Genomic DNA, 72,089 nt, shown 5'->3' on the forward strand with positions numbered 1-72,089 from the left:
TACCACTTCTACCGATTCTCCTTTTACTGCACTTGACAGTTGTGTAATGATTGCAGCAATTGTCTGCTCATTACTTATAAGGTTTCTTACATGGCCTTTAAGTTTAGTTTTTATTAGGCTTATCGCAGTCGTTTCATGTGTGCTCTTTAAGCTGTCTAGTAGACCTACAGCATCCAAAAAACTTTGTAGATTTTCTGGTTTACCATAAAACTCTGGTATCAGAGATGTGGCTAGCCTAATAAAGTCTGTCACTGTCTGTGCCATTTCAGAAATTGTTATTGTTTCGGATTTAAATTCAATTCGGTCGCTTCCTTCTAGTGTTTCAATGTCACTATCGGACTCAGCGCCGCCTGACTGTACAGATTCGTCTAGTTATTTGAACTGGTCTGGGTTGAATTCAACCAATTGACTTAGACTTTCTAGTACATCTATTAGAATATGCCTTCTTTTTCTGATATTATTTAATCTTGTGTTTAGGGATTTTATAACCCTCAAACATTTGTTATTATGTTCAGATGTGAGTCTATTTGCATATTTATTTACTAATGTAACTATATTATTATATTCTCCTACAACTATCTCTATATGATTTTTCAAAGTTTCGGATTTTATTACTGCATCTCTATTGATACATTTATAAGACTTGTCAAACCTATAGCGAAATTCGTCTATTTGTATCGCCATTTCGCTCCATTCCATTCTTGTCGTAAAAAAAAAGTTTTTATGAAGCTTTCTTTTACTCTATATTTTTTTTTAAATCTGGTCTAAACGATTTGCCCTATTCATATAACGTTTTTTGATGATTTTGTTATGCTTAACATAAATTGTAAGCAGAAATTTTAGAATTAGCCCTATTGTAATGATCAGCAATAAGATCCACAACGCATTTATATCGTCTGTGTGATCTATAATTTTTACGTTATTAACTACGTTGGCAGTATTGTCTTTTGCCTCACTAGAATCGCTAAACCATCCCTTATTTTAGTTTATTTTCAATGAAACGTTTATTGAAGGAAAAAGTGAGATTTTTCTCATAATTATTATATTATTTTCTTCTTCTAGAAAATCAAAAATAAAAATTTATACGTTTAAGAATTAAGTATTGTTATATTTTGTCATTTTTTAAAAAAAATTTTTCAGATGTGGAAATATTAGTTGTTAATAAATGTGGTGGCTCACATATTTGTTTACAATAATAAAAAAAAATGTCCAACCGCATTGTTAGTAAAAAGCATAACAGATATTATTTATGCAGCCCGTTTGCGTTGTTTCGCACCTTGCGAAAGCTTGTTTTCAATGTTTTCCAGACGCTCTTTGTAGCGTTCCGGGATGTCTCGTCTCTGGCCAACTGGGTCATTTTCTTGACCAGTCGGCGTTGTTGTAGTAGCTTTACCCTTTTTCCGGAGCGTTTATGCTTTTTTGGTTCCTTCCTTTCCTGCCTTGCCCGGTATTCAGCTATTGTGAGTGGGCGTGGTCCATCTGCAGGGTTTTGCTGCAGAGCTTTTTCTAACGTTGGCAAGTCCCTTTGTATCGTGGGCTGCGCGTTCCATAATTGTGCCTCCTCTGCTATCAATTGTTGCGTGTTGTTGTTATTATTTTTGCACAAATTTTGTTGGCAAGGTGGCAAGGTGGCAAGGTGGCAAGGCATTTGTTGTCAGGCGGAGGCGAGACTTAGTCTTATGTCCTGATGTCCTGACGTCCTGAGGTCCTAAAGTCCTGACGTCCTGTCACGGTCGCCATATAATGTTCGCAAGGATCCCAAAGAAGGTTCAGTATTTTTAGAGTCAGAGCGTCTGCTCAGTTAGAGTTCCTTTATTCGAATGTTTCTTATGCGCTCAACTTGGGCTGAGCTGACCCGTATATATAGTATTTATTATTATATATATATAGTTCCATATACATATACATATGTATGCAGAAGGCATGCATATGTCATGTATGGTCTGACCACTTGTGCTGCAAAGTGCATGCTCAGCATTGTATAAGCGTTAGATCATATTACTTGAGCGCTGGAACACTTGTGTAATTGTTGGTGGTCTTTTGGGTACTTGAACGTTATGTTTATTATGACAAAGTGTCACAATGTTTTGAAGATAAGTTGTACCCATTAATTTAGTATATTTATAGGGTAGATATGTTACAGCGGAGTGCAGTCCGAATGGCATTACTTTCCACTGGATTAGGCCCTTTCCCGGCACCGTAAATGCTGAATATTGCTGACTTGCCGCTGCCAACGGAATCTGCCAGTACCCGTCCTTCAAATCTAGACTGCTTATGTATTTCGCCTCCCTTAATTGATCCAGAATGTTGTTGATCATTGGCATCGGGTACGCGTCCTTCACGGCCTTCGCGTTTATTTGGGGGAAATCTACACACAAACGCCATTGACCCGTCTTCTTTTTCACCATCACTATGGGAGAGCTGTACGGGCTCCTAGAGGGCTCGATGCACCCTTTCTGCAGCAACTCGTCGACCCTGGCGTTGATCTCCACCTGCATCTTCGGGTTCTTCGGGTAGTAGCGCTGTTAAACCGGTTGATCGTCTTTCCTCGTGATTCTGTGCACCGCCACCGTTGACGTCCCTTGGACTCTTCCCAACTCTGCTAGCTCTGCCTTCAGGAAGCCGTCAATATCTTCCTCCGCAAAGTCGGTCGTCCTCTTCACGATTGCCACTGACAGCTTTTCGCGTGCACTGCTTCGAACCAACTGTCCCGCCAACTCTTCGCTAATAAAGCTTGCTGTGGCTCCGGTGTCCATCGTGGCCTTAATTTCCATTCCGTGTATTAGCACTGTGGCGGACAGTTGCCTTTCTTCCGCCTTCAGCTTGCCCATTAATTTTGAGGGGCACCACCTTGCAAACCCTGGTTGCTCCTCTGAGGCTGGGGTCGCGTGGCGTTTCCCGATCTTGGGCAGCACTCTGCGGTCTTCGGGCCGATTCTCCCGCACGTCCAGCAAAAGGTGATCGGTCGGTTCCGACAATCCCGCATCCAGTGATCCTGGCTTCAGCACCTATGGCAGGCTTGTGCTGGTTTTAATACAAACCCCCGCCGCCACGGGTCTGGCCCTCACCCGTTCGTTTCGTGCCTCGATGGTCCTGTGGGCTCCTCTTGGCACCTTCTGCACACCGCGTGCTGTTCCCCTCTTGGGAAATCCCGCTGGTGGCGGGCTCTGTGGGTCCACTCTGACTCGAACCGCTCCCTTTGGGAGTCCAGTTCCTCGAATTTGTCGGCCAGGGCCATCAGAGCATCCAGGTGTCGGCACTCGTACGGGCGGACAAACATTCGTAGAGCTGGATTGCTGTTCTCCCTTATCCTCTCCAAGGTCTCTTTCTGGGACATCCCCAAAGGCCACATTAGGGTCTGCATGTCCACCATATAATCTTTGAAGCACTCGCCATGCCGCTTGTTCCTCTGCCTGACCTGGTCTACCAGCTTCGTCATCAAGCCTCTGGGCAGGAAAAATTCCCGGAAGCTGTGGATAAACTCTGTCCATGTCTCCCAGAATCTGTTGTTGGCGATTAACCACTTTAGGGCCCTGCCCTTCAGCAGTTTTGGCATCGCTCGTGGGATTTGGTTTATATCCAGGCCGTACGTCATTGCTGACCACTCCACCTGCTCCAGGAACTCCAATGGCTTGACGTGACTGTCGTACCGGAAGCTCCACTCCCGCACCAGTTTCGCCACCTTCGCGTAATCCGGAGGGCTACTCTTGCGATGTCTCGCTGATCGCGGCTGGACTCCCGCATCTTCCTTCTCTGGCGGCTGCTTTCCAGTCGTTCACTCCCGGTTTCCTGCCTTTCAGGTCTGCTCCCGCTGGCCTCTATCATGCTGTGGACATCGAGACTCCTCATCAGACCTCCCACGCCGGTGACTTTGACTTCCGGGGCCGGACTCCTTGCGTACTCCCTTTCCAACGCCTCCAGTATGGCGACCGCTTCGGGCTCGTCTGTGGTCTGCTGGATGAATTCGGACAGCGTCTTCCACATATCCTAGACCAACCCTTCAAACTTAATGCCTAGGGCACTCGCTATTGCGAGAAAGTCATTCCTCTTCAGGCTGTATAGCCACGATTTCCCAATCTTCTCCTCTGTTCTTTTGACCAGGACAATCAGGTTGGGCGCCAGATGTAACGAACTGATTTCTTTGTTTCTGCTCGCTACGAATTGCAACGGCTAGCGCAGAGAGTGACCCTCGCCGTCGGATGCGCGTCGTTGCTCCTTTACCGTCCTTCCTTCGTCGTTCTGCGTCGCTTCAGATGGCGGATTCGTACCGGCTCGCCTGGGGTTAGGATGTTATGGCGACAGGGTGTATCGTCCGTGAGACAAGCTAGTGCTCCTCCCCGAACCACCTTTGCCGACCACTGACTCCACTGTCCCGTCCTGCGTACGCCAAGCACTTGTCGCCCTTGCCGAAGGGTAACCTGCGGGCTCGACCGGGGCTTAGGATGTGATGGGGCAGGGTGTATCGTCCGTAAGATAAGCTAGCGATCCTCTCCGAACCACCGTTGCGACCACTGACTCCACCGTCCCTTTTTGACCACGCTAGGTCCTGGTGTTCGCTCGTCCTTCGCTGGACTTTACTTGCGGAGATCCTCTCTGGATGCTCGCTCGACGCACTTGTGTTTTCGCTGCTTCACTGTCACTCGGTATTGACTGTCTGCCCGTGTGGCGTACTTTCATTGACTTTCCGTGTACTTCGCGTAACTTTTCCGATCGACTATGTGGCTGTATGGCCTTTCGCGTACTTCTTGTTGACGGTCCCGAGCTGCGCCTGCGCCGTCTCTTTTATAACCCGCGGGAATCCCGTTATTTCCCCTTTTTGCGCACGTCTCACTTGGGTACAAAGTCCAACACATGTCCCGTTAGTTTACGGTGCGTCCTTTTTGCTTGTCCAAAGTCCGCACCGTTACCGTTCGACCTATGTGCCCTTGGCCGGTTCGAGTCCAAGGTCCAGCGCGGTACCGTTAGTTCACGGTCTCTCCGCTTTGCCGGGGTCCAAGGTCCATTGTTTACCGTTTGACCTGACCGACCTTGCCTCTTCTCGCATTCCGGCCGTCTTCGCTGTTGCTATGCCGATCTCCTGCACCCGGATTTGTGGCGAGTTTTAAGACTCCTCTCATCATGTAAAAATTGTTGCGTACACCCTTTTTGGAAGATCGGAAGACTTTAAAGATTCAAAGCCGGAATCTAAAAGCAGGGAAAGGGGTACCATCACCCCGTTGACACATTTGGATTGCGACAAAGAAAATGCAAGTCGACAGTAAACGAGTCTCCGATGACCCGGTCAGCGGCCGCAATAGATTGCAGAAAGTAAAGAAAATCAACACCAGTTCAGGGCACACTTCACCGAAGTGGGTATTGACTACCCAAAATAGGGGAAAGTGAGAAATATGATTCCTAGGTGGGAACACTTGGCATAGAAGACCAATAGATCAGAAAAAAATCTCTGTGCCGGTATAAAAAGACCACGGCTCACCCATGAAAGGGCAGATAGAAAGAGAGTCAGTACCTGGGTAAACACCCGTCGTGGGTCGGTACCCCGGAAAACATCCCTACGTCAGATTCCCGGGCAATCATCCTTTTTTCCATCGAGGAGAAGACTCAGGGATAACTCTGGTCTCAAAGAAAAACGTCAAGGGGCATGGACACTACCATCCTTTAAAGGAAATAACAGGACTAACAAGGAACACACTTTGAAGGAAGACCATAGTTCCACGAAATTCTCAGGATGGGCGGCAAGGAGTCTAAGGCCTCCGACAACACAGCAAATGTGATAAACGCATTGGAGGTTGTCGACCACAAACAGGAAATAGAAGGAGTACAACATACCCTGGAATTCATCACTGCTATACTGATCTTCCTGGATTTGTTAAAGATCGTAAAAATCCGTACAGCGGAGAAGGGACCCTAACCATGTCCTGGACAGAATTGTCTCCGGAGTCCCCGAAAGCGCTTAAATAAAAATACAAACTGCAAAACAATTAAAAGGTCAAGTCAAAGGTACAGGCCGTTAATGTGAACATCAGCAAAAACCAAACAACAGCAAGTGCTCGCTCCAAGTAACCTGAGAGCCGAATAGCAGCCAAAGCGTGCTTCAAAAGAACAGAAACCCAACTCATTCATACGTTTATATAAGTTAGGACCAAATATGATAAGATCACACAAGAACCCAAATCTCGATCACGACTCCACCACATTCAGTACATCCGCCACGAGCAGACAGTCAACGAAGTCCCAATAACAACAACAAGCCCAATGCAGCCCAACATAAACCAAGAAATTGCACAACAAACAGCAGCTCAGCAAGAACAGGCACATTGACTCCAACTACGACGGCAGTGCTCCCGCCACGTGCGCCGCATCAGCAGAATGTCTGCACCGGCCAAGTCGTGGGAACGCCAACGACATCGGACACCATCAGCGACAACGGCGCAGCCACAACGGCAGCGGCAAACCTACAGCGGCAGCGACGGCTTCGACGTTGCCGACATCAGCGAGGTCGGCAGAGAATAGGTTTAATTATTAATTGTAAAACTTAGTCCAGTTAGTTCCAAAATTAACACCAATAAAATCCGACGTGTTCTTTTTTTAAAAGAAAGTTAAAATATCTCTTAACTGGCGCCCGAACAGGGACCGGTAAACAGAGCCTTCGTCGAAAGGATCACGCGTAACGTTAAAGTACCTAAAGCAGCTACAAGTTCGCGTCGCAGTGCCTAAAATATAGCGACAGTGAACACTGACTAATCAACAACTACAAAAAATAAGTAGAAGTGACAAAAACCGCACAGTGTAAAAGTGCCTTTAAAAAAGAAGCCACAACATCAAGTGCGTCCAGTGAACAAGTGCGAAAGATCCTAAGGTTCAGTTTAACCGGTCTAAGAACTATCGCCGACTCTCCTGTAGTGTCCGTCCGCAGGAGCCTTCGAAGGAACTCAGTGCCACCAAGGGTCCCGAGTCACCCACACCCGAACACCGCTACGTCGCTGCCCAACGTGGGACAAAAAGGATCAAACCCAAGGGGTCATCGAGGGAACGTCGCCGAAAATGTTATTTATCGCGTAAGCTAGAAAAATAAGTTTAAAAACAAACACTACTATACTAACAAGAGGAATTAAAAAAAAGGGAAAGAAAAGTAAATTTAAAAACAAGACAAAATTTTAAAACAAGAAAGATAAGAATCTTATGAGAATAATAATCTATTGAAAATAAGTCAAAATAGAATTTAAACAACAATACTTAAAAGAAATATACAATAAGCTTAAATAATTTTAGAAAAATACATCGATATTCAAAAAGAAAAAACACCCGAAAACCCAAAACATCTATTAGTTGTTGTCCGAAATAAACAAATCCTTAAGCCTTTAACATGTCAAAAGATAGAGAATTGGCAAGTGCATTAGCTGCACTTAATATAGGTACCGATAGCGGGGAACAACCCGGGGGAAGCAGGCCTACGGCCACCAGTACACCGGTAGCTAGCCCAGAGCTAAAACAGGTAAATCAAAGAGGCATTAGGCGGAACCGAGTTTATTGGGGAACTTTTGAATAAAGGCAGACCATCAGAAATGTTAGAAGATGTCCCCTTTATCGGCCCACTACCAGGCGAGTCCGAAAAACTACCAGACCTTACAAAACTAATCAGAGAATTTTCAGGAAACCGCACAGAATTTGGTTCTTGGAATAAGAATGTATCTAGAATAATGAGTTTGTACGAGGGTAGGGAAAACACCAACGCATATTTTTTGATAACGTTGGCGATTAGGAACAAAATCACCGGCGAGCCCGATGCCGTGTTAGAATCCTATAATACCCCTCTGAACTGGAAGGCGATTGCAAAATGCCTAACGGATCAGTTCGCTGACAAACGCGACCTCAAGACCCTAGAGTACCAATTGTTCTCGATGACTCAAGGACGACTGACCATTGCCGAATTCTATCAGGCCGTTTACTACCAATTATCGCTGATCCTTAATCAAATCAGCGTGCAAGAATTAAAACCTGATAGTGCCCATGCCCTGAAACAAAATTATCGAGAAAAGGCCTTAGATACTTTCATACGGGGATTAAATGGAGACTTGCCCAGACTCTTGGCCATCAAAGAACCCAGAGATCTCGGTCACGCCTTACACTTGTGTGAATTGGTTGACAATCAGGAACAAAGGAACGCGTTCACGCCCAAATTCAGGCAGCATGCACCTCCTGTACCTCCTAGGCAAGCGCAGCCGCCTGCCTTTAACAGGTCCATACCAAGGAGATTGCTTACAGCAGACTCTGCGGGAAATTGGAGAAAAATCCGGAAATCCGCCGATCTGGCAAACGGGAGCAGCTGACCAACAGAAACGCGGTCAACGACACCAGTATCCCACAAATCAAAATTATCAGCCAGCACGGCAATTCTATCCGCCTCCGCGTCCAATGGCCCCTAAACCACAACCGAAACCCTTACCAATCGACATCGACGGCTCCATTCGTTCAGGCAACATCAATTACATGAATAGACCCAATGTTAACGACTTCTCTGGGAAACGACCTGCCCCATTAAACGGACCTCCACCTAAAATCCTTAGGCAGTTTCACATTGCCACGGGGGTTCCAGAAGGGGCATCCGAGGGAGTAGAGGGCGACTTTTACTACCTAGACCCCGAGGAACAGACCTATTTCGCTAGCGCCGATTCCGAGGGAATTACGGGCTTGTGTGACCAGCAATCTGAGGAAAACGAACCGGAAAGCGAATCGACTCCCGTCGACGCTTCGGATGTTCATTTTCTAGGTTAAACGGGTCATCTCTGCCATACTTCCAATGCATCATGGAAGATGGCACCAAACTAAATTTTCTCATAGACACCGGATCGAACCAGAACTACATCCAACCACATCTGATGCCACACCCAAAAAAGAACGAAGGGAAATTTTTCGCAAATTCAGTGGGAGGACAAACCCCAATAACACACCATACTTTTCTCACTCTGTTCAATAACAGAGATAGACCCATCAAATTTTTCTTACTGCCTACACTCAAAACTTTCCACGGCATCCTAGGGAACGACACACTAAAACAACTAAACGCGGTTATTAACGTTAAAAACGATATACTAACATTAAATGGAAACTATAATATCCGAGTGAAACAACTAGTGACTCAATCAGTAAACAACATAAAGCTCAGAATGAGGCATATGTCGAACAGTCAGAAGAATCTTATAAATTCACTCACCCAGAAACATTCGAACTTATTTGCGGACCCAGATGAAAGACTAACTTACACTACCAGAGTAATAGTTGAAATAAGGACATCATCGGATGCACCGGTGTATAGTAAACACTACCCGTACCCAACTTTTTTAAGGCCCGAGGTAGAAAAGCAGATGGGACAATTGCTACAAGACGGCATAATACGACCTTCACGGTCACCATACAACGCACCCGTATGGATAGTCCCCAAAAAAAACGACGCGTCCGGAGAAAAGAAGTATAGGATAGTCATTGACTATCGAAAACTTAACTCCGTAACTATTTCGGATAGGTACCCTATCCCTGAGATTGGAGAAATAATCGCACAATTGGGTGACAATAAATATTTCTCCGTTCTAGATCTCAAAAGCGGATTCCACCAGATACCGCTTAAAGAAAAGGACATAGAAAAAACTGCGTTCGCAATCAACGGCGGAAAATTCAAATTCACTCGATTACCTTTCTGTTTAAAGAACTCACCGTCTATTTTCCAGAGAGCATTAGACGATATTCTAAGGGAACACGTAGGAAATATATGCTACGTGTATATCGACGATATTATCGTCTTTAGTCGGTCCGAAAATGAACATACCACGCACTTAGATAAGATATTTGCCACATTAGAAAAAGCCAATATGAAAGTGCAGATGGACAAATGTGAATTCTTCAAAGAGGAGGTAAATTTCTTGGGATTCACTATCTCACAAAAAGGCGTCAAAACAAACGCGGATAAAGTTAAAGCAATAGAAAAATTTCCGATCCCCACAACACTAAAGGAACTTAGATCTTTCCTAGATCTGGCAAGTTACTATAGGCGTTTTATTCGCGACTATGCTAAACTCGCAAAACCACTGACTAACTTATTGAGAGGCGAAAACGGTCGCCTCCCAAAAAATATTTCAAATAAAACAAAGATAGATCTGAACAACGACGCGATAAGCGCATTTGATAAGATAAGAAGAACATTAGCCTCACAAGACGTCATACTGGCGTACCCAGACTTTAGTAAGGAATTCAAGTTAACAACGGACGCCTCAAACTCAACGGCGCCGTCTTAGAACAAGAATCCCGACCGATCACTTTCATTTCCCGTACGCTCTCGAAGACCGAAGAAAACTACGCAGCAAATGAGAAAGAAATGCTAGCAATAGTTTGGGCACTTCAGAGCCTACGAATGTACCTTTACGGTACAGCCAAGGTGATAATATACACTGACCACCAACCGTTGACTTTCGCTCTTAGTTCAAAGAACCATAATGGGAAACTTAAAAGATGGAAAAGCTACCTAGAGGAATACAACCACGAGCTAAGATACAAGCCGGGTACCTCTAACGTAGTAGCCGACGCACTTTCCAGAATCCCAACAAACCCCCAAATAAATAGTACAACGAAAGTCGAAAATGTCCCCATTAATGTATTGAAAAACCAACTATTTCTCCTGATATCAGAAGAAGAGGAAGAGTTGTTCGAAATTCCCTTTCCTACTTTTCATAGGCACATAATAAAAAAGAAATCATATTCCGAGGAAGATCTGGTGGATATTCTAAAAAAACACCTAAACCCAAAAATCGTGAACGGGATCTTCACACCCGAACACGTAATGGGCAAAATCCAGAATATTTACCCACAGCACTTTAACAATTACAAAACTAGATACACGCAGAAACAAGTCACGGACGTGAGTTCAGAGAGCGAACAGGATAATATCGTAGCTTCCGAACACATGAGGGCGCATAGAAACGCCATTGAAAATAAAATCCAGATACTAAGCAAGTTTTTCTTTCCTGGCCTTCGAAAAAAAACAGAAGCCACGGCAAAAGCATGCGGGACTTGCAAAATAGCCAAATATGACAGACATCCGCATCATGGGGAGATTCAACCAACCCCCATACCGACGTACCCCGGACAAATCATTCATGTAGACATCTACACTACCCAAAACCAGCTAGTACTAACGGCCATAGATAAATTTTCAAAATATGCCCAGATAAAACTATTAAGATCAAAAGCATCGGAAGATATAAAACATCCACTAAGAGAAATCATGATAGCATTCGGTATGCCCAAGCAGATTGTAACAGACAACGAAAAGGATCTAAATTCAGCAGCTATCAAGTTTCTGCTGCAAGAGCAGCTGCAGGCAAGAGTCTACACGACACCGCCCTATACTTCGACTAGCAATGGGCAAGTTGAAAGATTTCATTCAACTCTAACAGAGATAATGAGTTGCCTTAAGCTAGACGAAAGCACACTTGAATTTGAAGAACTACTCTTTAAAGCAGTTGAAGAGTACAATACTTCAGTTCATTCAACAACACAAAAAAAAACCAATAGACTTATTTTTCGGAAACCAATTAAGCGCAAACCCCCAAGAACTTCAAGATGCTAGGAAAAAGATCAGCGAAAAAATAGAAAAAAAACAGAATACCGACTTAGAATACCACAACCAAAGAAAGAACCCAATAAAGAAATACGAGGTAGGGGAAACAGTTTATGTGAAAATAGATAAAAGGTTAGGGTCAAAACTAACACCGAGATACAGAAAAGAAATAGTCCAAGAGGATAGGATCACCACCATAAAAACACATTCAGGGAGAATAGTACACAAAAATAATATTAAGAAATAACATTCATTCGCAGGTTACTCTTATTGCCAACATGTTTCGGACGGGTTACCATACTAGACTACACCCACTCCCAACTCATTCCCATAAAAACGGGAACCGCTGTTCTACAAAACGGTACATTTAAAATTATCCACGTGTTCAACATTGAGGAATACGAATCCGCGTTCGGTGACATATCGAACAGATTAAATGAAATTAATAAAACGCACCCACTTCTCCCTTTCTTAAAATTCGAACTTATGAAGTCGGAATCAGACTTAAGAAAACTTAAACCTTTTAAAAAACAAAAAAGGGCAATAGATGCTTTGGGAACGGCATGGAAATGGTTGGCCGGTTCACCGGACCACCATGACAAAGAAATAATAATCAATAAAATAAACGAACAGCTCGAGAACAATAATAAACAGTTACTAATAAATAAAGTACTAAATGATAGAATTAAACAGTTAAGCTTAATAACCAACAATATAAAGACCACGTCAGAAAATAAAAATTTTATAGACAAAAAAATCTCTCTGTTGCAATATAAATTACACATACTTAAAGAAGAACTTAATAACCTAGTCCATGCAATAGATTGGGCAAAAACAGATACCATAAATTCCATTATATTATCAGAATATGAAACTGAACAAATCGAAAATCTATTCAATAAAGAAATTGTTTTCATGAATATAGAAGAACTGCTAGAATTTTCCAAAATAAAAATAGCCACCAACGGCAAAAACCTATTGTACATTATTAGCATACCTTTAATTTCTAACGAAACCTGTACACATACAATTTTAAAACCAATAAAAAAGGGTAAAATAATTTACGAGATAAAATACACTAAAATCATCCAATGTAACCAAATAAATTACGGCCTTAAAGGAAATTGTGAAACCCATAACGATAAGTCAATCTGTAATAAAATAAACCTAGTAGACCTAAGCAACGACACGTGTATCACACCGCTACTAAGAAGCCGAACACCTAACTGCAAGATCATCAATAGCTAACACGTAGCGGACCACGAGGAAATTCTGACCGGCACCATTCTCCTGAATGACTTCAGAGGCACCGTACTCATCGACAGGGAGGAGACAACCTTGGAAGGAACGTTCCTAGTCCAATCCCAGAACTCTACAGTCGTCATAGCAAATGACGTGTATGAGACAAAGATGATGACGTACGCCGAGGCTGCACCCCCAGTTCTTCAACTCCAAGCACGAGAGAGCAAGGTGGAAGAAGTTCTTTCGCTACAAATGCTAAAGGAATTCAATATCAACAATACCAGGGAGCTTGAGATGATAAGAGACGACAGCACCAAGACAGCAACAATCAACGTCTCGGTGACAGGGACTCTGCTTTTGGCACTCATCGCGGCAATCGGCTGGATAGCAAAACAAAAGCTATCTCATAGGGGCAATCAGCTAAATAAGGAAGTTGAAACACCAGGAACAAAACCAAAGACACCTACTGGACCAACTCGGAACTACATCGCATCCGAGGACGTCTGCGTCTAAAGGGGGAGGAGTTAAGACCAAATATGATAAGAACACACAAGAACCCAAATCTCGATCACGACTCCACCACATGCAGTACATCCGCCACGAGCAGACAGTCAACGAAGTCCCAATAACAACAACAAGCCCAATGCAGCCCAACATAAACCAAGAAATTGCACAACAAACAGCAGCTCAGCAAGAACAGGCACATTGACTCCAACTACGACGGCAGTGCATCCGCCACGTGCGCCGCATCAGCAGAATGTCTGCACCGGCCAAGTCGTGGGAACGCCAACGACATCAGACACCATCAGCGACAACGGCGCAGCCACAACGGCAGCGGCAAACCTACAGCGGCAGCAACGGCTTCGACGACATCAGCGACGTCGGCAGAGAATAGGTTTAATTATTAATTGTAAAACTTAGTCCAGTTAGTTCCAAAATTAACACCAATAAAATCCGACGTGTTCTTTTTTTAAAAGAAAGTTAAAAATATCTTTTAACTTATATATGCATACATCACTTAGTGTATTTTTTTTTTACTTTGTGTTTGTGTATATCTTATTATTGTTAGGTTAAAACTAAGTGGTGCACGAAAGTATATGTATGCATAACTCCATCACTATATATGTATATAGCAACATCCAGTATCCAACGCGTCGAGATCTCATCGCTCCAGATTAAAGTGGGGTAAGTTTGACGGAACCCTGTTCCCAAGTTTTTTATATTCATATATATACATATATTCCCGTGCTCATTTTATTTTTACACCATTCCTACATATATTTGTGTCAGGTTTAAAGAAAAATATCTTATTGTCAGCCTCTTCCAGGCAATTTCTTTCATTAATAGGAGTTAAATATTTTGTGTTCCATATTGTTTTAAATTAATAAAAATTACTTTTCAGCGACGAGTATCCGCCTTGTTTTTGTTATGCAAATACGAAAGCCCTCAGAGCAACGTTTGTAGTCGTGAATAGCCAACAATTTTTGTTGACGTGCGCACCTTTGCTTGGTGATGAATTCGATACTCCTCGCTAACAACAGTTATAGCCAACTTATCATAAATTTTGTATGCTAGCTTTTTAATTCTTGTTTGTATTACATGGCACTAGCCAACAATCTATTACTTAATAAAATTATGCTATTATTGTAACTACAACAAAATGAGTAGGTAAACATTTCCAGAAGGGGTGCTGACGCGCGAAGTGGAGTAGGTCAAAAACGATGACATAATATAATGTTCGCAAGGATCCCAAAGAAGGTTCAGTATTTTTATAGTCAGAGCGTCTGCTCAGTTATATTACTTTATTCGAATGTTTCTTATGCCTCAACTTGGGCTGAGCTGACCCGTATATATAGTACTTATTATTATATACATATAGTTCCATATACATATACATATACATATACATATGCAGAAGGCATGCATATGTCATGTATGGTCTGACCACTTGAGCTGCAAAGTGCATGCTCAGCATTCCCACGCTCCGCGATCGGCTTATGTATAAGCGTTAGATCATATTACTTGAGCGCTGGAACACTTGTGTAATTGTTGGTGGTCTTTTGGGTACTTGAACGTTATGTTTATTATGACAAAGTGTCACAATGTTTTGAAGATAAGTTGTACCCATTAATTTAGTATATTTATAGGGTAGATATGACAACCTTGACAAAAGGGGATCGTATTGCGCGGTCCGAGACGATCCATCAGGCAAGCGGAAGCATGAAGGGGAGGGAACATGGCCGAAACATTGCCCGATCGTTTTACGATCAAGCTACCGCTTGTGGGGCAGTGAGGACTGTTGACTGACGAACGGTACGAACTTTTTCAGGCACTACTAATATTTATTCTCGTTATGTTGGGGTGGTGAGGGGCTTACCAAGATCCCACGACCCAAAATCGACGAGCCTACGCCGGCATCCTGGTGCCTGATCTTCGGATGCCCCTCCCTCGGCCTGAGTCCTTTAATAGGACACAGGCACGAATACACCGACGTAACAGAATTGGGGATTTGTCATATTTGTTAAGGAATAGTGTCATTGGTCTCAACGAAAAGTAGGCATAAATTCCATCATTTAATGACCTAATTAATTTGACCATGTATAAAATAATGGACTTAAGTAGAATCAGTGAGCGCTTACTTACTTTTTTACTATTTAGCATAAAATAAAATCCCCAACTTCTGCAACCGAAATCACGTGTAAATGGTTCAGAATAGAGGTATGACTTTAAGATGACTTTCGTTTACTATCCTTTTAAAATCTGGCTCACGCTTCCAACGTATTAGGCCAAGTAGCCAAATATCGGTCAAACAGCCTGATTTTCCGACGATTGGCGGGAGGGGGTTTTCGGACATACACTGTCTTAGTAAAAGTTCCCTAAGCAGTGGAAGACGGAGGCATGTTGGCCGGGTGTAACCATGTCAGGGCAACGACCAACATCTCCGGGCAGTTATTTTTTTTGTTCTTTGGGGCTTAAATACCGGAAGGGTTTTTTGACTGAGGAGAGACTTATTAATGGCATAGCAGCACCCCAGCTTACCTATCTTATTCTAACAGTTGTAGTCAGAAACTGCATACCAAGCAGAACACAAAAAAAAAAACAAAAAAACAAGTATCAAATAGAGCAATCCAAAAACGTAAAAAGGGGGTGAAAAAGAAAGTGTTGTTTCAACCCTCCACCGAGTAACCCGACCTCTCTGTATGAGGCACTAGATCAAGAGAATCTACAAAACTTCGAGAACCAGCCGGAAGAGATAGGACACTTGTCCGAACAGATTGAAAGCACGATGGATGAAGCAGCCGGAGGAATAGATTTACCGCTAGGACCGCCTAGAGGACGCTCTAGCATGTTGCCACGGTACCATTCAAGTTCCGAAGACCGTTCGGAGATGGCCGATAAGCGGGAACGAGAACTAATGGATTTGGTGAAGCAGAGTAGAGATGCGGAATTGGAAATGATCGCTCAAGTAAACGCTTTGAAGAAGAAAGTGGCTGAGTTACAAGCCACCCAAATCTTTTCCGAGCAACCAAGAATGGCCCCACCACCTGGACTACCCAGAATCCCCACAGATAGCTTTTGAAAGCCATCAAGATACCCCAACACCAGAACAGGTGTCGCAAGAATGTTTTAGACAAATGCATCGGCTAAGGGAGCCCAGACGATCGGCCACTCCGCAGCAGATACCGGAGACCAGCCGAGCAGAGACCAGCCACCAACTGCACCCCGAGTTAGATCGTAGTCTAATGTTTCAAGCACCAGCACAAAAGGGTCTTCGGCTGGATAAATGGAACTTGAAATTTGACGGAACAAGCCGCGGTATGACCGTTGAAAGTTTTTTATTCCGTGTGGAAAGACTACAGGAATTATATAACATAAGCCTACAGCAAATTTTCAGAGAATTTCATAGTCTGCTGATCGGCGCAGCCAGCAAGTGGTATTGGCAACTCATGGAGGATCGAGCCGAGGATTATGATTTTGATTACTACTCGCTCACCAGGGAAATGAAAAGCGCTTTTTCCACAACCGGGAGGGGCCTAATGAAGATCAAAGAATTAATGGAGAGGAAATAAGGGTATAACGAGTCCTTCAGCGATTATGTCGCCGACATGCACAACTTACACTTTAAGTTGAAGCAGAAGATCGCCGAGGGGGAATTTGTAGAACTTTTGAAGGATAACTTGAACTCCCAAATGGGTGGGTTACTGTTGACGTCCCCAATAAGATCACTGGCAGAGCTTAAAAGGGAGGGGCTCAGAGTGCATTGATGGTTAAGAAACCATGGGATACCGATGCGAGGTAAACCTGTAAATGAGATCCAACGCTCAGAGAGGCAAGGACGTATTCCCGATGGTCCCCTTGTGGAAGAATTCCAACGCAGACCGGAAGACAACCGTGAGTCCAACAGAACAGCGCCTGGGTGCAAAAACTCTTTGCACGAGATGATGTGCTATACGTGTGGATACGGAGTGGATTTCTACAGCCAACACGCCGGAACCAAGAATCCATGTACGTCTCGATTCCAGGCAGGTGACCTACCTGCCGCTTTTGTCAGAAGCCAGTCAGAGACGCTAGGAGAACGGGTTTTCCGCGTAGTCCGCCAGGCCAAACCGGGGAAACCCGTAAAATGCCATTCAATCCAGGCAAACGTAGCCATCCCATAAGACTCTAAAACAACGAGAGCAGGAGTATGCGGCAGCACGGGAGCGCATTTTTAACAGCGCTGAGAAAAAAGCAGAGCACCACCACCGCACACTGGGGATTGTGGACACTGTGGTAAGCGTGCCACCGATGTGACAACCGATTCTTTGCTAAGACGAGAGTTGACGGAGAAGAACTACTGGCGCTGCTGGATACCGGAGCTAGCGCAAATTGTATCGGAAAAGGCGCAGAAAAGAAACAGGTCACAGCCGGTAACGAAATTCAAGAAAGAGAGTGTGCGCACGACCAGCGGTGACAGGGGTCATTACACTACCGGTGGAATGGGAAGGCGAAACCAAAAACTTGGAGTTCCTAATCGTGCCTGGTCTAACTCAGCGGTTTTATTTCGGAATTGATTTTTGGGAAAAGTTCGGCCTAACATTTCTGGAAAAAAAGGGCCTGAGCTAGCAACACTAGAAACACAAGCGAAAGGCGAGTCAAATGAAGGTTCGGATCTAGTGGACACTGATACGCCTGCAACGGCATATACCCCACACCAGCTCACTGGAAGTCAAAGCCTACAACTGCAGCAAGTGATCGCAGTCATGCCTGGAAAAAGGTTTAGGGAAAACAGGTCTGGAGCAGCATATAATCGAAGTAACCTATAAAGCAACGTCATTATCCAATATCTCCGGCAAAACAAAAGTTGGTGTATGCTGAACTGGATCGTATGTTAGGTCTGGGCGTAATCGAAGAAAGCAACAGCAGCTGAAGCTCCCCAGTAACCCTAGTGCAGAAGGGTACTAAGAATCGCTTGTGCCTAGACGCTCGAAAAGTCAACGCTCGAACCCTTAAGGACGCATAACCTTTGCCACAAATTGACGGTCTACTGAGTCGACTGCAGGAAACCTATTATATTACCGCGATTGATTTAAGAGATGCCTTTTGGCAAATACCGCTAGAACCCAAAAGTAGAGAGAAGATGGCTTTTACAGTTCTCGGCAGGCCACTATATCAATTCACCGTTATGCCATGCGGTATGTGTAACGCGGCGCAACGAATGTGCCGCCTAATGGATAAGGTTGTCCCAGCAGCACTACGTGAGCAGGTGTTTGTTTACCTCGACGACTTATTGGTCTGCTCCCTGACCTTTGAAGAACACCTAGTAATGTTAGGCCGCGTAAGTGATTCCTTACAACGGGCTAAACTTACCATCAATGTGGACAAGAGTAAGTTCTGTTATAGTCAGGCCAGATACCTAGGATACGTTGTAGGAGGAGGATGCATCCGTACAGATGATGCCAAGATACAAGCAATACAAAAGATCCCTAGGCCAAATGCGTAGGTTTCTCGGCATAACAGGGTGTTACCGGAGATTCATTCAGAATTACGCTCAGACTGCCTCCCCGCTTCATGACAGCCTTAAGAAAGATCGCGTGAAGAAATTCGAGCTATCCGAAGCGGCCATCCAGGCCTTTGAGTCGCTGAAAACCGACATGGCAGCAGCACCTGTACTTGTCACTCCAGATTTTAAGAAACCATTCATTATTCAATGTGACGCCTCTACCACTGGCGTAGGAGGAGTACTGTTACAAAATGATGACGAAGGCGGCGAACACCGCATCGCATACATGTCCGCAAAACTAAACAATGCACAGAGGAATTACAGCATAACTGAGCTGGAATGCTACGCTGCGATCCTCAGCATCACAAAATTTCGAGCTTATGTGGAGGGAATGCCTTTTAAAGTAATAACGGACCATGCCAGCTGATGGCTGATGGGCCAGAAAGACCTATCGGGGAGGCTAGCAAGATGGAGCCTTAAACTACAGGCCTTCGACTTCACTATCGAACATCGTCGGGGGTCCCTGAACGTGGTTCCAGATGCACTATCGAAGGTTTATATGGATGCAACACAAAAAGTTCAGGTCACCGCGCCAGACCTACAAATCGACCTAAAATCCCCTTTCTTCCAAGCCCCAGAATATCTGGCACTAAGAGCCAACGCCGATAAATGCCCAGACAATCAGACCTTCGAAAGGTATGTCTACAAACGAATGGGTTTTTGCCAAAATGACACCACCAACAACGACCGAGCCTGGAAGCTCTGGGTGCCCGCCGAATTACGATCAGAGCTAACTTGGAGAGCACATCATGCCATGACAGCAGGACACGGGGGTTTACACAAATCCTTAGCCAAACTGCGACAGTTTTACTACTGGCCTGGAATGTCGGTGGATGTTCAAAAACTAGTGAAGGCTTGCGAAGTGTGTAAGGTCAGCAAGACAACCAACAAAAACAAACGCCCACCCATGGGAGAACAGCGTGTAACGAAACGGGCAGGCCAGAGGCTTTTTATAGATTTCATGGGACCATGGGACTCTGTCATTTTTGTATGCCTTGATCATTTTTCAAAATTCGTATGGCTACACCCTGTGAAACAGGCAGTAGCCACCGAAGTGGTCAAATTCCTCGAGATGAACATTTTTCATTAGTTCGGTGTGCCCGAGTTCATTCACTCCGACAACGGAAAACAGTTTGTTTCGCAAACATTTGCTGACCTCATGGATCGTTACGGCATTAGTCATATAAGAACCGGGTTGTATTCCCCCCAAGCCAACGCCGCCGAAAGAGTAAACCGATCAGTGTTACAAATTCTACACTGCCATTACTACCGACCAAAAAAATTGGGATTTGCAACTCAGCCGAATCAGCTATCATATGTCGATCGGAATGGAGCCTTTTTATGCCATGTTCGGAGTCCGAATGATCACTCACGGTTCTGCTTCCCCGGTTCTAAGGAGGTTAGGAGGCATACAATGCTCCGACCCCGAAAAAAGCCTACCGGATAAGATGGAACTTATCCGTCAAAAAGTTACCCAAAGCCTATGAAAGGGCAGGCAGATAGAGAGAGAGTACCTGGGTAAACACCCGTCGTCCGTCGGTACCCGGGAAACATCCCTACGTCAGATACCCGGGCAATCATCCTTTTTTACATCGAGGAGAAGACTCAGGGATAACTCCAGTCTCAAAGAAAAACGTCAAGGAGCAAGGACACTAGCATCCTTTAAAGGAAATAACAGGACTAACAAGGAACACACTTTGAAAGAAGACCATAGTTCCACGAAATTCTCAGGATGGGCGGCAAGGAGTCTAAGGCCTCCAACAACACAGCAAATGTGATAAACACAATGGAGGTTGTCGACCACAAACAGAGAATAGAAGGAGTACAACATACCCTGGAATTCATCACTGCTATACTGATCTTCCTGGCTCTGTTAAAGATCGTAAAAATGTACATGAGATCCGTACAGCGGAGGAGGGACTATCACCATGTCCTGGACAGAATTGTCTCCGGAGTTCCGGAAAGTGCTTAAATAGAAATACAAACTGCAAAACAATTAAAAGGTCAAGTCAAAGGTACAGGCCGTTAATGTGAACATCAGCAAAAACCAAACAACAGCAAGTGCTCGCTCCAAGTAACCTGAGAGCCGAATAGCAGCCAAAGCGGGCTTCAAAAGAACAGAAACCCAACTCATTCATACGTTTATATATATGCATACTTTACTTAGTGTATTTTTTTATACCCGTTACTCGTAGAGTAAAAGGGTTTACTAGATTCGTTGAAAAGTTAGAAAGAAAGTTGAGATTCAGCATGCAGATTCCAGAGACATAGACGCAGCGCAAGTTTTTCGATTCATGTTGCCACGCCCACTCTAACGTCCACAAACCGCCCAAAACTGCCACGCCCACACTTTTGAAAAATTTGTTGATATTTTTTCATTTTTGTATTGGTGTTGTAAATTTCTATCGATTTGCCAAAAAATCTTTTTGCCACGCCCACTCTAACGCCGACAAACCGCCCAAAGCTGTTACGCCCACACTTTTGAAAAATGTTTTGATATTTTTTTATTTTTGTATTAGTCTTATAAATTTCTATCGATTTGCCAAAAAACTTTCTGCCACGCCCACTATAACGCCTACAAACCGCCAAAAACTGTGTTTAAGACTCTCCTCCCTTCCACTAGCTGAGTAACGGGTATCTATAACGGACTATCTAGTCGGGGAACTCGACTATAGCGTTCTCTCTTGTTTTATATTCATATATATACATATATTCCCGTGCTCATTTTATTTTTACACCATTACTACATATAAATATATTTGTGTCAGGTTTAAAGAAAAATATCTTATTGTCAGCCTCTTCCAGGCAATTTCTTTCATTAATAGAAGTTAAATATTTTGTGTTCCATATTGTTTTAAATTAATAAAAATTACTTTTCAGCAACGAGTATCCGCCTTGTTTTTGTTATGCAAAAACAAGAGCCCTCAGAGCAACGTTTGTAGTCGTGAATAGCCAACAATTTTTGTTGACGTGCGCACCTTTGCTTGGTGATAAATTCGATACTCCTCGCTAACAACAGTTATAGCCAACTTATCATAAATTTTGTATGCTAGCTTTTTAATTCTTGTTTTTATTACGTGGCACTAGCCAACAATCTATTACTCAATAAAATTATGCTATTATTGTAACTACAATAAAATGAGTAGGCAAACATTTCCAGAAGGGGTGCTGACGCGCGAAGTGGAGTAGGTCAAAAACGATGACATAACGTTTGACGGACAACCTTGACAAAAGGGGATCGTATTGCGCGCCCCGCGACGATCCATTAGTCATGCGGAAGCATGAAGGGGAGGGAACATGGCCGAAACATTGCCCGATCGTTTTACGATCAAGCTACCGCTTGTGGGGCAGTGAGGACTGTTGACTGACGAACGGTACGAACTTTGAACTCAATATAGCGGACTTCAAAGGTGATCTATACTCAAGAATCGGATGTACTAGCGAAAATAATAATGCATTGGTCAATTAAGGATTATCAAATTCCTTATACCACCTTTTTATAAAACATAGCCCACCCCTTGCCTTATTGACTATAGAAAAAAAATATGGTATAAAAATTTAAGTTTACAGTGCAGAAGAACACCAAGATCATCAACCTATCTTATACTATCCAAAGAGCACCCACTTTAGTGTAAGTCGCGAGTCTTGTGGTGACACGAAAGAAAGTCATAGCTTTTCACATCGAGCCATTTAAGTTTAGTACGTTATCATTGCACCATATTTTAAAGCTTTCTAGATGGGATTGTAAGTCCAAATGAAAAGAAATGTCCTTATACTATATAACATTGTCTGCGTACATACATAAGTACACGCGAGTACACTAAAGAAGGTCGTTAATAAATATGATAAAAAGGAGTGGACCAATGTGGCTCGGCTCCCTCATCGGATGTGACTCGGAGAATACAAGAAAAAAAATGCTTGAAGAAAAACCTATGCGTCCCTTCTAAATCCTTAAAATCCAATTTAGAAGGTCAAGGGAAGGACAGCGACATATAAATAAATTTACTGAATTATATGCTTTACTAAAGTCAGTGGCATATATTTGAAGATTATTTTTGAAGCCCTGTATTACCAGGGAAGTTAACTCCAATAGGCTAGTGGTTGTTTATCTGAGTTTCATAAAACCATGGCACTGTGGTCGCTCCCATAGGACAAAAATAAAAAAAAAAGTTGAAATATTTGCTAAAAATGTGCCAACACTGCCTCCTTATACCCCAAACTTTTATGATCTGCCTTCATTGTTGTTTTGCTCTAACTCTCCTTTTCAAGAATAACTCTATAACATAGAGCAACAAACCTTTATTGGTTTTGCAGTGTGAGCAGCTTTCAAACGAAAAAATCAAAAACTAATTAAAAAAAGATTAAGTGAACAATTGTAGTCTTTATGATTGTAAAGAAAGGTATGAAGGTATTATTTTTAATACCAAACAACCATTACCATTATACAACCTTGAAAAGAATAACGCGGTCTTGCGGTAATACCAAACAACCTTTACCATTATACAACCTTGAATAGAACAACGCGGTCTCGCTGTTTTCGAGCATTTTTTCGCTTATGTACATAACTGTGCTTTTGTGGTGTGTATTCTTGTCGCCGCCTTCGTCTTTGTTTTTGTGTGTTTTTTTGTGATTTTTATTTCAGTTAATTTGTTTAAATATTTTTTTTAAGTTGTCTCTATAATTTACATTTATATTATTCTTTGTTTGTTTTAAAGGAGATAGAAGCAAATAGAATTTAGCGGTGTTCTGAGACAGGTACAAATCCAGTCAAAATTTAAAATATTATCCAATTTATGAAATTAAAAATTACATACATACTTACAGCTACATACTGAGAGCTGAATATATGGACCACTTAGAAAAAATAATAATTAAAAACAAAATCAATATTTTTAAAATTTTCTTAGCAGGGGGAATAAAAAATATTTTATTCGTTTATTTTATTTATTATATTTTTATAGAATTTCGAAAAAAATTTTAGATTTGTATCTCCACTAGAAGTATTTTTGGCCGCCCACTCTATACAAGCCCGACCACTGTGCATGGTGGTGACATGATGATATAATTGGCCTACAAAGTTCCTGCAAATGAGGAGTGATACCATTTTCAAAAAGCTTAGGGATAGCCGAAAATTTAGAGATTGCTCTGTAATTTCTTGCATCCAATCCAATGGAAAGACTCCTTCCATATATGGGGGAAGTGTGAAGTTTCCAGAGATAAGGTAAACAGTAAGAGCACGCAATATAAATCGAAAATAACAGCTTTACGCATATGAGTTTTACCAAAGACATTATAATAACAAGATGCGTAACAGCCATACATTGGTTTTGCACTATGCAGACACTTTTTTGGTGTCGAAAATTGCTCTCTTTTCGTTCGCCTAAAAATAGGAGCGTAAAAATCTAATAATAGAATTGTCTTGCTTGTGTGAGTAAAACAATAAAGGAGATGTGTGAATGTTTGCGTGCTTGTTCAAAAAGACGATTTTCGGGCCGAAATCAATTTTGATTTAAGAAACAAATTTGATTAATGCTTTGGTCAATTTCGATTCGTAACTATTATGGTTTGAAAGAAGTTATTTATACCCGTTACTCGTAGAACTTTTTTTAAAAATATCAAAATAAAATATAAAAAAATAGTTTAACTGAATCTTATTTGAATTTTAAATACTGAAAATTGGTAATTTTAACTAAATAACTTTAGTAAATAATTTAAACGTATACAAAGTAAATCATTATTACTACTGTAATATAAAACAAAGAAAGAAAGAGCTTTTCTTACCACCTATAAATGCGCGCTTCATTAAAAACATCAAAATAAAATATAAATTTTTTTTTTTCTCTCGGGAACTTAGGGCTTCTATGAAAGCCTTCCAAAACATCTAACTCTGTTTTGTGCTGTTAGTGTCTGTTTAGCATTTTTCCATGTGATGTTTATTTGGGCAAGTTCTGTTGAGCGGATCTTCTCCATATTGATCTTGGCCTTCCTACTATCCTGCTTCCTTGGGGGTTTCAGTCCAGTGCCATCATTACTATGTTACTAGGGTTTCTCCTGAAAGCGTGCCCTTCCTTATTTGGGAGTGTATCGGGGGCTCGCTCGTAACGCGCCACAGCTCTGTGTTGGCTATTCTGTTTGGGCAGAATACCCCACATATGATTCTCAGGTATTTGTTGCTGAAAACCTGCAGCTTCTGCGTTATTCTCTTCGTTGCGACACACGCATTGTAGATCCGGAGCTTTGTTCGTCGGCTGATTTGCAGATCTGCAAAGTCCAAGTCCTCAAGATTTCTGGTGAGGCTCGACGTAATCTACCACGATGTTAAAGAGTAGAGGTGATAGCGGACATCCTTGCCGAATTCCGGAGTTCGTCTGGAAAGGTGCACTTTTCCCGTTGTGCAGTACCGCCAGGCATCGTCATACATCGATTTAATGATAGCGATGAGATTAGCAGGTACTTCTTTCCTTGCAAGTGATTGCCATATTGCTGCCCGTTCAACTGAGTCAAACGCCTTCTTGAAGTCGATGAACAGGAGGTAATGCGGGTCCCTCCATTCCCCAGCTTGCTCGGTAATTATGCGTAGTGTGTTTGCCTGGTCTACGCAACTCCTGTGTGGGCTGAAGCCTGCCTGTTCTTCTCGGATTGTTGGCTCAATTTTTTCCTGAAGGCGTTCGTTCAGCAGTGTAGCTAGGTTTTTATAGCTAGTGTTGAGTAACAGGGAGAGGGACCAGTTGTTGCAGTCGCTGAGGTTGCCATTCTTGGGGAGCTTCACGATGATTCCGCTTTTCCATGGGTCAGACACAATCTCGCCTTCCCATATGCGTGCGAAATGTGGATGCAGCGTATCAGCCATCAGTGTCAATTTAAAGCAGTTCGGCTGGTATTTTGTCCTCGCCGGCTGCCTATTGCACTGCATTCACAATCTCTTTTGCATTCGGGGGTGCAGAGGGTATCCTGGTATTCCCACTTGGTGGCGCAGTGCTTCTATAGTCCGTAGCTAGGTTTGGTGATGTCGTGTGGCTAATTCCCATGATGTATTGGCGCCACCTCCGGATCTGTACATCATCTTTGGATAAGAGGTTGCCTTCTAGGTCCCTGACTGGCTGGTTCCGTCGGTGGTGGGTCCCGGCAATCCATGCAATCTGCTGGTATAACGAGCACACTGACCAACTCATAATCACTGTCTATAGATGCTCCCCTTTTGTTCGGTACGTCCAGTAGTGAGTGTCTCCATTTCCTGCTAATGCAAATGTGGTCGATCTGGTTGGGCGTGTTACCACTAGAAGATGTCCAGGAGTATTTGTGGACATCTTTGTGTGGGAATATTGTACTGCCGATGATTAGTTGGTCTAGTATTATTTCTGTGTTGAATTTGAACAAGTATTATGTTAAGGCAATGCAAAACTGACTTTTTAAGTGGTGGCAATTTGTAAAAAATAATATAGATTTAAAGTCTAAGAACTTTTAAAATGAAGGATAATTTTGTCATTTTTACAATGCATGTGCATACGTGTGCACCAATACAGTGGTCAGCTGTCGCTGTATATGCACAAGAGAGCTGCTGACTCTAGAGCTCTTCTTTTGAACAAAATTTCGAGAGAGCATAGAGCTAGTTCTAGAGCCCGCACGAAAATATCGTATGGCGTTACGCATCTTGTTATTCTAATGTCTTTGGTTCTACGTTACGGGATTCGTCAGAAAGTACCTGGAGGGACGATACAGGCATGATCGTTGTGTATTGTGTATATACATAACTTCAGAGTTAAGTATCTCCGACTTTAACCAAGTCTCTGTAAACACAGAATAGTGTTTAGTTAGCTTGCTTCGCAAGCCTGTGGTCGAAAATAGCTCATTAGGGACAGGTATCTTGAAGATGAAAGCTCCCTGGCGTAAGAAAAGTCACATTTTTCCACTTTTATGTTATCGGCTTTTATTATACCCTATACTCGTAGAGTAAAAGAGTATATTAGATTCGTTAAAAAGTATGTAACAGTATGTAACAATATTTTTGTTTATCCCGAACGTTTCAATTTCATTTCATCTTTGAGTTTTGTTTAAACACAACTTATGCTTTAACGATCCTATCGTATTATTGTTATCAAAGCAAATGGGTTTTTGTTCTCGCCAAATCCAGGTCTAAGGAAATTTAGAAAGGGTGCCATAAAACAGCTATATATATTTAAGTCCGAGGGCTTATAAAAAAAAGAACACGTTTTTATTAATTCCAATAAAGGAAGAACTAGAGCCTTTGGATTATCACTAGGTTGGATAATGGACTTCGGAGTTGAAGTTGGCAATTGATAGCGTACTCAGTACTAAACTAACTCATGGAGACATATTTGCGTTTATATAGGCAGATTTGGATAGCTTAAGAGCGAAGTTTAAGAGAATAAAGTTACAAATGTATATTCTCCCATGAGGAGAGAAGCTCCAGAATAATAGGAGTAATTGGAGAATCCTGAGATTTTGCGTGGGCGGAAGTTTTTGTTATTTCAGTTGGCTTGCCAAGTGATAGAATGTTTACGTACGCAGAGTCTAGACTTTGGAATATGATGCTGTGCGTAAGTAACAGCTAAGCTTAATCGAAGGGCCCTCGATCTTTGATTACAATTGTACTTAGACATTAATGTGTGTGTGAGTTGTTACAATTCTGTGTGTGGTTTTGTACTTAGACATTAATGTGTCTGTGTGCGTTATTTCAATAGTGTGTGTGGTTTTGTGCTTAGGCATTAATGTGTCTGTGTGAGTTGTTTTAATAGTGTGTGTGTGTGGGGAGTTTTGGGTGTAGAATGGATATGTTACTTCCCCATCCTTAAGAAAAAAAACCTGTCCTCAGGCATTTAGATTAGGGTACAACACAGAATTGGCGGTACAATATTGTCTGTTTCAGGATATTTTCGTTTCTTAGGGTTTGATTTTTGAATTTTACAATTAACTTTTGGGGTACTATTTTATATTTATAGATAAAGTACAATAATGAAATTATAACAATTATGATTAATGTTGTAAGTGTAATTATTTGAAAGACATTATTCGTCTGATTGTGTTGTTCGATTATTTCTTTTGTCTGAATGTATTCGAGTGGTTCATGTTTTGTTACATTATTGTTAACATAGATAGTTTGTGCATAGTCTAAAATGGTTGTTGGTAATTAATATTTTTTCAAGTTGAACAGAACAATTACATGCTTTTATCATGTTATTGCCTTCTATTATAGATTCGCTATTGATACAATTTTGGTGAACTTTGCCGTGTAAGTTTAATTATTGTGTGAAAAATATTTGTCATGTATTGTTTCGGTTAGTATGTTACTTTTTACGTCTGGGTATGGTATTATTTCAAAAACTGGTGTTTTGATTATGTCTCTTAGAATATGGGATATTATCAGAATTTCGTTGGTATCATATTTAAGCCAAGTAGATGTATTGATATTAAGAAGTTGTTCAGAATTGACATGGATTAATAAATCGTGTTTTAAAAGGTTTGGGTTAAATATAACTAAGCGTGTCGGTTGCACTAGTATACTACTAGTGCACTAGTAATGTATTTAGTGAATTATTGTAGGCTGAAAATTATTAAAGCTATCATTTGTTCTCCTTTAAAGTTATAAATTAAATGATTAGTCAATTCGAATCCTTCATTAATGACCTCTATTACGTGGTTAAGTTCGCTTATTTGCGCATTGTTTTTAGAGATGTCGGCTATTTTTTGTTGTAATTCTTCTTTATCTTCTTGATCTAGAGTACCGAATAAGTTTTTGTAAATTGTTTCCATAAGGCTAACAAGATCGCTTATACTACGTGTTAAAATTCTTATACCGGATCTATTGATCCGGTTTGAAAGATTAGGTAGCCGTTTTTGACCTGGATAGGGGTTATTTCTAGGTATTGTGTGTTAATTGTCGATAGGAGGCATAACATGAGTATTATGCTCGGGAGTAGGCCTGGAAATTTGCTGAAGTTCGATCGTTTGTGTTATGTTTTGTTTTGTGATTGTATATATAAAGTATTTTTTCGAAATTAGTGAATTGTTTTTCAGGTTTAGTTTCGCTTGATATTATCCTTAATATTTTATTAACAGTTTTATGAAACCGCTCAATGTAAGAAATTCCATTTTAACTTGTTATATTTAGACTTCTAATTCTAACCAGAGTTTAAGTGCAATGCACATGAAAGCGAAGTCTTTGTCGCCTCTTATTTCTATGGGTTTACCCATATCGTTGAATAACTCTTTTAGCTTCAAGCCAATCTCTACTGTTTAATTCTATTTACAATTAATTTCAATACATGATAGGAACTGTTTATTTAGTATCAAGAGAGAATGCTATAGTCGAGTTCCCCGACTATCTAATACCCGTTAATCAGCTAGTGGAAGTGCGAAGGAGAGTCTTCAACACTGACAGTTTTTGGCGTTAGAGTACGCCAAAACTGACCAAAAGTTCTTTGGCAAATAGATAGAAATTTACAAGACTAATAGAAAAATGAAAAAATATCAAAGCATTTTTAGAAAGTGTGGGAGTGGCAACTTTGGGCGGTATGTGGGCGTTAGAGTGGGCGTGGCAAAAAGTTTTTGGCAAATCGATAGAAAATTACGAGACCAATACAAAAATAAAAAAATATCAAAACATTTTTAGAAAGTGTGGGCGTGGCAGCTTTGGGTGGTTTGTGGGCGTTAGAGTGGACGTGGCAAAAAGTTTTTAGGCAAATTGATAGAAATTTACAAGACTAATACTAAAAAGAAAATATATCAAAACATTTTTCAAAAGTGTGGGCGTGGCAGCTTTGGGCGGTTTGTGGGCGTTAGAGTGGGAGGGGCAAAATGAATCGACAAACTGGCGCTGCTTCTCAATCCTAATCTCAACTTTTTAGCTTTAGTAGTTCCTGAGATCTCGGCGTTCATACGGACGGACAGACGGACGGACATGGCCAGATCGACTCGGCTTTTGATCCTGATGAAGAATATATATATTTTCAACGAATCTAGTATACCCTTTTACTCTACGAGTAACGGGAATAAAAAGTAATAAAATCTTATCCATATACTTAAACTACTATCGAAATTTCAGTTCATTACCATCTCCAGGTTCAGAGCAAAAGAAATGGCGATTAGTAATTCACTATCGTCAAATTAAAAAAATTACTATCCGATAAATTTCCACTCCCAAGAATTTATGATATTTTGGATCAGCTTAGACGAGCAAAATATTTTTCATGTCTTGAGTTAATGTCAGAATTTCATCAAAATGAACTCGAAGAAGGTTTAAGAGATATAACTTCATTTTCAACGAGCAATGGCTCGTATCGCTTCACGCGAATACCTTTCGGACTAAAGCTCCTAATTCATTTTAGAAAATGATGACTATAGCTTTTTCTGGATTAGAACCTTCACAAGCATTCATTTATATGGATGACTTAATAGTCATAGGTTGTTCCAAAAAACATATGCTTCAAAACTTAACAGACGTTTTTTGAGAAATGTAGGAAATATAATCTAAAGTTACATCTAGAAAAATGCTCATTTTTTATGCATGAGGTGACTTTTCTCGGTCATAAATGCACAGATAGAGGAATACTTCCGGATGACAAGAAATATGATGTCATTATGAATTACCCTACACCGCACAATGCGGACAGCGCTAGACGCTTCATAGCATGTTGTAATTATTATAGCCGTTTCATAAAAAATTTCGCCAAACAATCACGGCACATAACAAGATTATGTAAAAAGAATGTTCCTTTCGAATGGACAGATGAATGCAATCCAAAATGCATTCCAATATTTAAAAACAAAACTCATGGAACCAACTTTGCTACAATATCCTGATTTCAGAAAATAGTTCTGTATAATAACTGATGCAAGTAAGCAAGCGTGCGGACGATTTTAACTCAAAACCATAACGGACTCCAACTTCCCATTGCATACGCATCAAGAGCTTTCAGTAAAGGAGAAAGTAATAAATGTACAACTGAGCAGGAATTAGCTGGAATTCATTGGGCAATATTACATTTTGGACCATATGTTTATGGAAAACACTTTACAATCAAAACAGATCTTTCTGCCTGTCATATACTTTTCAACGAATCTAGTATTTCATTAATTTGATGGTCAAAGTCTAAGGAAAGATTTTATTCCTTTTGTGGTTTTAGGAAAAGGGAAATTAATAATTGTATTTATTTTGTTTTGGTTTTATACCGTCTGTCTTGATAATGTGACCGACAAATTCTGTTTTTTTCTTTGGAAATTCACATTTATCAAGTTAAAATTTTAGATTACCTGATCATAATTTATCGAATACAATGACATTATGTGTTCCCCCAATGAAGCGGAATAAATGAAATTCACATTTATCAAGTTAAAATTTTAGATTACCTGATCATAATTTATCGAATACAATGACATTATGTGTTCCCCCAATAAAGCGGAATAAATGATAATTGTCTAAAGATGTGTTTAGACATGATAAGTAGACAAACTATAATTATGTTTATTTATGGGCTGCAATAAACATGGCACGGGACAACATAAGTGGCAACTACAGATAAGTACGATTGTAGTGGTCTATTGCCGAAGTGCTATAGGCCACAAACATAGATTTAAGATAAATCTCAGCTGCATTGACCAGCGCAACTGCAGCGTCTTACAAGCGCTGCATTATATAATTAGATGATAAGAACCTATTTAAGAATGAAAAAAAGGCGATGCCCTCGCAGTAGCGAGTCAGTTAGATTCAAACACCCAGCGACCAATCAAAAAATCCTCCAACGGATCACGCCAAAGAATACAAGCAGAAAGCACAAGTCACAGTGATTGTTTTCCCAAGATGTTGTCGGAAAGATCTGTGAAATTGATGCAAGACCAAGAAGAGCTGCAGAACATACTGCAAGCCATCAAGGACAAGGCATCTATACCAGCAATAGAAGCATTGGTAGACCAATTTACTACTAACAACAATGCGCTGGTAAAATTGGGAGTTGGCGATCATCAATATTTTAATGATAAAATATTGGGTCGAATTTGGGTCCCCCCCACGTCCCACCCCGAATTTCCCAGGCAAAAGATACTTTCAACTCAGCATAAAAAACGCGCAGCCTAGTGCAAGTTCTGCTACAAGCGCAGTTTCTGCGCAGTCCGAAATTGTATGGCGGGCATACATTTTTTCCTGTATTGGCGGCTTGTTCTTCAATCCCTGACATTGTAATGATTTTAATTGAATGTATAATGATTAACTATTCTTCAAATCAGGTTCACTCCAAGCTTCGAGAAGTAAAGACGTGTGACTGCTTAGCAGCGAGTAATAATCTCTTATCAGTACTTAACAATAACAACAACATCCAACACAACTGTTCATCAGGCTGGAACTGGAAAAGACACAAATAACAATTCGTAAAACATCAACAGTGAACAAGTGCAGTCGGGCAATAGCCCAACGACGACAATGCCACCTGACATAAACAGACTGTTCAAAGCAACTGCAATTAAACCTAAGCTTATAACTGTGAATAGAACAGACAACAAAACGTTTGAAAATGTTTCACCATTTATATTAAAAAAGTAATAGACTATACTTGTAACGGAGAAGTCGAATCATGCAAAAAAACAAGAGCCGGTGCTCTGCTAATTAAAACGAAAAACACTACACAAGCCCTAAAACTCTGAAAACTTACCACCTCTGCCGACTTCCCTATAACTGCAAGTGAACACAAAACATTTAACATTTCACTTAAGGAGTTATCTACTAGAACGAACTGCGCAACATCGAGGACGCAATCATCTTAAACGAGCTAAATTCCCAAAAGGTCACTGAAATAAAAAAAATTATGAAAATGGAAAACAACAACCTCAAAGAAACCTGTCTAATTATCTTAACATTTGCATCACTAAACCTACCAGAGACACTAATGTTTGGCTACGAACGCGTAAATATCCGACCGTACATCCCACTACCACTAAGATGTCGCACTTGCAAGTCCAACAAATTATGCAACAACTGCTCTGCCGAACAACATACCATTGAAAATGAACCTTGCATTAAGGACAAATTTTGCATCAACTGCAAATATGATATCAACAAGCAAATCAATCAAAGCCCTACAGACAAGTCATGCTCAGCTTTCATAAAGCAAAAAGAGATAACATTAATATCTTAGCAAAAGTAAATCATAAAACAGCAACCAGTATATATTTCTCACGGCACTTACACCAGGACTCCAAATTCTTCACATAGCAGCGGCCCAACCAAGTCATCAAACAGCCCCAACTTACAAACCAACAAACAAACAACCCTCAGCAGCAGCACATCGAACACCAATCAACAACAAAGAACAATAATAACATACCAAGATCTAGAAACTGAAATGGACACATTGGATTTCCCAACAACATCTAAAACTATATCATCAACCAATGAAGGACTATCTGAAGAACTCAAGCTTAGATTATATGGTAGCAAACAAGCTAATCTCACCAAACCCCTAAAATGTAAAGATAAAAATGAATCTAAGCCAAAAAAAAAATAACAAAAACAAAAACCCCACCCTAAACGGTGATATCGAAAGCATATAACACCCGCTAACCTGCATACTGGTGCCCTTGATGGCCGCGGTGCACCAGGGGCACCAAACACTCAGACAAGTGTCTCCTATCTAATGATATTATATCACAAGATAGAGGACACATAAAAATCCACCCATAATGCAACTGAAAATCTCTTATTAGTATCTTAATTTAAAAAAACCTATATAAACTCCCTTTATTATATATAATTAATGGTAAAAATACTCCAATGGAATATTAATGGATATTTAAACCACTATGATCAGTTGCAAATCCTTATAAAATCTCATAATCCAAAAATAATCTCCTTGCAAGAAACTCACCTACTCCTCACAACAAATATACCAATCCCAATCAATTTCACATTATACAACGCAAAATCAGGCAGGTGTTGCCCTCCTAATACACAACTCAATACAGCAACAAAACATTCCTATAAACTGTCAAAAGTACAAGTTCACTCAAAAATCATATTTACTATAATTTCTTCGTACATAACTCCCAATAGGACATTCAACCTAAAAAACCTAAAAGACACATACAATAATCTTCTACCACCTGTTTTAATAACAGGGAACTTCAATAGCTGGCACAGATCTTGGGGATCACAAAACAATAACTACAGAGGTATTACACTATTTAAATTCATTAATCAATCCTCTCTCACAACCCTCAACGATGGCTCCCCAACTCACTTTAGCACCCACCACACATTCACAAATATTGACCTCTCTCTAGCTTCACCCTCTATATTGTTACGCTGTAAATGGAGCAAAAACAACTCTCTCTCAGGAAGCGATCACGATCCAATTCACATAAGCCTATTCGACGACACTAACTTTATTTCTCCGAAAACATGTCAAAAATTCAATCTCAACAAAGCCAACTGGCCCCTTTTTAAAGAGATAACAGAGACACACTCATCCAATAGACCACCATGCAATAACACTAACAAAGAAGCTGTCAATATCACAAAGATCTTAATCCATGGGGGCAACCAAGCAATCCCACAATACCAACAACAACGAAAATCCAAACTTGTCCCATGGTGGGATCCTCCTAATTAAAAGACAATAAACAAACAGAATGGATTAAATTAAATAGCGATATCAACACAATAAACATTATAAACTACAAAAAAGCCAATGCCAAACTAAAAAGAGAAATATAAATTAGAAAAAGAATATCTATGCAAAACTTTACGAGTGAAATACACCCAAATACACCAATAAGTAACCGCTTCTGCGGCTTAAAATCACGACATGATATTCACTGCCTCTCTAAACTAAATGATCAAACTACTAACATACAAAATAGGAATGATATAGCTAACACGCTCAGCTATCATTGGTCAGAAGCAGCGCTAGACACCAACTTCCCGGCAATATTCAGACAACACAACTCCATCTCGCGACCACTTAACACCCTCATACCCTCGCCCCTAGCATTGAATATAGAAAAGGACATCACCATGGTCGAACTCCTATCCGCTCTCAACCAATTAAAAGGTAAAACCCCCGCGCGAGATCGCATAACCTACCCAATGATAAAGAACCTCCATCTCAACCTTCTCCAAAGACTCCTTAACTTATTCAATAACATCCTCAACACACAAATTCCCCAGCAATTCAAATTTAGCTGCATCATACCCATTCTGAAACCAAATATGAATAAAACATCAATAAACGCCTATCGCCCCATCTCTCTCAATCCCTGCATTGCAAAAATACTTGACAAAATCATAGCAAGACGGCTATGGTGGATTGCCACAAACGGCAAGCTTCTAAATAGCCGCCAAATGGGCTTCAAAAAAGGGAAATCAGTGTATGACTGTCTAGCCGTATTAGACTACCATACCATGTCCTCCCTCTCAACTAAAAGTCACGCCTCTATTATTTCGCTAGACTTTGCCAAGGCATTTGACAGAGTCGGTATCCATAGCATTATCGACGAACTTATCGAATGGAAAATAGGACCGAGAGTAATCAAAAATATCTTTAACTTCCTAACAAACCGAAAAATGACTGTGTTAGCCAATAATGTATACTCCTCCCAGCAGCCGCTTAACAATGGAATCCCACAAGGCTCACCCCTGTCGGTGATTTTATTCGCTACAGTCTTTAACAAAGTAAACAAACTTATTGACAAACACAAAAACTGAGAGTTTACAGCATATGCTGATGACTACAAAATCATCTACAAATTAAATAAAAAACAAAATACACTTAACATAGACCCATTACTCACTGACATCAAACAATTGTGCAACTACTCAGGAGCCTCACTATCAATAGACAAATGCAAGCATTTGCACTTCTGCAGGAAAAGCATTTGCTACCTAACTTTCCAATCCAACACATACACCCTACAAAACGTAGACTCACTAAAAACTCTCGGTATTACAATTGACAATAAATACAGATGGAGCAAACACATCGACAACACTCCAACTTTCAAATAGACTTAATATAATAAAATGCCTATCCAGTAACAAATGTAAATATAATACTTTATGTAGTAAAGGCAATAATAATGTCAAAAATTGATTTCGGGCTCCACCTTTATGGTACAGCGCCCAAATCAGCCCTCAATAAATTAAAAACAATGTACCACTCAGCTATTAGACTCGCTCTTTGCTCTTTTCCTTCAACCCCAATAAACAACCTGCTACACGAAGCAAACATTTTACCAATAGAATATAGAACAGCTCATGCCATCCAAAAAATTTCAAATTATTCATGAATTCAAAACAATCTCCCATAGAAACTATCTACAACCAAATTATTAAAGCTAAAAGAATTCCAACAATCAAATCTTCGCTCCATAACACAATTTACGTATGCAAAGAACTCCAAATCCAAATTTCCCCTATAACAACAACAAAACCCCGCATTGGGTTATCAACGACAGGTCGTTTAACACCTCACTTCACTATACAACCAAAGCAAACACTCCACCAATAATATATCAACATAAATTTAGAGAATATAAAAACACAATGAAAGATCGCATATTATAAAATTATAAATAAATATAAAACCGATAAACTAATACTGCTTTGGGTCCCAGGACTGCGGTATAGTAGGAAATGAGTTAGCAGACAATACAGCAAAGAACACCTATAATTTTCCTTTAATCTTCGAAAACAACCACAATACATCTGATATAAGCAACTTCATAAAGAAAAGCACCCAACAATACTTTAAACTAATACTTAACAACGCATCCCAATACTACAACAAGAAAAAATACATCACGAATCGACTCTTTAAAATTCAAAAGACTAAGACTAGGACATACAAACCTAGCCCATAGCCATCTCCTTCCAATCCCAAAATCTTACCACCACTTTGTACAAAGTGCAATTCAACACTCTCCATTATACACATACTCATCGATTGCCCACTATATAATACAGAAAGATCCTTATATCTGCAAAAAAACATTTAAAAGAAATAACATCATCCTTAAACAATCAAATAGTTTCCATCTAATTTAATTATTACAAATCCAAATCATGTAAATAAAAAAAAACAAAAAGAATATTTAGTATTTATGTTTATATATAAATATGAATATATAATAAGTATAACCCACACATTAAAAAACAAGAGAGAACGCTATAGTCGAGTTCCCCGACTATCTGATACCCGTTACTCAGCTAGTGGAAGGGAGAAGGAGAGTCTTAAACACAGTTTTTGTAGGGGTTATAGTGGGCGTGGCAGAAAGTTTTTTGGCAAATCGATAGAAATTTACAAGACTAATACAAAAATGAAAAAATATCAAAACATTTTTCAAAAGTGTGGGAGTAGCGGCTTTGGGCGGTTTGTGGACGTTAGAGTGGGCGTGGCAAAAATTTTTTTGGCAAATCGATAGAAATATACAAGACCAATACAAAAATGCAAAAATTTCAAAACATTTTTAAAAGTGTGGGCGTAGCAGCTTTGGGCGGTTTGTGGGCGTTAGAGTAGGCGTGGCAAAAAGTTTTTTGGCAAATCGATAGAAATTTACAAGACCAATACAAAAATGAAAAAATATCAAAACATTTTTCAAAAGTGTGGGCGTGGCAGTCTTGGGCGGTTTGTGGGCGTTAGAGTGGGCATGGCAACATGAATCGACAAACTTGCGCTGCGTCTATGTCTCTGGAGTCTGTATGCTTAATCTCAACTTTCTAGCTTTTGTAGTTCCTGAGATCACAGCGTTCATACGGATGGACAGACAGACGGACAGACGGAAATGGTCATATCAACTCGGCTATTGGTCCTGATCAATATATATATATATATACTTTATATGGTCGGAAACCCTTCCTTCTGGCTGTTATATACTTTTCAACGAGTCTAGTATACCTGTTTGGGAACGAGACACCGCGCGAACAAGTCACCCTTTATCTTTGTTTACATTTACATTTGCATTTGTCTGCAGCTGCAGCGGAGCTTATCAGCGGAATCAATTTAATTGTCCGCGAGCTTGCCCAGTACTTTTCCAAACTTCTAACTTTTTCTAACTGTAACTTGTTTACGTCTTATGCTAGTTTAATCGTATGGCGTGAGTACAGCCAAAGCTTAAGTCAGTCACATTTTTGATCTACAAGCAAACGTACGCATCGGTGTCGAACGAATTAATATTAAGTGTCGGAAATTAACCAATAAATCAAAATAAACAGTACCACTGGCGGTTTATTTATGAACATAAAATAATTGGTCCTTCGAGCCGGATTACCGGAACTGCGTTTCTTTCGGGCATTTGATTTTGATTATTGGCCTTTTGGCAAACGGTGATCTATAGATTCCTACATCGTATAGAATCGTTCCCTTCTTTCGACCACCATGCGGAGTGTGATTCAGCAACGGGGCTTCTGCAAAAGCCAAATTACTCGTGCGCATAATAATGCCTTAAAATTTGTTGATGACATTCATTCAGTGCAAACAATAGTTGTCCGCCTGGCGCAACTACAGGAAAATTATTTGCGGTTCGTACGGCTCTCGGAAGAGCTGTATGCATTTAAATCGGAAGCCGATTGGGAGGACCCTGACGAGGATTTTGACGCATATGAGGATAAACATTATGCTACACACGCTATTCTCAGCAATACTTTGGAGGAGTTGAGACGGGATGTCACCTCAAACAGTGTTGATGCCACAGTTCAAGCCGCAGGCACATCCCAGAGAAGTCATGTCGATTTTCAGTTCGAGCGAATTAAACTTCCGACTTTTTCTGGAAATTATGACGACTGGAAACATTTTTCGGACATGTTTATTGGATCGATTGCTTCCAATTCGAGCCTGACGGATTGCCAACGATTTCACTATTTAAAATCGTACCTTGCCGGAGACGCGTTTGCATTAGTTAAACATATTCCAGTTACTAATGACAACTATCGGGAAGCATGGGATCGGCTGGAACAGCGATATAACAAACAATCGCTTATTATTCGATCGTTCTTAAACAGTTTCATGAGCCTTCCGAGTGCTATAAATTCAAATATCGGCACAGTGCGGAAAATTGCCGATGGTGCAGACGAAGTTATTCGTGGTCTACGAGCTCTTAATTGCGAAGAGAGGGATCCCTGGCTAATCTTCATTTTACTTTCAAAATTGGATAGCGATACCCGACAAGCCTGGGCTCAGTGCGCAGAATCCGAGGAAAAAGGTGTGACCATCCACCGATTCCTGAAATTTCTCACATCACGCTGCGATACGTTGGAGGCTTTTAACTTAACTCAATCAACCCAAGCTCGACGCGCAGCTACCACGCACCACGCAGACACGCATCCAAGACGGGAAGAGCCGAAGTGCACATCGTGCCAGCAGAATCACCAACTGTTTAAGTGTCCTCAATTCATCGCACTCGACATTGCATCTCGCCGAGACTTCCTCAAATCAAGAATGCTCTGTTTCAATTGCCTCAGCCCGGCTCATATGGTGGGCAACTGTACATCGAGGCATACTTGTCGGATCTGCCGCCGCAAGCATCATACTTTGGTTCATGGCTCGTCGCAGCCAATTCAAAATGGCAACAACATTGACACGGCAAGTGTTGGCAGCTGCGATCGACCAGCAGTCTCACATGCGGGATCTACAATTGGCCACAATCAACCGCTAGCTCGAGAAGGTCATCGCTTGGGAAGCGAGACTCCCGCGGAAAACAACTTTACGCATCATACTCTGGAGAATATTCCGGCGGCTGGTTCTCAGACTCTGTTGCCAACCATCCTTGCTGACGTCATCGACGCCTGGGGAAATACTACAACCTGCAGGCTGCTCCTGGACACTGGATCTACAATAACCTTGGCATCGGAATCATTTGTTCAGCGAATAGGCGTGCGTCGAACGCACGCACGGATTTCTATTCTCGGTCTCGCCGCCAACAGCGCGGGCGTTACCCGAGGACGCGCACATATCAAGCTGCGCTCTCGTCATTCGGGCCAAGCTGTCGAATTGGTCTCGATCATTCTCAACTCGCTGACGTCATCACTTCCTGCCCAAGTTATTGACACCTCATCCTCTACGTGGAGGCAAATCTGCGAGCTTCCTTTGGCAGCCCCAACGTTCTGCACACCTGGAGCAATCGATGTCATTGTTGGATCGGATCAACTTTGGTCTCTATACACAGGAGATCGGAAACACTTTGGTAACGGCTTTCCTATCGATCTCAATACTGTATTTGGTTGGATTCTTGCAGGCTCTTACTCTGCATTCAATGATTACCCTACTTCTGCGGTTACTCATCACGCGGACCTAGACACGATGGTTCGTTCATTCATGGAGATGGACAGCATTCAGCCTAACCAGGCTCTCCTGGACGCCAGCGATCCCACAGAGCGTCATTTCGCTGCCACACACAAGCGCTCGACGGACGGGGTGTACGGTGTCGAGTATCCCTTCAAGGAGAAGGCACCGCCTATTGATTCGACCTTGCCACAGGCCATCAATCGCTTCTTCTTGCTGGAACGCAAATTTCGTCGGTATCCAGAATTGAAGCAGCAGTACGAAGCCTTCCTGGACGACTACTTGCAACGTGGACATATGGAACAACTGACCTCGGCTCAGGTTGAGGATTCCCCAGACACCTGCTTCTATTTGCCGCACCACGCTGTCATCAAGCTGGACAGTCTGACTACCAAATGTCGTGTAGTTTTTGATGGATCAAGAAAGGACAGCTCTGGAGTATCGCTCAATGACAGACAACATATTGGTCCACCGATTCAACGCGATCTTCTTGGCGTTTGTCTACGCTTCCGGCAGCACCAATATGTTTTATGCGCAGATGTCGAAAAGATGTTTCGAGGCATTAAAATCTTTAAGCCACACACCAATTATCAGCGCATTGTTTGGTGCAAGACTGAGAATGAACCTCTGCTTCATTTTCGCCTGCTGACGGTTACCTACGGATTGGCACCGTCACCATTTCTGGCTGTTCGAGTTCTAAAGCAACTTGCCGACGATCATGGCCATGAATACCCTGCAGGAGCTCACGCTCTTCTGCACGATGCCTATGTGGACGATATCCCTACAGGCGCCAACACATTCGAGGAGCTTATGATTCTCAAGGACGAACTTATAGCCCTCTTGGATAAGGGAAAATTCAAGCTACGCAAATGGAGTTCTAATAGTTGGCGTCTTCTGAAATCATTACCAGAGGAAGATAGATGTTTTGAACCTATCCAGCTCTTCAACAAATCAGCTGCGGATTCACCTGTCAAAGTTCTTGGTATCCAATGGAACCCTGGGAAGGACGTTCTGTATCTCAACCTAAAGGGATGCGATGCGACCATTTCTCCGACGAAAAGAGAACTCTTGTCTCAGCTATCAAGAATTTATGATCCGCTTGGACTGGTAGCGCCGGTCACAGTTCTACTCAAGTTAATCTTCCAAGAAAGCTGGACAAGTGTCCTGCAGTGGGACGACCCCATTCCTGAAGGTCTACGTACGCGCTGGAGAGCCTTAGTAGAGGATTTGCCAGCACTTACGCAATGCCAAGTACCACGGTATATTGCGTCACCATTTCGAGATGTTCAACTACACGGATTCGCCGACGCATCCTCGCACGCCTACGGTGCGGTAGTTTACGCTCGAGTTGCAGTTGGATGCAGCTTTCAAGTAACTCTAGTTGCCGCCAAAACACGGGTGGCCCCGATCAAGCCCGTATCAATTCCACGTTTGGAGCTAAACGCTGCGTTACTTCTATCTCGATTGCTGTCTATTGTCAAAGCATCACTAACAATTCCTCTTTTCAGCACGAGCTGCTGGACAGATTCAGAAATTGTGCTACACTGGCTTTCAGCTCCCCCTCGACGGTGGAACACCTACGTCTGCAACCGAACTTCTGAGATATTGAGCGACTTTCCTCGTAGCTGCTAGAACCATGTTCGCACGGAAGACAATCCTGCTGATTGTGCTTCCCGAGGACTTCATCCGTCAAAGCTTCTGGAGCATCGACTGTGGTGGAAAGGTCCGTCCTGGCTGGCCACACCCACCTCTGAGTGGCCACCTTCTACAAGCAAGTTCAGCGTATCTTCAAGTTTCGATGTCAACACCGAAGAACGAGCCATAAAGCCCACGACTCTACATAACTTTCCTGATGAAAGTATACACGAGTTACTCATCCACAAATTCTCAACCTGGACGCGTCTTATAAGGGTATCTAGCTACTGTCATCGCTTTATTCACACTCTTCGATCTCATCATAGGAATTCGGCAACATTCCTTACGTCTAAAGAGTTGCTGGACGCACAGCGCCGACTTATTCGACATGTTCAACAAAAATCCTTTGCCAGAGAATATGCGCAGCTAGAGAATCGACGCCAGCTTAACGCTAAATCGCATCTTATCCGGTTTTCTCCGTTTCTGGATGATTATGGAGTAATGCGAGTCGGTGGGAGAATCGAGCAATCTACACTCAACTACAACGCCAAGCACCCGATTCTGATACCTAAAGATACACCACTAGCTGGACTGCTGGTTCGACATTTTCATGTCTCCTCGCCGAGCGAAGCCTACTGACCTGTATTCGGACAACGGAACTACATTTCATGGAGGCAAGCGAACTTTGGATGACATGAGACGTCTGGCCATTCAACAAGCCAAAGATGAGGAACTAGCAGGATTCTTTGCCAATGAAGGGATTTCTTGGCACTTTATACCCCCGTCTGCTCCCCATTTTGGAGGGATGTGGGAAGCTGGAGTTCGCTAAATTAAACTCCATATGAAACGGATACTTGGATCAAAGGCTTTAACGTTTGAGGAGCTCTCTACTGTCCTGACCCAAATTGAAGCTATCCTGAATTCACGCCCGCTGTGCCCAACGGGGGATAATTCTTTGGATCCACTGACGCCTGCTCATTTTTTGACTGGATCTCCGTATACTGCATTGCCTGAACCCTGTGGTCTGGATATGCAAGTCAATCGATTGGAGAGGTGGAACCAGCTGCAAGCCATGGTTCAAGGCTTTTGGAAAAGGTGGCATATGGAATACCTGACATCTCTTCATAAGCGGACAAAGTGGCATCTGGAAACCGAGAATCTGAAGATCGACACACTGGTAGTACTCAAGGAGCCCAATCTACCGCCTTCTAAATGGATTCTTGGCCGCATCACCGCAGTGCACGCAGGAATCGACGACAAGGTCCGAGTCGTTACAGTGAAGACTGCTCACGGATTATACAAACGCCCAATTGCCAAAATCGCTGTACTGCCTCTCTGCTGAACAACCGTTCAGGGGGGCCGGTATGTTTGGGAACGAGACACCGCGCAAACAAGTCACCCTTTATCTTTGTTTACATTTACATTTGCATTTGTCTGCAGCTGCAGCGGAGCTTATCAGCGGAATCAATGTAATTGTCCGCGAGCTTGCCCAGTACTTTTCCAAACTTCTAACTTCTTCTAACTGTAACTTGTTTACGTCTTATGCTAGTTTAATCGTATGGCGTGAGTACAGCCAAAGCTTAAGTCAGTCACATTTTTGATCTACAAGCAAACGTACGCATCGGTGTCGAACGAATTAATATTAAGTGTCGGAAATTAACCAATAAATCAAAATAAACAGTACCACTGGCGGTTTATTTATGAACAATACCCTTTTACTCTACGAGAAACGGGTATAAAAACTTATTAAGCAAACACTCAAAAATTGAATTATATAGAAGTTATATTAATACAAGACATTTAATGTTTTGCTATTAATGGCGACCGTGACATGGTCACTTAAGCCTGTAAAACAATAAAAACAAGAGAGAACGCTATAGTCGAGTTCCCCGACTATCTGATACCCGTTACTCAGCTAGTGGAAGTGCGAAGGAGAGTCTTGGCGGTTTGTGGGCGTTGAATGTGTGTGGCAAAAAGTTTTTGGACAAATCGATAGACGATAGTAATACAAAAATGAAAACATTTTTCACAAGTAAGGGCGTGGCAGCTTTGGGCGGTTTGTGGGCGTGGCAAAAAGTTTTTTGGCCAATTGATAGAAATTTACATAACCAATGCAAAAATGAAAAAATATCAAAAATATTTCAAAAGGGTGGGCGTGGCAGCTTTGGGCGGTTTGAAGCGTTAGAGTGGGCGTGGCAAAAAGATTTTTTTCAAATGGATAGAAAAATATGAGACCAATACAAAAATGAAAAAATATCAAAACATTTTTCAAAAGTGTGGGCGTGGCAGTTTTGAGCGGATTGTGGGCGTTAGAGTGGGCGTGGCAACATGAATCGACAAACTACGTCTTTGGAGTCAGTATGCTTAATCTGAAATTTCTAGCTTTTGTAGTTCCTGAGATCTCGACGTTCATACGGACGGACAGACAGACGGACATGGCCAGATCGACTATTGATCCTGATCAAGAATATATATACTTTATATGGTCGGAAACTCTTCCTTCTGCCTGTTACATACTTTTCAACGAATCTAGTATACCCTTTTACTCTACGAGTAACGGGTATAAAAATTGCGTTTAGTGTAGTATATAGAATACCCACTGTACTAGCCAATAGTACATATACACCTTGTAACACTTTGTTGCAATGTTTATGAAAATATTCCACTTAAAGTGCATGTGATATTTGATCACCCATTTATACACATACGTCATAAATGCAGGATCAGCATTTATGCTGACCACTTGTGAACGCACATTACATTCCCTCTACATTACCTATCACATAAGTAATATTACCTCTCCGCTGTCTAACTGTGGACAGCGCAGCAATGAGACTTAAGCTTACTTAGAACCTAAGGAAGAATGTTCAAATCAGATTCAACTGAACGTTGGAAGCGGCACCTTCGCTGCTTTCAACAATAATAAAGAAACACCCATAACTAAAAGAAATAAACCTTTTCATTTCTACATGGCGACTGTGACTTCCCGCCTGTGAACAAGCAAACGGGAATGGGAAAATTTAAAAGAAAAATTTAAAATTTTATATATAAAACAAATTTAAGAATTGCGAATTGAAGCCGACAAAAAATAACAACAGCAGCCAAATTACCAATGATGGAATAGAACAACAACAAGTGTGAGAGGCAATCAGCGGGAGATTAAGAAACTGGGCAAATATAAAAAATACTAACTGAGTAGAGTGTGGTAATGGGCAGATGCGGACACGAAATAAAATTAATAAAAGATTTTTTTTTTTTTAAATTTCTCTTATTTATTGAATCTTCCCTTTTACTTAAGAGACTAACAATAAGTTTTCAAATCTTATTCTAAGCTAGCTAATTATAATTTTATGAGATGATTTGTGCTATGTGGCCTAACAAATTTAACGCTGGTCTGGTTGATCGTTGCGGTGCAGTCGACATTGGCTGCATACTCGAAGAAGTTTTCTTGCAAGGGGATTTGGATGTGAGCCTAGTTTTTCCTTGTATTTTACTTTTCTCTCTGTTATTATCTCAATGACTAGTTTTATTTCTAGGTCTTTGTGTATATTCTCGTTCCGAAGATACCATGGAGCTCCAGTTATGATTCTCTTCCTAGACTGTGCTCGCTGTATGATGTCGATGTTGCTTCTCGATGCATTGCCCCATAGCTCGGAGCCATAGGTCCATATGGGTTTAAGAACGCAGTTATACAAAAAGACTTTGTACTCCAGGCTTAGGGGAGACCGAACGTTTATTAGCCACTGTAGATCCTTTGCTTTTAGTCTCAGGTGCGTCGTCTTGGCCTCTATGTGTTTCCGCCAGGTGAGCCGCTTGTCCAGATGAATACCTAAGTATGTTACGTCATCGGCATGTGGAATGCGCGTGTGGTTCATAACCAAGGGCGGGCAGCTTTGTTTGTTAAGGGTAGTTTGCATTTTTGTTCGTTTACTCGTATGCGCCAATCTGCAAGCCAATTCTCACATGTTAGATAGCGTGCTAGTTGCATCGTAGCTTTTACTGGGCATCTGGATAGACTCAGTATTGCAGTGTCATCAGCGAATATGGATATTGTTAGCTGGTAGTCTGTTGGGATGTCCGCCGTGTGTAGGGTGTATAGAATTGGACCTAATACACTTCCTTGGGGCACTCCAGCTTCTATAGTACAATCGCTTGAAGTGCTTGAACTACATCTAACCGCGAACACTCTTTTGTATAAGTAAGACTTTAGAAGCTTATGTAAGTTTTGAGGCAGCAGTTTGGTTATTTTAAACATAAGTCCATCCAACCATACTCTATCGAATGCTTGTGCAACGTTTAAGAATAAAGCTGTACAATATTCCCGATGCTCAAAAGCAGTGCGAATTTCCGTTGTGATGCGGTTAACCTGCTCAATAGTTCCATGTTTTGCCCGAAAACCAAATTGGTGCGATGGGAGTGTGTCGTGTGTTTTAAGGTGGGGACTGATTCGTAGCAGCAGTACTTTTTCAAATAACTTGGAGAGACAAGTAAGTAGGCTAATTGGCCTGTATGATGATGGCTGTGTTTTGTCTTTCCCAGGCTTAGGGATCATAACTATAACTGATTTCTTCCACTTTTGAGGAAAGTATCCAATTTTGGTAACAGCGTTGAAGAGTAGGCAGATTTGTAGAACTGCACACATTGGAAGCTCGATGATCATTTTCGGTGTTATTAAATCGAAGCCAGGCGATTTTCCAGTCTTCAGTTGCTCTCTAATGACTTTCGTTATTTCGCTTGGCCGGAATTCTATGTGATCTTGTGGTGCTAAGTAAGATGCAGTTAAGGGTGGGAGAGTAAATGAGTTAGTGGCTGGATTTGGTTGGAATACCTTTTTGAGATGATCAGCGAAGACTCTTGCTCTGTCCATACCAGTTTCCGGTAGAGTTACGGAGGGGTACGACAGTTTCTGCTGGTGCTTGCAGATTCCTGTGGGCTTTCCACAATGAGTTTTTTGTGCTAGTTGGCGTGAGATTCTCGATGTAACGCAGTTGTGCGTCCGCTTCGTTTTTCTTAAGCGCTTTAGTAAGTCTGCGCGAAGCTGCTTTTAGTCTACTCTTTGCGCCAGGTGATCTGTGCTCCTGCCACTCCCTTCGAAGTCGTCGTTTTTCAAGCACAAGGAGTTCGGTATCTCGACTTGTCATGTTGAACTTTTTACTGCATCCGTGGGTATCTTGTGGAGTTGACGCTTTTACTGCTGCAACTAGTGTTGACTCTAGGCTACCAGAAAACTGATCGATGTCTTGCTCGGTTTCTAATGAGCTAGAGAAGTCGGTATGTAAACAAACATATTTTTTGTTCCCCCTCCCAGTTGTTCCTGTTGCTTGTGAGTCTATACGGCCGCTCGATGTGTTGCAGTTGGTACAAAAGATTAAAGAGCACCGGGCAGTGATCAGATGAAAGTTCTGAAAGTGCCTCAGCTGTAATCATTGATTGGGATATCCTTTTGGTGATGGCAAAGTCAATTAAGTCTGGAAGCTTTTTAGGATCTGCTGGCCAGTATGTAGGCGTACCCGGAGAAACATAATTAAGCTTGTTTTGCGGTTTAATAATTGCGTTGTATAGCTGTTTTCCTTTAGGGGTCGCTATTCGAGGTCCCCAGTACATGTGCTTGGCATTCCAATCACCAGCTGCAACAAACCTTTCACCGAGGGAGTCGAAGAGTGTTGTGAATTTGTCCTCTGATATTGTGAAGCGGGGTGGGCAATAGACAGCAGCCAGAGTGAGAGCACCGTTATAGCATTGGAGGCTTATAAAGGTAGATTGTAGGCAGTCTTCTTGCCAATTACTAAAAGAAGTGGTGTTTGATTCGCGATCGTATTAGTATGCCAGTGCCTCCATGGCCATTGCCATCCGGGTGATTCGTAAAGTAAAATTTGTATCCTGGTATTTGAAAATTGTACTTTTCAGTAAGGTGAGTCTCTGAGAGTAGCATAACATCAATGTTTCTGTCGGCTGAGAACTGAGCAAGTTCTAGCTTGTGCCGCGAAACGCCATCAGCGTTCAAGGTTGCTATTATTAGGGGAGTCATTATACTGTTTTAGAAGAAACGAGCATTTGAATAAGGATGTTTTGGTTCCTCAGAAGCTCTTTCATAGTTGTTTGCATGAAGGCCATGAAGTCTTTCATGCTTTGATGCATCGAAAGCATAATCGCTTCAACGCCAATTGGCTGCTGTTGCATGTTATCGTGAGTGTTAGTTTGATGAATGGGGGTGTCCGCTGCTGGTGTCTGGATCCCTGATTTTAGTGCACTTGCAAAGGAAATATTTGGCGCTGCTTGGTAGCTGTGTGAATTGTTGGTGTGGTACGATCACGAACTTAAGACACTCGTTTGTTTAGGCGACTCTTAAGTTCCTTGTAAACAATGCATCCTCGCCAGTTGGCTGTGTGGTTTTCGCCACAGTTGCTGCATAATTTAATTGAGCTGTCGTCCTTGTTCTTAGGACAGTTTGCGGTACTGTGAGCATCGCTACAAACGACGCAGATAGATTGTAGGGTGCAGTACGCTTTGGTGTGGCCATATTCTTGGCAGTTAGTGCACTGCACAGGCTGCTTGCGCTTGTGTGGCTGTAGTTAGATACTGTAGTTTATAAATAGGATGTACTTCATTTTTGGTGATTTTTTGACTCGATGGCTCCAGTTCGACTTTGAAGAGTGGCTGCGGCTCTTTCTTCCTGTTAAGAATGTTGATCACCGTTTTTACCTTAAAGTTTTTCTCCTTTACTGCCTCGATAATTTCGGATGGTCACTGATGATTCAATTCCTTTAATTCAATGATTCAATTCCTTCCTTTCTCTCGTATGAATATTGGTGGCGGCTTAATCTTCTTCTGCTCCTGTTCTTTGATTGGATGCACTTCGCAGTCATCCAGTATTGCAAACCTATTTGAAGTTGAGTTGTCAACGTTGGTGCGATTTATTTTCGGCTGATTGCCAGCCTGTTTGTGTTGTGGGCTTAGCTTTCGCTTTATTTGAATGTAGCGATCCAGCCCTGTTTGAAACAGTTTTGTGTTTTGTTTTGGTTCTTGTCCGCTTTTGTTTTCTAGAGTCGGAGAGAGTTCACTTGCTTTGGTTGTTGTTGATTCAACAGAAATGTACACAGCTCTCGGTACTGAGCATATTGTTGATGTTGTTGTTGTTGTTGTTGCTATATGTGCAGTTGCAGTAGATATCGAAGTTACTGTGCTGGTAGCTACAGAGCTTGACACCGTTTGCAATGAGGAGAGCCGCCGCTCGTCTTGCTCTTTTTGCCGCTGAGCGCGGTTTGTTTGTTGTCTATTTAAATTAGCTTTTGTTTTAATTTAACGTTTCCACACACAACAAATATTATAGAATAGCAATTTAACATTGCTAATAGCGCCTTTTCGCTGATATTTGTAATTTATTTTGTTTATTCACTTCACTTACGTCTTACACCGACGCGAGTCAAAAAGAATTTTTTTTTTTTTGTCAAAATTCAAATTAATAAAAGAATAGCACACATTAAGTGCCTATTATATACAAATAAAACGCCGGCCCCATGGGCAACGGCACAAAAGTTAACTGTCGAACTTGATTTTCTGAGACAAAACGTCCAGCAAAGAAAGCCGAATACCACAACTCACTCAATGCATTATAAATTAAAAGCAAATAACACAAAAACCACCATCTCCCAAATTTTTGCCGAGAAAAATTGACTTCTGCCCGAACGACTGCCTTGGACCATTGTAAGCCGTAGCATGCAAATTCACATGCTTAAAACGAAAGACCAGTGCGAAGACCAGCGCCGGACATCAGCATCAGTAAAGACAACAGCGAGTGGAGCACTCCGCCACTTTCGCCTACGAAGGAGCGTCAGCGTAGCCAAACTGACGACAAAAATTGTGCGGAATCTTCTCCGCTCGATCAGAAGTATAGCCCGTAAAACTATACAAAAACGATAGGTAGGAAAACTTGTTAACGTGAATGCAAAGTAATGCAATAGAAAAATTTGCCGAAGATACAACAAATAATTATGAATACAATTTATATATTCCCAAAATGGCAATAGTAGACGTTAAGTGTCATTAATAAAGTAGAGACAAATAATAATGATTTTGAATTAATACACACACTGTTAATAATAATTGTTGTTATAATGTGCGCAAATTGTTTTTATGAATCATATAAATTACACAACAAATGTTTAAAAAAGAAATATATGCGCCAGGCAATGATCTGGACAAAATTGAATTTAAAAAAGAGCACAAACAATATTAAAATAAATAACACCATATTTAAGTAAACTTTGAGAAAATGAAATAAATTTAATACGACTAAATTCAAGTTTGTTACTTTAAGAAAGTAAAATAACTTAATACGATTAAATTAAAAATAAAACAAAAATATATTTACTAAAGTATGGCTACACTAAAGGCAATTAGAGAAGCATATGATAGAGTTCAGTTTATCCTTATCTTGAAAAAAGAGTCACTTACACAGAACAGGCCAATTTTAATAAATACTATTAAGAAGCATGCAGAGTTATTAGTAAATTGCTTTAATAAAGCACGTTGACTAATACAAGGGTTCACACCATTAATCTCAGTCAGAACATATTTGTATCATTTAACCATGTGGCTACAGAAAAAGAACTTGTCTTTTTAGTATACACAGGTGCAGACATTTCAATAGTTAAAGAAAATTCTGATGTCTTTCATAACATAGAACCATATTATTTTATAGATATATAAAAGGAATAAATCAAGAGGTAACCAAATCCAAGGGGTTAACTTCTATTGAGATGCAAACCACTAAGCACATAATCCAACACGATTTTCATATCGTAGATTTAAAATTCGCTATTCCTTGCGATGGCTTATTAGGAATCGATTTTATTAACAAATACAACTGTCAATTAGACTTCAACCCATCTGAAGATTGGCTTATAATCAGACCTAATAAGTTAAAATTTCCAATTTATGTTTCAATAACATACAGTTCTGGCAACAACCCAATATTTCTGCCAGCAAAATCCCATGGTATTAGAAAAATACATATAAATTCAAAAAAAGACAGTGTATTGATTCCAAATCAAGAAATTAAGCATGGTATTTACATACATAGCAAGTACCATAACAACATGTAAAAACGCTTTTATAAGACTACCCAATTCAATTTTTATACCCGTTACTCGTAGAGTAAAAGGGTATACTAGATTCGTTGAAAAGTATGTAACAGGCAGAAGGAAGCGTTTCCGACCATATAAAGTATATATATTCTTCATCAGGATCAATAGCCGAGTCGATCTGGCCATGTCCGTCTGTCCGTCCGTCTGTCCGTCCGTATGAACTTCGAGATCTCAGGAACTACTAAAGCTAGAAAGTTGAGATTAAGCATACAAACTCTAGGGACATAGAGCGCAAGTTTGTTGATTCATGTTGCCACGCCCAATCTAACGCCCACAAACCGCCCAAAACTGCCACGCCCACACTTTTGAAAAATGTTTTGAAATTTTTTCATTTTTGTATTAGTCTTGTAATTTTCTATCTATTTACCAAAAATCTTTTTGCAACGCCCACTCTTACTTCATTCCTCTCGTGAACTTAGGGCTTCTACGAAAGCTTTTCATCTAAAACTATTTTTTTAGCTGTCTGCTTTGCACTTAACCATGTGGTGTTTATTTGGGCTAGTTCTCCAGGTTGCTCTTGGCCTTCCTACTCGCCTGCTTCCTTGGGGGTTCCAGTGGCATCCTCACTATGCTTCTCGGGTTTCGTCTGAGAGCGTGCCCTATCCACATCCATTTTTTCTTCCTTATTTGTATGTGAATCGGGGACTCGTCTGTAACGCGCCACAGTTCTGTGTTGGCTATTCTGTTTGGCCAGAAAACCCCACATACGACTCTCAGGCATTTGTTGCTGAAAGCCTGTAGGTTCTGCGTTATTTTCTTCGTGGCGAGCCATGTCTCACTTCCGTATAGCGGGCTATGCCAAGACGACTGGAGACATCATCATCCACTCCACCACTGTTGGATATGATGGTGCCAAGGTATGAGAAACTGGTAATGAGCTCGATTGGGTTCTCATTTATGTTGATGTTTCCTTGGCTGTAGTGGTTGAAGCGCATAGCTTTTGTTTTCGCTATGTTTATCTCGAGCCCTACGCTGCTGGCTATCCTGACGTCGTCACTTTTCCTCTGTATGTCGTTGAGTCTGTGCGATATGAGACAGATTTCGTATGCGTAGTCCAAGACCTCAAGGTGTCTGGTGAGGTTCCACGTAAGTCCGCGCATGAAAGAACATACTTCGCTCATTAACTCGTCGACTACGATGTTGAAGAGGAAGGGTGACAGCGGGCATCCTTGCCGAATTTCGGTGTTCGTCTGGAAAGGTTTACTAGTTTTTCCATTGCCAGGTTGGCATCGTCATACATCGATTTGATGATGGCGATGAGATTTGCAGGTACTCCTTTTCTTGCAATTGCTCGCCATATTGCTGCTCTTTCAACTGAGTCGAATGCCTTCTTGAAGTCGATGAACAGGAGGTAAAGCGGGGCTCTCCATTCCACAGCTTGCTCGGTTATTATGCGTAGTGTATTTGCCTGGTCTATGCAACTCTTGTGTGGTCTGAAGCCTGCCTGTTCGTCTCGGATTGTTGGCTCAATTTTTTCCTGGAGGCGTTTGTTCAGCAGTGTAGCTAGGATTTTTAGCTAGTGTTGAGCAGTGTTATCCCTCTCCAGTTGTTGCAGTCACTAAGGTCGCCTTTTTAGGAAGCTTCACAATGATTCCGCTCGCCGGTGTTGACTGTTGCCTGTTTTCCTTGAATGGTTGCGGTTGAGCTTTATTGAAAATTCTCCAATGCCCAACTCATGATCACTGTCTATAGATGCTCCCCTTTTGTTCCGTACGTCCAGTAGCGAGTGTCTCCATTTCCTGCTAATGCATATGTGGTCGATCTGTCCAGGAGTATTTGTGGACATCTTTGTGTGGGAATATTGTGCCGCCGATGACCATTTGGAATAGCTGGCAGAGTTCCACTAATCTTTCTCCGTTATCGTTGCGAGTCCCAGTTCCATGCTGGCCCATGACAGATCTTAGTCCGGTGTTGTTGGGGCCAATTTTTGCATTGAAGTCACCCATGAGGATGTTAATATCACCTTGCCGTAGCTTGTTGAGGGTTGCTGCAAGGGCAGTATAGAAGTCGTCCTTAGTGTCGTCGTTTGCGTCTTCCGTCGGGGCATAGCACTGAGTGATGTTTATTATGTATCTAGCTCTACATCTGAACCTGGCGGTCATGATTCTATCAGAAATGGGTTTCCAGGAAACCAGTGCCTTCTTTATGCGCTTAGACACGAAAATTCCCACTCCATATCTTCTGCCGTCACTGTTGCCACTGTGTAGGACTAGATTGCTATCTAATGTTGTTGTTTCCCCACTGCCAGCCCACCTTATCTCGCTGATTCCAGCTATTGCAATGTGGAGTTTCTCCATCTCCGCCTCGAACTGTGCTAACCTAGATGGTTCTCTTAGAGCTCTAACGTTCCATTGTCCAATTCGTGTCCGTTTTGAGATGCCTATGGTCGTTATCGAATTTGGGGAGCCGTTTATGTTTAAATTTCTCGTATTAGTTTCAGTAATCGTTGTAAGTTTTTCGACCGATCTGGTGATTGTCCAGATGCGGCTTATCCCAGTGGTGAGGATTGGCGTCTACGATTGGCGTCTCGGGGATTGGCGTCTACGGGTGTTGTGTTGTTATTCGTAGAAAAGCGAACAGCCCTGCTGGGTGTTGTTGCTGTTCGCAGAAAAACACAGGGTGCGCTTGGTACTATGTGGGTGCTCCCGTTTTTCTGCCATGTAGTGAGGAGAGGGTGGGGGGGCGTTGGGGCAACTGGAAGTTGCCGAAAATTGTTGTAATAGGAATTTTTTTTATGTGGAAGAATACTTTCCAAAAGTTAGAAAAGCATTTCAGAGAGGAAGTTTTGTTTGGCCATGTTCTCGTCATGGGTGGGGTTTGAACTCACGACCCCGTGGTTAGCTGGTAGTTGCGCTATCCACTACACCACGAGGCCCCAAACTAACTAATATACCACTGTGGTAACTATATGTGGTCTCAAATGTGCGCGCAGTGGCCCGATTATAGAAAATATTTGAAAACGCCCAATCAATACGCGTGTATTGCTATTGGTTGTAGACGAATTCAAATCTAGCAAGGAAATTTGCTTGCAGCAGCCAGAGATGGAGTGGAGGCACAAGTTATAATCTCCTAAACACTAAACAATTACTATTTAAAAATGTTTGCTGCTGAAATAACTCCTTAAATTCAGTTTCAAACTTTTTTAAGGGATGATCGGACTTTTATATAAAACAAGAATTCCTAAAGATCGGTACTTAAAGATAGCAAACTCTAACACTGAAAAGGCTAAATTTAAAAGATTTGAAAAAAATCGACCACTTGAGCAAAAACTAACATTCTCTAATAGTTCGTTTCGAATAAAAACGAGAATCCGTCTTTTTGGTCGGGCTCCGCTAGCTACTGACTGGCAATCTAATCTCACTGCTGTGTTGAAACCAGGAATTTTGTATACTTCATTTGAGTATGTTAATGCTTCAACGAAGCACAAAAGAGAAGACCTAAGCATTAGACGATCGGAACAAACATCTCTACTACATGCTACATACAGCGCAGCCCTCTGCATGCTGGAGTTAGTGTGAACTACCACTTTACTGTCCGTAGCGCCTTGACTTTTATGAATAGTTATTGCTTCTGCAGGAACCACTGGAAACTGCTTTGATGTTTCCTCACAATGTCTGCGCTTGGAACGCGCATTTACTCATATGCTGTCATCTAAAAATTGTATCCAAAGAAGATCTGGAGTGTTGGTTCTTAAAATGAGCGAGGTACACAATCCTTGTGTCTCAGATGTTTTTAGGGACCTAGCTTGTTCCAGGCATCTGTTCCTCTGCTCTAAACTTTTTTGAGCGGAATTAACTGAGTCTAGAGCTTCCGAGAAAAATTGAACAGTGGGGCAGTACCGATCTGTGTCCTGATTACTTGTAAAAAGATGAATTGAGTCATTTGGAATTTGACTTTCATCGAAAATTCTAGATCTAAGCAAGCTAACATCATCAGACGTCATTTGTCCGGATGCCATGTTATTAAGTGCAATTGCAAACGGTTAGTCATCAAGCTGTCGAATTATTTCCGTGAGTTCAAAAAACCTAAAAGGACTCCACAGATACGATCCCAATATAGCACTGTATGGATCATGCGACGGGGCCTGAAAAATCCAGCGATCACATACGGGCCGCAATCGTCTAAGATCAATAAATTTTGAACGAAGGGTCTTCAACAAATCAGGGCTTAAACTTCTAAATGCGGACCCAGCCTGATTTACAGGGAGAGAGAACATGGAATGAAGAGTGGATCCTCCGATTCCGAATGCAGCTTTGCCTGTGGGAGCAGACAGTCAAATTTTTACCGAAGTTGGGTCGTATCCTTTTCTACCATTATACTCCTTGGATAGGGACTGAAATAAGGTTGATATTAAAATTCTTTTGCCGACACCTGCTCCGCCACCTACGAACTCATAAAAATTTCGATTTGTCCTTGCATTATGCAAGACATGAGTAAGGAAAGTTTTTTGCTCCAAATCTAGCGATCTAACTTAATTGGTCAAGTTTAAAGGGGACATAAGTGGCGGAAGCTTTATTACCCGGATATTGCTATCCGGATCAACATCTAACAAATTGTTGTTCAAGTTTAGAACATTAATTTGAGAAGATATTTCATTTTCTTCTCTATTATCTGCTTCCATGGCCCTTCTAAGCGCGTCTTCTAAACTATCTATGGCATTATACTTTTCAAAGTTGGCTTTAATAGCCTCCTCGTTTTCATAGTAAAGTTCTTCGCAATTTCTTTGAATCAAATATACCTGTTCGCTTCTCCACGAAGAAAAGAGCATTACTAGTGTCCTAAAATAAGTTATCCTACCTGTATTAATATTAAATGGCCTATACATAATACTACTAGCCCTATTTCCTTCCCTAATAAAGCCGCTTCCATCTCGGAGCGGAAAATATACATCTCCTAAAACGTAATTGCCTTCTTCAGTGTAATCGTCACTATTTGCCCTCTGACGAGTACTTCTACGGCTTTTAGAAAACTCATAATTTGCTGAAAAATCGGCTAGACACAGGCCTTCATTGAAATCTGGTCTTTGTTCGTATCTATCCAGCAATCCTTTCAGAAATATGTCAGTTCAATTCTGAGGCATATTTTGAAGGTCGCGTGTAGGTCTAAGCATACGAACTCGTTGTTCTGGAGGGAAGGTGTTTATATGAACGCACTTATTACTTGCATTGGACAACGCCATTCCCAGACAACAATACACGGCTTCCTGAGCAGATATCTCAGTGCCTGAAGTAAACTTGTGACCGAGATACTGTAGCTTTTGTCGAATGCTTGAATTGCCTCTTCTAATGTCATTAGCTGCTTCTCGCATTGACTTCGAAATACCCCGTTGGGATTTGTTAATATAGTTAATAATGTAGCTACAGCAAGCAAAAGGGTCCAAAATTAACTGGTTATCCATATTTGGCCTTTGCATAGAAAGAATTTGTTTATTATAAGCATTTACTTGAATTTCTGCAAATGTTCTCTTCAGAAAAATCTGTGGTTTTTTTCAAACTAGACCTAATACCAAAAATGTAGTCGTAACAGAGGCTCACATGGTTGTGAGAAAGAAAATTTTCAAATATGCTTAAATGGCTTATCTTGTCATCTGCATGATTGCGAAGTAGAAAATCTCGAATTTTTTTTAAGTTTTCGTGATGAAGAGAGATTATGAGCTTCGGGAAGTGGATTTAACATTTCCGTCCGGGGCATTGAAGGGTATGGAATACCAAAACGACAAATAGATTGTCCCCGCACTTTTTTAAGACACGAATGCCCGTGCTTATGCTTTTGGTATTCAATATACGGAACCAAATCTGGGTTTGTAACATCCACAGTTACAAACTGATTAATAAAGCCTATTACAGTATGCATAGACTCTTCATTGTTTAAATCCACTTTTGGGGCATCTTTCAGCCAAAACATGTGAATATGAGGCGAACCTATCGGTTGATACTCAACTCGCCATACGGCGAGGTAGGTAGTAACGAAGTTTCTTTCAAAGACACCCCCAGGCTTTTTCATAAGTTTTAAAACTTCTCTATATCTGTAATCAAAATATCTAGCGCACGTCCCTGGGTCTGTTCTTATAAGACGCGCCTTTTCCCTAAACTGCAAATTTGAAGCTTGAGCAGTATTAACAGCTCTGGCCACCTAGTTTCAGCGGCCAATAAAGTTATGAAAAAAGTAGGTAGCCCAAATTGGCGAATCATGGCCATGACCTTTATCTTCTCATCTTTCCACTGAGCAGGAGACGTGAGATCCCTAAGGATCCTATATCCCTCATCATGACAAATAAGGTTGCCCATAAAATCTTCATTAAGTACGTTAGCAGCTGTGATGGCACTGGAGGCGCTCCGCTTACGTAAGCAAGCTGTAATATTATTTCGAATTTTTAATAATTCCAACTTCTTATAATTGAAGAATAACTTATCAGTTCAACCACCTCGTCTATCTACATTCCTTAGTTCTGATCTAACTATGGTTGTGTAACTCTCTGAAGATGGTCTTTTAATGCCAGAATATATGCTAGGGAATGCCAGTTCCTCAGAATCAACATCGAGAATTACGTGAGAGGCTTTTGGGCCTCACCTGTCCATATTCCATTCTTCGCTTGAGGTGGAGCTGAATTACCTTAGCCTCATTGAAAGCTCTTGGAAGAGACGTCACGATATTGCATACTGAAATAGGGACAGTGACAACTGCTCCTTTAATAGCACTTTGACGCTCGTGACCTATTGACTTAATTATCATAAATGGAAGGCGAGGTGAAATCAGTCGTTCTTCCAAGGGAGTTAGACCCCTCGAAGAGTTATGAATTTCTGGGAAATCTAAGCGGCTGGCCGTCAGTCGGGTGATGGACAAAGGGAATAACGTGTAGTTTCAAGCTTGCTAGAAGAACGCGCCGTAATTGTGCATACACCCGGAAGTGCGACAATACTCTCCACGCGAGGGAGGCTTCTAGACAATCACTTCCCAGGAAACAGCCAAAACGCTCTCACCCCCCAACAAACAAACGCGACACTTTTTTTTTTTTTTTGAACTTGTTGCGTTATTTATTGGATCCCCTCTTATTATGAGACTAACAATAATTATTCAAATCTTATTATATCAATTAGTTTAAGTACAATATTAAATAGTTTTATTAGTTAGAGACGGCCCTAGGATTTCTTTGCTGGGCTCGAGAATCTTTGCGCTTTAGTCTGCTGTGACTACATACACGCGTGAGCGACTTCGCGAAAGGATTTTCGTGTGCGGCGAGCTTTGCTTGATGTTTACTCTGGATTTCTCATCTGGATTTCCTTCCTGACGAGGTTTATGTTGAGGTCTCTATGGATGCTTTCGCTGCGTAGGTACCATGGTGCCCCAGTGATAGTTCGCAGAATCGCTGACTGAGCTCGCTGTATAATTTCAATGTTGGTTTTGGACGCGTTTCCCCATAATTCACAGCCGTATGTCCAAATGGGTTTCAGCACGGTATTGTAGAGAAGTACTTTGTATTCCAGACTAAGCGGAGAGTTGCAATTAATAAGCCAGTGGAGATTGCCTGCTTTAAGCTTCATATGAGTCCTTTTAGATTCTATATATCGCCGCCAGGTGAGGCGTCTATCTAGGTGAACCCCGAGATATGTTACTACGTCTGATTGTGGGATGAGTGTATTGTTTAGGGTACATGGTGGGCAGGTTTGTCTATTCAGTGTGAATGTTACATGTCTGCTTTTGGTCTCGTTTATCTTAATGCGCCAGTCCGCAAGCCATCTCTCCACTGTTTTAAGATATGACAGTCAAGTTTTTCTGTTGCCTTTGATGGGCATTTGGATCGGCTAAGTATTGCGGTATCGTCAGCAAACGTAGAGGTTGTGAGCTGATAGTTTGTAGGCATGTCTGCTGTATATAAAGTGTAAAGAACGGGGCCGAGCACTCTTCCTTGGGGAACTCCAGCATTAATGACGCGGTCGTGTGAAGTCGAACTGTTACACCTGATTGAGAACACTCTTTTGAAGAGATAAGATTCGAACACTTTGTGGGTATTGTGCGGAAGCAGTTTTGTTATCTTGTACATTAGTCCTTCCAGCCAGACTCGGTCAAATGCTTGTGTGACATCTAAGAATATTGCTGACCAGTATGCCCGGTGCTCAAAAGCAGTACGAATTTCGTTTGTGATGCGATTGACCTGTTCGATCGTTCCATGATTTTTGCGAAAACCAAATTAATGGAATGGTATTGTGTTTCGCATTCTTAAGTAGGGAGCTAGGTGTTTTAAGAATGCCTTTTCAAACAGTTTCGAGAGACACGATAGGAGACTGATTGGTCTGTAGGATGAGGGTTGCGTTTTGCCTTTGCCTGGCTTGGGAATCATCATTATGACCGCCTTTGTGGAACGGCCTCGCAGTGGAACGACTGTTTCTGCTGGTGGCTGAATATTTTTGTGTGCTTTCCACAAAGGATTCTTCTTGCTGGTGGGCGATAGTTGTTCGATATATAGATTCTGGGCGTTTGCTTCCTCAAGCGCGTTGTAAAGTTGTTTACCCTTTGGGTTTAAAAGGCGTGAGCCCCAGTGCGTGTGCTTGGCATTGTAGTCACCAGCCGCTATAAATCGCTCACCGACTGAGTTGAATTGGTCCTCAGAAACTGCAAAACGAGGTGGGCAGTAGACTGCGGCCAGAGTGACGGGGCCGATACTAGATCGCATGCTTATGGAAGTGGATTGCAGGTAGTCCGTCTCAGTTCTATTATGAAGGTGGTGTTTGATGCGACCTCTGATAAGTATGCCAGTGCCGCCATGGGCTTTTCCGTCCGGATGGTTAGTGGCGTAGAATAGGTATCCTGGAACAAGGAAGTTGTGCTTGTCTGTTAGATGTGTCTCGGAGAGGAGCATGACGTCAATATTTTTTTCGGATAGGAACTGGGCAAGTTCGAGTTTATGCCGAAACGCCATTCGCGTTCCACATAGATATTTGAAGTGGAGACATTATGTTGATTTTGATGACACGAGAAGCTGTATCAGCATGGTTTCGCATAAGCTCTTGCATTGTGGTTTGCATGAATGTCATAAATTCTTTAAGGGTTTGCTGGAGTGAGATCATCATCGTTTCAATGCCAGTTGATATATGCTGCGATTGATCGTTCGAAGTAGTTATTTCCTGTTCTTCCCGCGTAGTAGTTGACTTTTGTGTTATTGGATTCACGCTTTTAATTCCCGATCTTAAGGCAGTAGCGAAGGAAACGCTAGGATTGGTACGATGTGTAGGAAGGGGTGCCGTGTAAGAGGGGCCCGATTGTGGCGGAGTGTGACTGATGTGTGTGGCCTGAGCTCGTGTTGATTCTCCGTGCTTGTTAAGACGGTTCTTTAGTTCCTTATATACTACACAGCCACGCCAATTCGCTGTGTGACTTCCACCGCAGTTGCTGCACATTTTAACAGAGCTGTCTTCCTTGTTCTTATGACAGTTCACTGTGCTGTGGGCTTCACTACAGACTACGCAGTACCTGGCCAACTCGATTTTGAACATTGGTTGTGGTTCCTTATTTTTGTTAAGTACGTTCATGACCATTTTTGCATTAAAGTTCTTTTCCTTGAGCGCTTCTATGATTTCAGTGGTCGAAACAGTTGCCTCAATCCCTTTGAGAACAACCTGTAGGCCCCTTGCGCTTTTTAGTTGGTATGTATAAAAAAAAGTTTTTTCCTGCATCGTCCAGGAATTTGGTTAGGATACGATGGCTAGCCTCGGTGTGAGTTTGAACTTTTATTTCATTAATGTTCCCTTTTCTTAGGGGGATTATGTAGAACGAGTTTTCACCTATTAATGTCGCTATTTTGTTCACTAAGGCACTTGAGCTCTTTTCGCGAATGTATATTGGAGGAGGCTTAACCTACTTAGGGTCCTCTTTGGATGGCTTTGCCGTTTGTACACATTCATCAATAGAATTTGCCAGAAGCTCAAATCTGTTGGTGTTTGCTGGCGTTTTATTAGTGACATCGTCTGTGTAATTTTTGCCTTATTTTCGGATTGTTGATTTTTATTATTTTGAGGGCTGAGTTTTCTTTTAATTATTATGTAGCGATCCATTTCAGTCTGTATGGTCGACCCGGCGTTCTTGTTTATGTTTTGGTTTTCTGCTAGCACAGCGGAACCGTTAAGTTGCGTTTTTGTTTTGATCGCTGGCTCAGGGCGAGCAAGTACTTGCGTCGACGAAATTGAGCGAGCCGATGATACCGTTCCAGTTGTTGTTGTGATTGCAGTTGCAGTTGTTGTTGTCACAGCACTAGTCACCGTAGGCAAGCGTAAAGAAATTTCGCAAGTGTTTGGTGCTTACGGGTTTTGTGACGAAGCTAGTAATGAGGGAGAGCAAGAACGCGCTCTTTCTTGAGTTGTTGGCAAAAGTAAATTCGTCGTTTCGTTGCAATGAGAGCCGTCGGTCGTCTTGCTCGCGTTGACGCTGAGCGCGAACGTCGTTCTGACTCATAGTTGTTGTTTTTATTTGCTTTCTTTTTTTGTTTTTGGTCTTTTGTTTGAAAATGTTAAAACAAAAAATACTACTTGTTTGTTTCAAACACAGAATATGTATTCGAGCGATGGTGCATCGCACAGAGCGTCTCTTTACCATTCACTTAGATTAACCGATACGGAGCTGGAATAAAAACACGTCTTCACACGTCAACGAACGGCGAACACTGGCAAGTATCAAAATGTGCATAGACCAAAAGGTCCTCCATTGGGCCATACACAGCCTTAAACCATACAAATCTGCAGGTACAGACAAAATCATACCCGCACAAATCCAGCATGCGGGATGGCTTCTTGACATTTTTAGGACTTCAAACCAATCAGTCTGTCATCCTTCCTACTCAAGACCCTTGAAAGAATCATCGGCCTGCATCTGAGGTCAACTCTCAACCCTAGTCTCATCACAGACACGCAACACGCTTACAAGAAAGGGAAATCGACAGAGACAGCACTACATTCTCTCGTCTCCAAGATAGAAAAATCAATGTCCCAAAAGGAATATGCACTGGTAGCTTTCCTGGACATAGAAGGAGCTTTTAACATCGTCATCCCATCGGCGATTGTCGGAGCCCTGACAGACCTTGGGGTGGACCGCCACTTGGTGGGACTCATAACCCAACTGCTCATCTGCGGGAAGGATAGGTCTTCGCTGTGCGCGTCAACCCTCACTAGGCACGTCAGCAGAGGCACTCCGCAAGGAGGCGTCCCCTCCCCACTTCTATGGAACATAGCAGTCAACTCGATACTACGCGACAGACTTCTGCACTCCCACGGAGTACATACAAATACCGTTCCACACAATCATCCCATAGAGGGATGATTGGAACTCACAAATACCTGGCCCCCAGAATGCTATATGTTTTATACGGACGGGTCAAAACTACATAACAGAGTAGGAGGACGAGTTTACTCCGAACAGCTAGGCCTACGCACCTCGTTCAGACTCCCCGATCATTGCAGCGTCTTCAAGGCTGAAGTGGCAGCAAAAAGGGAGGCCCTAAAACACTTAAGATCACTAAAGCCAGAAGACTCACGTGTAAACATTTTCAGTGACAGCCAAGCAGCTATCAAATCGATTGGCTCAATCTCTAGTCACTCCAAAACAGTATCGAATTGCCGATCATCTCTACACGAGATGACACAACAATTCGTAATCAGCCTTATATGGGTACCCGGACACAGGGACATAGAAGGCAACAACATCGCAGATGAACTAGCTCGAAAAGGCACTACCGCGCCACTCATACAAGAGATGAAGGGCATGAGTAGGTACTTGTAAACTACTACTTAGGGATACCTAAACCGTAACAAACACGCCAAAAATAAGCTCAAAGAGAACGTCAAAACTTTTAAGATTGACCAGAGCAAACCTCAGCACTGCTATGAGAGTCATCACAGGGCATTGGTTGATAGGCACCCATGCCAGAAGACTAAATGCCCCGTATAATGATTTCTGCCGTAGCTGTAGGGACGAAGAAATGGAAGAAACAGTAGAGCATCTACTATGCCACTGCAAGCGAAAAGACTTGCTCAATTAGGAAGCAGATTCCTGATAGACACGTCCGAACTGTCCGACTCCGATCCACATCGGATACAAAAATTCACCAGCGCCTCTGGCTGGGGAAACTGCTAACTTCACACGAACCTCTACGGGCAAAAGGGGAAAACGTACACGGTATTACAACGGACCTCTAATGGTCTAAGTGCGTCGGATAACGGACGGCCGGTAAAACCTAACCTAACCTAAGCGGCTTTAATGTTGCTGTGACAAGTTTTGCAAAACTTGAAAAGATTACCTGTGAACTACAATCCTGTGCAACAAAAGCAAATCTGACCTGGGTCTGATTCTAATAGTCCTATTTTCTTGACCTATATCAAGACTAATATCCTGACTTCGAAGTGCATTCCGAAGATTTTCTGCTTCCCTATTTGCACTAAGGCTTCTATACTAACTAACTCTTTGACAAATATTTCTAATTGCATCGATCGTTGCTTGTCAAGCAGCTAATCGTGCGCTTCGTCGAGCAAGTGCATTTCTCGCCTGCTCGACTGCCCTGCGATCCCTACCGGCCCTAGCCCTAGCTCTGTTAGCCCTATCATGCTCTCTTTCTAATAAGCGTTCCTGTGTATCCCTTGCCAGTGCTCGACGCAGGGTATTTGCTTCTTCTCACCCGCGTGATACACGATATCCAAGCGCCTTCTTCTATGGTTGGCGGTGTTTTGCTCTGCTAAACTCGCTAATTTGTCGCCTTTCAGAACGACGTCGAGTAACGGCTGCTTGCTCAATTGCGCGAAAAAAGGATCCAAGCGTCTTTCCCTATGGCCAGCAGTATTTTGGACCTGCTCGATTCTCGATATTTTGTCGCCTTTCAGAACGACGTCGAGTATCGGCTGCTTGCTCAATTGCGCGAAGAGCGGGATCAAAACGTTTAATAGAACGGCGCCGCGTATTCGCTGCTTGCTCAACTGCGCGAAGAGAGGGATCCAAGCGTCTTTCCCTATGGCCAGCAGTATTTTGAACCTGCTCCATAGCTCGATTCTCGATATTTTGTCGCCTTTCAGAACGACGTCAAGTATCGGCTGCTTGCTCTATTGCGCGAAGAGCGGCATCAAATCGTCTAATAGAACGGCGCCGAGTATTGGCTGCTTGCTCAGCTGCGCGAAGAGGAGGATCCAAGCGTCTTTTCCTATGGCCGGAAGTATTTTGAACCTGCTTAATACTTAACAGAAATAATAATAATTTAAGAATGAGTATTTAAAAAGACTCAAGCTTATACTATTATTATTTTAAATAGCAAAATAATTTAATTAATAGCATTAGAAGTATAAGTCGTTATTAAGACTAACGCTTGCAGCACTATTAAACAAATAAGTGTAAATATATATGTGTGTATAAAAATATATGGTAAATAATATTTTAAAAAGTAATAATTCTTATATTATACTCGTATATTAATTAATAGAATTTGTAGAATAAACTAAAATTAGCTGTGAAAAATAGCGAAATAATATTAAATTTCTTAAGAGTCTATAAACAGACTTAAGCTTAAATTATTATTATTTGAAACAACCTAACTAAATTAATAGTGTTATAAGTACAAGTCTTTAAGAAGACTTAAACTTTTAGTACTATTAAGAATATATACGCTAAGTACGTATGTATATGAATAAAAATAAAAGAGTAAAATATATAGAATATGTTAAGATTAAATGTGAAAAAATAAAATAATAATAAGTAAAGAAGTCCTTAAAAAGACTAAAGTCTTAACTTATTATTATTTCAATTTCAATTAATTTATAGTATAATAAAATATTATAGCATGTAAGGTAGCTTGTCGGTGATCTCGGCCTAAAAGTAGGCACTTAATTAGGTCGTTCTTAAGGTCGGGACAAATGTTAACTAGGCGTCATGTAGAACATTTCTCCAACTGCAATTTTTGGAGTTCAGACTCGGGGTCCCGACCCGAAGCGGTAGCCACTGGGCATTAATTGAGTTTAAACCAGCGAGCGAGAAAGTGCGTCTGACCTATCCGAGAATAAAAGTGATCTCTCAAAAATACAGAAAAAAAAAAGATAAATTCAACAATTCGATAATTCAACCAATCCAACCAAAACCCAGTGAATCGGAAAATTTATATTTCGATTAACTTTAGTGCCAGCCCCTAGAGGGTAAGTTTTGCGCGTGTTTTGTGATTCAGAATTTTTTTTGTTAAGGCCATAAAATTACAGGTGGCACGTAGGAAAATATTTAATTTCAAGAAAATAACCATTGCCAGTGCGACCAGTGAAGGAAGCATAAATTGCCGACCAGGAGGTCTAATTCTGGATTGCATCAGACGCCACCGTTAAGCGCAGAAACATGATTTAATTGAATTCACTATATTAACATTATCTACATATATACCCATTTTACCTTACACCGCTTCACACCTGACCGACTGCTTGTTAAGCAGATCGGCAAACAGTCAAGCAGATCAGCATAAGTTATTCCGATAGGAAAAAATAAATTCCACCTTATGTTAGGAAATTAATTTAAGTTATGTTGTAAGAGAAATAGCATTCATTTAGGGCAATTCCTTTCTTTTCTTTCCTTCTCCCTTGATCCCATATTCCTTCCTCTTCCCACATAAGCGAAAGCCCGCCTAAACTGGCGTGAGCAAAAGAATGAGGTAAAAAGAGAAGAAAGAGTACCGCAGTAGGAGAGCGGCTCAAAAGAGCAGATCAAAAAGAAACAGCTCTCTTAGGATTAAAAGGCGGTGTAAGCTGATTTCTCTTCCACAGGCAACCACTTGAAGCGCTTCATCGTGGGAAATGCAGAGTGAGTACTATAAAGGTTTTATTTAAATGAGAAAGCAGCTGCCGGAAGAAAAATCAAATAATTAGCTACTGCGGCGCTACTTGTTTTCCAAGTTCACTGTTTACCAATAATAAATTCAAAAAAAAAAAGAGAAATTTTAAAATGGAAATGAAAATTGCTCATTTTTAATTTTTACCCTTGCCCCAATCTTCGCTTTTTGCTAAAATCTTAAAAGAATAAAAACAAAAAATTTAAAAATTAAAATGCACATCCCTATATAACCTACTTCCCATATTCTTAATGCCCAGCATTAATATTCCTTTTTTTGTTAACCAAACCAAAATTTTACATTTTCCATACATATCTGTTGCGTTAATGTCTACATGAACGCCACATTCCAAAAAGTCTTTTAAAAAGTTAAATCTAGATGTTTAAAATTAGTAAGTTAGGGTAATCATTTAGGATATGTTGTATAAACCTGTTCCAGTTAAAACATTGTCAGTGTTTAAGTTTATTCTTTGTTAAAAATTAAATTTTATAATGTTTAAATCAGAGTAAATCTCTCTAGTGGTGCCATGCGTCGACGGAAGGTGTATGTCGTGTAAAGTATAGCATACATGTAGGGATCACCGGTTATGTCAAATGGTTAGTGGTGGTCAAGGTAGGGTGGGCGTCGACAGCTTAACAGCTGCTGTCGTACGAGTGTGCTATGTCCTTGTTTGTCCTTAGTCCTGTCGTCCGATAGTCCTTTAGTTTTTTTGTGGAGATCAATTCCAAAGCACGCGAAATAAATAAGAGTGTGATACGAGACGAGCATGTAGTCGCGATGTCAAATATTCCCCCCCTTTACTCTACCGAGAATTGGTAGCCGGAACCAGCGCGTGCTTGATCGCCCAACTACAATTTACCATCTGCTCGGGGAAGTTATGGTCGTAGTTCGCTACAAGCATTAATAGTTTAATAAGTGCAAGTCTTTAAAAAGACTTAAACTTAAATTAAACTTAAATTAAGGTTCAGAACAAAACAAATGGCGATTAGTAATTGACTATCGTCAAATTAAAAAAATACTATCCGATAAATTTTCACGAATTTATCGAAGAAGAATTTATGATATTTTGGATAAGCTTAGACGAGCAAAATATTTTTCATGTCTTGAGTTAATATCAGAATTTCATCAAAATTAACTCGAAGAAGGTTTAAGAGATATAACTTCATTTTCAACGAATAATGGCTCGTATCGCTTCACGCGACTACCTTTCGGACTAAAGCTCCTAATTCATTTCAGAGAATAATGACTACAGCTTTTCTGGATTAGAACCTTCACAAGCATTCCTTTATATGGATGTCTTAATAGTCATAGGTTGTTCCGAAAAACATATGCTTAAAAACTTAACAGGAGTTTTTGAGAAATGTAGGAAATAAAATCTAAAGTTACATCCAGAAAAATGCTCATTTTTTATGCATGAGGTGACTTTTCTCGGTCATTAATGCACAGATAGAGGAATACTTCCGGATGACAAGAAATGTGATGTCATTATAAATTACCCTACACCACACAATGCGGACAGCGTTAGACGTTTTATAGCATGTTGTAATTATTATAGACGTTTCATAAAAAATTTCGCCGAACGATCACGGAACATAACAAGAATATGTAAAAAGAATGTTCCTTTCGAATGGACAGATTAATGCCAAAATGCATTCCAATATTTAAAAACAAAACTAATGGAACCAACTTTGCTACAATATCCTGACTTCAGAAAAGAGTTCTGTATAAAAACTGATGCAGGTAAGCAAGCGTGCGGAGCGATTTTAACTCAAAACCATAACGAACTCCAACTTCCCATTGCATACCCATCAAAAGCTTTCAGTAAAGGAGAAAGTAATAAATGTACAACAATTCATTGGGCAATATTACATTTTGGACCATATGTTTATGAAAAACACTTTACAATCAAAACAGATCACAGACCATTAATATATCTTTTCTCAATGATCAATCCGAGTTTTAAACTGACACGTAGAAGAGTATTATTTCACAGTTGAATATTTAAGGGAAAAGACAATCATGTAGCTGATGTGTTATCAAGAATAACCATTAAAGACCTAAGAAACGTTACAGGAAATATATTGAAAGTCATTACTAGATACCAAAATAGACAAAAAATCCGCGCGGATAACAAAGAAATAGAATTGCCTACGCAATCTATAGAGAAAGCTTCTAAGCCCAACGTATATGAAGTCATAAACAATGACGAAGTACGTAAAGTAGTGACCTTGCATGTAAAACATACGCTATGTTTATTTAAACATGCTAGAAAAGTTACTGCAAGATACGATTTATATACCAATGAATTCCTAAAATTAAGCCAACTCAAAATGGCACCGTGGGAAAATATCTTTGAACATGTTTCAATAGATAATTTCAAACAAATGGGCAATAAGATATTGAATACATTAAGAGTAGCGCTACTCAACCCAGTGACCCTTATAGAAAAACAAAAAAATAAAGAAGCCATACTGTTTAAATTCCATGACGATCCAAAATCGGCATTGCAAAAACCTTGGCCAAGGTCAAAAGAAATTATTTTTGGAGAGGTATGACTCGAGATATTACTGAGTAAATACGAAAATGTCAAAAATGCCAAAAAGCTAAAATAACCAAACACAATAAGACACCATTGATAATAACTGAAACGCCCATAAATGCTTTCGACAGGGTGATGGTAGACACTATTGGTCCACTACCAAAATCAGAAAACGGCAATAAATATGCAGTCACTCTAATATGTGACCTAACTAAATATTTAGTTGCCATACCGGTTCCAAATAAGATCGCGAACACTGTCGCTAAAGAACAGAATATAAAAATTCAATTATAAATGACTTATGCAAATACCTAGAAATTAAAAATATAACATTTACGGCACACCACCACCAGACAGTTGGATCAATATAACGTAGTAATAGAAATTTCAATGAATACTTGCGCTCATATACATATATCGGTTGATAAAACTGATTGGGACGTAGGGCTTCAATATTTCGTTTTTCTGTTTCAACACTACCCCCTCAATGGCCCATAATTACTGTCCATATGAGTTGGTATTTGGTAAAACAAAAAATTTACCAAAACAATTTAATAGTATTGATATTATTATATTATATACAAGTCAGTACTTAATTTAATTTAAGTCTAACTTTTTTTTTATTAAGTAATAGCAGGTATCGCCTTAAGCTTGTTTTTTTTTAAATGTGTGGGGTATACTTATTATATATTCATATTTACATATAGTATGAGGTATTTAATACTAAATATTCTTTTTGTTTTTTTTTATTTACATGATTTGGATTTGTAATAATTAAATTAGATGGAAACTATTTGATTGTTTGAGGAACTCTATTATTTTATCTATGTTTTGGAATGATGTTATTTCTTTTAAAGGCAAATTATGGGTGTTCTTTGCTGTATTGTCTGCTAACTCATTTCCTACTATACCGCAGTGTCCGGGGACCCAAAGCAGTATTAGTTTATCGGTTTTATATTTATTTATAATTTTTCTAATTGAGTTTGTATAATGGTTATGGTAGTTGCCGTTTTGTATTGCTTTCAATGAAGAAAGGGAGTCTGTGCACACTATGTGTTTTCCTCTTATCGCGCTGTTGTAAATACTGAGGTGTATTCTGGTAGTATTTGGTAGGAGATTACTTCTTTTTTAGTTGTTACACTGTAAGAAGCACCGTCAGATGATTTTGATCCATCAGTGTATAAGAATATGCGATCTTTCATTGTGTTTTTATATTCTCTCAATTTATGTTGATATATTATTGGTGGAGTGTTTGCTTTGGTTATATAGTGAAGTGATGTGTTAAAAGACCTGTCGTTGATAACCCAATGCGGGGTACTTTCTTTTGTTGTTGTTATAGGGGAAATTTGTATTTGGAGTTCTTTGCATACGTAAATTGTGTTATGGAGCGAAGATTTGATTGTTGGAATTCTTTTAGCTTTAATAATTTTGTTGTAGATAGTTTCTATAGGAGATTGTTTTGAATTCATGATTAATTTAAAGTTTTTTTGGATGGCATGAGCTGTTCTATATTCTATTGGTAAAATGTTTGCTACACGAAGCAGGTTGTTTATTGGGGTTGAACGAAAAGAGCAAAGAGCGAGTCTAATAGCTGAGTGGTACATTGTTTTTAATTTATTGAGGGCTGATTTGGGCGCTGTACCATAAAGGTGGAGCCCGAAATCAATTTTTGACATTATTATTGCCTTTACTACATAAAGTATTGTATTTACATTTGTTACTGGATAGGCATTTTATTATATTAAGTCTATTGGAAAGTTGGAGTGTAAGATTGTCGATGTGTTTGCTCCATCTGTATTTATTGTCAGTTGTAATACCGAGAGTTTTTAGTGAGTCTACGTTTTGTAGGGTGTATGAGTTGGATTGGAAAGTTAGGTAGCTGCAGACGTGCAAATGCTTGCATTTGTGAGGCTCCTGAGTAGTTGCACCATTGTTTGATGTCAGTGAGTAATTAGTCTATGTTAAGTGTATTTTCTTTTTTATTTAAATTGTAGATGATTTTGTAGTCATCAGCATATGCTGTAAACTGACAATTTTTGTGTTTGTCAATAAGTTTGTTTAATTTGTTAAAGACTGTAGCGAATAAAATCACCGACAGGGGTGAGCCTTGTGGGATTCCATTGTTAAGCGGCTGCTGGGAGGAGTATACATTATTGGCTAACACAGTCATTTTGTCGGTTTGTTAGGAAGTTAGAGATATTTTTGATTATTCTCGGTCCTATTATCCATTCGATAAGTTCGTCGATAATGCTATGGATACCGACTCTGTCAAATGCCTTGGCAAAGTCTAGCGAAATAATAGAGGCGTGACTTTTAGTTGAGAGGGAGGACATGGTATGGTAGTCTAATACGGCTAGACAGTCATACACTGATTTCCCTTTTTTGAAGCCCATTTGGCGGCTATTTAGAAGCTTGCCGTTTGTGGCAATCCACCATAGCCGTCTTGCTATGATTTTGTCAAGTATTTTTGCAATGCAGGGATTGAGAGAGATGGGGCGATAGGCGTTTATTGATGTTTTATTCATATTTGGTTTCAGAATGGGTATGATGCAGCTAACTTTGAATTGCTGGGGAATTTGTGTGTTGAGGATGTTATTGAATAAGTTAAGGAGTCTTTGGAGAAGGTTGAGATGGAGGTTCTTAAGCATTGGGTAGGTTATGCGATCTCGCCCGGGTGTTTTACCTTTTAATTGAGTGAGAGCGTATAGGAGTTCGACCATGGTAATGTCCTTTTCTATATTCAATGCTAGGGTATGAGCAAAGAGCATTAGAATAACAAGATGCGTAACGCCATACGATTTTTTTGCACACGATTTTTTCGTGCTTTTCAACTGGCTCCAGGCTCTCTCGAAATGTTGGTCAAAAGCCAGAGAGCGGAGAGCTCTAGAGCCAGCAGCTCTCTTGAACGCATACAGCGACAGCTGACCACTGTATTGGTGCACACGTATGCACATGCATTGTAAAAATTACAAAATATGCCCTTCATTTTAGAAGTTCTTAGACTTTAAATCTATATTATTTTTTATAAATTGTCACCACTTAAAAACTCTAGTTTTGCTTTGCCTTAACATAACAATTATTAAAATTCAACACAGAAATAATAATAGCACAATCTATGTACATAATAATGCATAATAATTTTTAAATATGATTTTATAGTAGAATAGTTGTTATTACGGTATTCAGCGTGCGACGTGTGAAAAATATAAGAAGACAATGATTCTTCGGTGCTTATGTGCGCACTTCGTGCATCAAGAAATCAATTTTGCAATAAACGGTTTCCATATTTTTATTTATTTTATAAATAATATTTTAGTTTATGAATTATTTTTATGAAATATTTATTTTTTAAACGTAATTTCTTTTTTTTTAATTACAGTAGTTTTTAAATTTACTTTGTATATGTTTTTATTATTTATTATTGTTATTTAGTCAAATTACTAGTATAAAAATTACCAATTTTCAATATTTAAAATGCAAATAAGATTCATATAAATTATTTTTTTTATTTTATTTTGAGGTTTTAAAAAAAGCGCGCAATTATGGTTGGAAAGAAAAGCGCGCCAATTTTTTTGTTTTTCCTTTAAATGCGCTTTTTTTTCTCTTAATATGTTTGCTTAAAGCTGACTATACGTAGAGCTCCTCGATTTTTATTTAAATTTCGCTATAAAATTGTGTTTACAATAAATTAAAGTTGTTTGGTTGCAGTGCTGAAGTAATAAATAAATTGAATAATAGAAAATGAATGTTATGAGCATAAAA

At 40.8% G+C, this 72,089-nt stretch overlaps 1 protein-coding gene across 1 annotated transcript; it reads left to right on the forward strand.

The window, feature by feature from the left end:
• Positions 1 to 18,527: 18,527 nt before the first annotated feature.
• LOC122319659 lies at positions 18,528 to 41,775 on the forward strand. Its single transcript, XM_043207256.1, has 5 exons — positions 18,528 to 18,717; positions 18,851 to 19,236; positions 19,321 to 19,529; positions 38,896 to 41,506; positions 41,683 to 41,775. The coding sequence occupies exons 1-5, from the start codon at positions 18,528 to 18,530 to the stop codon at positions 41,773 to 41,775; spliced, it is 3,489 nt and encodes a 1,162-aa protein (XP_043063191.1).
• The last annotated feature ends 30,314 nt before the right edge of the window (positions 41,776 to 72,089 follow it).

The sequence above is a fragment of the Drosophila yakuba genome, unplaced genomic scaffold, assembly GCF_016746365.2.
Source record: "Drosophila yakuba strain Tai18E2 unplaced genomic scaffold, Prin_Dyak_Tai18E2_2.1 Segkk4_quiver_pilon_scaf, whole genome shotgun sequence".
Lineage (NCBI taxonomy): Eukaryota > Metazoa > Arthropoda > Insecta > Diptera > Drosophilidae > Drosophila > Drosophila yakuba.

What these genes read in the sequence shown, in the direction of transcription:
- LOC122319659 (XM_043207256.1), top strand. Translation starts at nt 18,528, where the DNA reads ATGTGTAACGCGGCGCAACGAATGTGCCGCCTAATGGATAAGGTTGTC. An exon ending in TACCATCAATGTGGACAAGA is followed by an intron (nt 18,718 to 18,850) that starts GTAAGTTCTGTT and finishes TCGGCATAACAG; the next exon opens with GGTGTTACCGGAGATTCATT. An exon ending in GACAATCAGACCTTCGAAAG is followed by an intron (nt 19,530 to 38,895) that starts GTATGTCTACAA and finishes GTTCTTAAACAG; the next exon opens with TTTCATGAGCCTTCCGAGTG.